This window comes from Macrotis lagotis, chromosome 1, assembly GCF_037893015.1.
Source record: "Macrotis lagotis isolate mMagLag1 chromosome 1, bilby.v1.9.chrom.fasta, whole genome shotgun sequence".
In the NCBI taxonomy this organism is placed as follows: Eukaryota; Metazoa; Chordata; class Mammalia; order Peramelemorphia; family Peramelidae; genus Macrotis; species Macrotis lagotis.
Genome location: NC_133658.1, coordinates 274,117,120 through 274,180,753, shown reverse-complemented (window position 1 = coordinate 274,180,753; position 63,634 = coordinate 274,117,120). Strand labels below are relative to the sequence as shown.

The following is a 63,634-nucleotide window of genomic DNA, read 5'->3' as shown; positions in this document are numbered from 1 at the left end:
TTCTCTCCATTTCTATTTTGCCCTCTGCTTCTAGAATATCAGGGCAATTTTCCTGTAGTAATTCTTTGAAAATGATGTCAAGGCTCTTTTCCTGATCATGACTTTCAGGTATTCCAATAATTTTTAAATTATCTTTCCTAAGTCTGTTTTCCATATCAGTTGTTTTTTTCAATGAGATATTTCACATTTTCTTCTAATTTTTCATTTTTTTGGTTTTGAAGTATTGATTCCTGATTTCTGGTAAATTCATCATTCTTCCTGAATTCTATTCTTTGTCTGAAGGATTTGTTCTCCTCAGAGAGTTTTCTTATCTCTTTTTCCATCTGGCCAATTTTGCTTTTTAAAGCATTCTTCTCCTCAATAACTTTTTGAACTGTTTTATCCATTTGACCTAAGCTGGTTTTTAGCATGCTATTTTCTTCAGCATTTTTTTGGATTTCCTTGACTAAGCTGCTGACTTCATTTTCATGTTTTTCCTGCATCTCTCTCCTTTCTTTTCCCAGTTTTTCTTCCAACTCCCTCATTTGATTTTCAAAGTCTTTTTTGATCTCTGTCATAGCCTGAGCCCAATTTCTGTTTTTTTTTGGAGTCTTTAGATGCAGGAGCTTGTGCTTCCTCATCTTCAGACTGAGTATTTTGATCCTTCTTGGGCTCATATGCAAAATATTTCTCAATGGTCTTCCTCTTGTTTCTCTGCTTGCTCATTTTCCCAGCCTGGGCCTGGTTTTGGGGTGCTTCCTGAGCTTTTATGGCACTCCCACAAGGGTCTCAGTGTGTGAGGCTCTGTCCTCCCTCCTGGTCTGTGAATGACCATAAGCACCACCCTCTGCCACAGGGCTGAGGTGGGGGGGGGGGCTGCTGTTCTATGGTGGGGCCTAGACTGCGATCAGGACCTGAATGTGATCAGAGCCCCAAAGTCCTGTTTCAGAGGCAGAGGACAGAGCTCAGCAGTCTCTCTTCACTCCCCTCCCTCAGCTCAATGGGCTCATGCCTGAGAGGCTCCTGCTTACTGGCTCTGTCTGCTTCTGTTTCCAGATCTGGGCTGCAGAAAGCCCAAGCTACTCGCTGTGTGCCCTTAGGGCTGGGCTCCACGGCTAGCTGTGGCAGAGGTCCCCTGCTGTTCCCCCACTTTGTGCCCGGTGTTCCCTGGGGTACAGCTCAGGAGACTCTCCCGCTGCTGTGAACCATGGCTCCCAGCGCCCTGGGGCTGCCTCCAGGAGGCTGAAGTTCCGTTCTGGCGGGCCACCCCTCCGACCTGGGGGAGCAGAGCCTTTCTGCTCTTTTCCAGGTTACCTTGAGTAGGAGAACTACCTCACTGGGTCCCTTTGTGGGTTCTGTCTCTCGAAAGTTAAGTTAGAGTCCTTAGCTTCAAGTTTTATCAGAGAGCTCCCAAGACTGGATCCCTTCTTGTCACCATCTTGGCTCTGCCCCCCCCCCCCCCATTTCTGATTCTCATTGGGTTCAATCTTGGGAGAACTTGCCTTTATTGGGGATGGGGGAGTTTATTTTTCTCAGACTCCATTGACTTGTTAAATCCCCCTGAAGAAATTTAACTGTTGCTCATGTCTAGAGATTCAACAACAAAAAGGGAGAAATAAAAAAAGAATACTCATGGTATAATCTGAAATGAGATATGGGACATATGATTTCTTTTTTTTTTGGTAAATATTTTTATTTTTTCCAATTACATATAGAGACAGTTTTCTACATTTATTTTTAGAATTTTTTTTATTTATTTAAGGCAATGGGGTTAAGTGACTTGCCTAAGGTCATACTGCTAGATGATTATTAAGTGTCTAAGGCGGGATTTGAACTCAGGGACTCCTGAATCCAGGGCCGGTGTTCTATCCTCTGTGCCACCTAGCTGCCCTCTACATTTATTTTTTTCTTTTTTCACTTTTTTTCTCTTCTCTTCTCTTCTCTTCTCTTCTCTTCTCTTCTCTTCTCTTCTCTTCTCTTCTCTTCTCTTCTCTTCTCTTCTTTTTTCTTTTCTTTATTTTTAGTTTTTTCAAGGCAATGGGGGTTAAGTGGCTTGCCCAGGGTCACACAGCTAGGTAATTATTAAGTGTCTGAGGCCGGATTTGAACTCAGGTACACCTCAACCAATCACCTCTTATTAGACAACCAATCTCTGTATCTTCTGGACCCATAATGTTACCTGCTAAGCCAGGACATGTCCACCAACAGAATGCATTTGGTCACCTACTCCAGAAAGAAAACCTAAACTGGAAAGGATGCAAGGAGTTCATAGGCAAACTTGTCTAATTGCACAATCCATGTTGGTTGGTTGTTGTTCTTTATTCTCACCAAAATGACATCACTATGTTGAGTCATGTTACAATGTATCTGGCTGTGGCTTATCAGACCAATACTAGTTCTGTTTGCTCTACCACAGGTCAGGCACAAATAGTCCATGTAAATATATAGGCGTAGGTTTTTTAAATTTACAAATCTTATGTTTCTTTTCAGCTACTTCAATTCTCCTTTCCTCATAGAGCACAGCACCTTTTCTGATTTTGATGTGTCAGAGAAGAGTAGTAAGGTGAAGAAAATGAGCTTCTCCCCCACTTCACAAGAGTCTGGAGTCAGAGTGAAATAATATTTGGCACAAGAAAAGTCACGATGAAGAGGGTTGATCTATAAGCTGTCTGCCCTTTTAATTGTCTTCTGAATTTAGTATATCATGCTTTACTAAAATGCAAAGTTTTTTCAGTGCTAGAACAATAAATATCTGGAAAAATAGCCCTCCAAATCACTCATGTGATCTCTGTGCCTAGAAATGCAAGCACTGTCCATGCCTGGGTGGGGGGGAAGGATGAAATGGGGAGAGGTAGTAGTTCCCACTATATAAGCATTAGAGAAAGGATTTGAAAAACAGCATTCTATATAGCAAATAATATTAGCAATAATAATAACTACAATTTATATTGTGCTTACTATGCATCAAAAATCTGTTGGGTGCTTTGCAATTATTTTCTTATTTGTTCTTTGGAAAATAGATGATTATCCCCTTTTACAGATTAGGAAATTGAAGCAAACAGAGGTTAAGTGACTTGCCTAGGGTCGCATAGCTAGTAAGGATCTAAGGTCAGCTTTGAACTAAGTCTTCCTGACTCCAGAGCTGGTGTTCTCTCCACTGAGTTACCTAACCACTCTGGATAAAAGATCTAACTTTGAAGCCAGGAGGATGTGAGTATAAATCTCATCCTTTGCACATATTGATTGAATGACTAAGCAAATCACTTAACCTCTCAGTGCTCTAGGTAACTCTCTCAGTCTTCAGATAGTAAGACACTGACCTGCTTTAGGGTAAAGTTTCCTCCTTTATTAATCCCTATATCGAAAATGAAATCTTATATAGACCCAGTTTTCAAATGAAGAAATTAAAGCTATATATATGTGTGTGTGTGTGTGTGTGTGTGTATATGACAAATGCTCCAAATCATTACTGATTAGAGAAATGCAAATTAAAACAACTCTGAGGTTCCACCTTATATCCTGTTAGATTGGCTAAGATGACAGAAAGGGAACTGATCAATGTTGGAGAGGTTGTAGGAAGATTGGGACATTAATGCATTGTTGGTGGAATTGTGAAGTGATCCAACCATTCTGAAGAGCTATGTGGAACTATGCCCAAAGAGCAATAAAACTGATCATACCCTTTGACCCAGCAATGCCATTACTAGGCCTATATCCAGAAGAAATTGTAAAAAATGGGAAATGTCCCACATGTTCCAAATATCCATATCAGCTCTTTTTGTAGTGGCAAAGAATTGGAAATTGAGGGGATGCGCATCAATTGACAAATGACTGAACAAGTTATGGTATATGAATGCTATGGAATACTATTGTTCTATAAGAAATCTTGAATGGTCCAACTCTAGAGAAGCATGGAATGAATGAAACTGATACTGAGCAAAGGGAGCAGAACCAAGAGAACATTGTACACATTAACAACAATATTGTGAGCTGATCAGCTTTGATGGATGCAGCTCCTCCTAGCAGTTCAGAGAGCTAGGACAACTCTAGGAGACCAGCTATGGACAATGCTCTCCCCATCCAGTGGAACCCTACAGAATCTAAACACTACATTCACTTCTTAAAAATTTCTCTTATGTAATTCTTTTCTAGTTCTCTCTTTTCCCTTAATCCTAATTCTTTATACAGAAAATGACTAATCAGGGTGGCTAGGTGGTACAGTGGGGGTGGCTAGGTGGTGCAGTGGATAGAGCACTGGCCCTGGAGTCAGGAGTACCTGAATTCAAATCTGGCCTCAGACACTTAATAATTACCTAGCTGTATGGCCTTGGGCAAGCCACTTAACCCCACTGCCTTGCAAAAACCTAAAAAAAAAAAAACCTTAAAAAAAAGAAAGAAAACTACTAATCTGTAAACATGTTGTGTATGTACAATATTCACTAGATTGTTCGCTGCTGAGGGGAGGATGAAAGGAAATTATGTAACTTAAAATATGTATATGCATGTCGATGAATGTTGAAAAACTTTCATAACATGTAATTGGAAAAATAAATTATCAATTGAAAAAAAATGAAATCATAGTTCTTATCCCTATCATTTGATTCCAAAGGCAAGTATTCTTCCCAGTGAGCCCTGTATCTGCTGTCTGATTCAATGAGTTATTTGCATTGCAGTGCGTTTGTACTTTACCTTATTATGATGTTATGTGTTCAGTTTTGGTTTTGGTCTGAGAAACTGAGCAGAAACAGGGACTCTGAACATGAATTTAAATAATGGGCCTAAACAGATTATAGGATTTTGAATGGAGTAGTTAAGTCCTATATTTAGAAGAGAGCTACTGAAATATTACCATGTTGTAATCAAAAGTTCACAGAATGGAAACCTATGCAATGTAGACTGGACATTTATTTATTTAGTTCCTCTCATGTGGGTTGTTACTGGCACTCTGATGAAACTGCCATTTTCTTAGAAAAAGATGCTCATAGCATAAGTCCCTTATACTCTAGCTTCCTGGAAGGCACCACCCTTTTCCAGAATTCTTTCTGGAACTGGTTAAGTTCATCCTGTTGACAGATTTGAAATGCAGTCATTAGTGCTACTTAGCTGAACTTTTGGAATCATCACGCATGTTCCAATAAGTTAACTAGTTTCCATTTGGCTAACTAGTGCCTTGTTCCTTAAGTAGGGGAAAGGGACAGGAGAAACATCATAAGACCCTAAAATTCTTAGAATTAAATACAGGCAAGTGTTCCATCCAAAAGAAAAATTTACCCCAACATCACAGAGATATATCACTGTTCACTTCTAGGTAGACAGAGAAGGCTTAGAATTCCAGACTCTTTTGTTGGGAAAGGAGCTTCAAGATCATCTGGCTCTTTTTTATGTATGAGGAAACTGAGTTCTACAATTGCAAAAAAAAAAATAATATGTTTTCCCTGCTCCCCACCCCACACCTTGGCTGATAACCTGCTTTCTTTTTGAAATAATTTTAAAAAAAGTTTAACTTGCAAGAGGTCAAATTTTATGATCTCCCTAGGCTTTAAATATGTTTATATTCTTGAATCTAAGGACACTCTAGCTGTGGTTAGGGACCCAGATATATGTGTGTGTGTGTGTGTGTGTGTGTGTGTGTGTGTGTGTGTTTCAACTCAGGAGTTCAGGAAAACAAGCTGTACAAGCTTTTCCAGTTTCACTTTCCACCCTCAGAAGTTTGCACAGAAAAGACAACACAGAGACATTCCTGGAGTAAAGGAGCAGTCAGAGGCAGCTCCTCATACAGGCAGGAAGATGCTTGGGGAGATCTATCCCATCTGGGCCAGGTGAACTCAGATCTATCTCTTGGTTCCAACTGGACAAGTCTTAATGAAACAATCTTGGTGTCCTGGGGGTCTGTCAGCAGTTGGAATGGAGCCTTTCTTAAGGAAACACTTGACCTTCCTATCATTCTTTTGGAACAAGCTTTGGCCCATGAGTATCCCTGATGACTGCATCCCCAGATATCCAGGTCCTGATCCTGTCACAATGGACCTTGATCCTGATCCTGACCCAGAACCCATCTCTTCAAAATCAGGCAGCCCCACTCCTGCAGTCCTTTTCATGGTTCTATATGACTTCACAGCCAGGTGTGCAGATGAGCTGAGTGTGAGCCGAGGAGACAAGCTCTTTGTGATCAAAGAAGAGGGTGACTACATCTTCGCCAGGAGGCTCTCTGGTCGACCAAACACTGGGCTGGTACCCATTAATTATGTGGCCAAAGCCACCCAGGAAACCTTTTCTGATCAACCGTAAGTATCATAGATATTTACACTTCACTATTTGACTATATTTCTTTTGAGGAAGATAGCCTCAACAATGAGAAAACTGCATTAAAAACAATGTACTCTACTCTTTTCAAGTCATTGTTTAGTCTAGAAAGTCTAGAAAGATTTCATATTCATGCTCTGTCATCAGTAAGTGAACTTCTAAATCCTGACAATTGTTAGAAAATACCTGATTCTTGTTCTTTCCCAAGGGTAAATATAGCCCATCCTTGTGATCTTTTTTCAAAACCATTCCAAAAGAAAACCAAGGAGTTCTGAGAAAAACTTTCTCTAAATTGATTTGTATTTGATGTTTTTCTTTTAAATCAGGTGTATTTTCCTATTTCCCCTCCTCCTTCCTCTCAGAGAAAGCCATCATTTATTTAAAAAAAAGTGGCAGAAGTGAGAACAAATAATCCAAACCAATTAAACACATCAAAAGAAATCTGATAGGCAATATTTCATACCTATGTACTAACCTCTTTCCACCATCCTCCTTTCTGCAAACATTTATGTGTGTGTGTGTGTGGGGGGGATGCCTTCTCATACTTGTTCTTTGGGGCTAACTTTGTTTTTTGTAATTTTGCAGCATTCTTCTTTTGGTTATTTTGGTGGTTTGGTTATTTTATGGGGGTTATTTGGTGGTTATTTTCACTCTTTACATTGTTGTAGTTACTGTGTATTTTGTTTTCCTGTCTGCTTATTTCATTCCAGATCAGTTCAAGTGAGTCTCTTAATGTGACAATAACTTTCAAAGAGCAGCACATGCTTATGGAAATTATATAGTTACATAGTAAGGAAATGTGATTCTATCATCATTGTTTTTTTTGGGCAAGTCACCTAACTTTTTTGAGACACAGCTTCTTTATTTGTAAAGTAGAGGGATTAGACTAGATGATCTCTAGTCAGAGCCCTTTGGGCTCTGAATCAGTGTTCCTATGATTTGAGATCCCTAAATTGTCTCCTAAACTGGTAGATTATACACTAACATTTCTTCTGGGTACTTAACTTTGACCTTGTCACCATCCAATGATTGTTAAGGGAGTCTGGAGAATCAAGAAGACATTCCAATGGAAATATGGGCTGAAAAGAACCAAACTCCCAGGATTAGTCCCCTCTTATAACTGGGCAAAAGGGTCACTTATTGTTCAATATAACTAGAAGGCTCTGATTCCTGTTGTATTCACATGAAAGTAAAAACTGAGTAAGTATAATTCTCTGTGTGCCCTTTTTGGTGAATGTTGGGTCTTCCAGCTTTGAATAGACAAAGACAAATATGTCTGAAGGAAGGGAGGAAGAAGGAAATACAATGAGTATTTATTAAGGATTAAGTGAGTTCCTATGACAAATGTAAAAGAAGCAGAAAGCTTAGTTCCTGCCCTTAGGGAGTTAGTGATCAAGTCTGGTGAGACATAGCACATACATGTGAAAGGGCAAGGCAGGCATATCAGAGCCTGGTGTATTTTCAAGTATTGGAAAAATTCAAAATCAAAGAAAAATCAATATGAGATGGAATTATTCATAGACAAGACTTCCCTCCAGCTATACTACTGTCTGGGATAGCACCATTTATACTGAGTCCATTCCACATTAGTAGATTTTTTAGTTTCTGTGTTTTCAGTCTTAAACCATTCAAATTATGTCTTTAAAACACCAAGTCAATAGATTTCTTCAGATTTTTATTCTTTCTTTTGGGAAAATGGAAAGTTTGAGGCAAGAGGAGAATTAGTGGCTGAAGGTCCCATTGGGAATCAGAGGCAGAAATGTAGAGCAACTGAGGCACCGCCAAGGGCATAACAGATTTGGTTGTAGATTATTGCTGTGCCAGGCTCTCACCCATAGTAGGGCTCCCTGTCATAGTAGGGCTCCCTGAAACCCTCTCTCTGGGAATATTGCTCTTCTTATACTTATTTCTGTGAAGGGAGGAGTTAATGAGGAGGACCCAAGTTGGAAAACGGAGTGCAAGGCTGGATACAGTTATCTGGAGGATAGTGTTCACTAACTTCATCCTTCTTTGACTAATCATGACAATTTCTCTTGAGAATAGTCTGACTCTTAACGATCTTTGAGGAACATGGGTCTCTTGTTGTGGGTCTGTGGGTGTCAGAGAAATGGCTGAAGTGAGGATAGTTCATAAAGCATGAACCATTAGGGTGGGTAAAAAAAAATTGGAAAAAATACTTCTGAGATTAAAAGATACTTCTGAGAAACCCTGAGAAGTCTCTCTGTTTCTCTTGTCTTTGATGTTAAACTGACCACCCCTTTTCCCTACTCTTCTAGCCTACTGACATATCCTAGACCTATAGTCTAGACCCATATTTAGGTAATATTTTGCTTTTGAAGCTGCTGAGCAGATAAAACTCACTTGCAATTTTCATGGAAAAATATTGGGAACAGTATAGCTTTCTTGGGTGTCTGAAATCTTGGTCTGTCTTAGAATTTTATATACTGGCAGAGAAGATTAGAACCTGAAGGTTCCAGGATGATGTCCAGCGTTAGCATGTGCTAATGGAAATGGTCTGCTAATAGGCCCAGAAGAAATCAATTTAACAACAGCAGTATTAATACCTGACAATATGGTTCTTTAGAATTTTAAACTCAAATTACAATTGAGAACTAAAACTTTGTTTTTTAAATATCATCTTCATTTCCATTATTCTTCCCTTTCCCTACCCCTGTAATGAACCATCTCTTGTAACAAAGACTGAAAAAAAGAGAGAAAAAGCATTTCAGTGAAACTACCCCATAGATAATTGAGTCTGATAGTTTATTATGCCATATACATAGAATCCTCCATCTTTGAAAAGAAAGGAAGGAGATGCATTTTCATAACTCTTAGAGGGAGGATGTAGCTTGATTATTATTATTATACAATATTGCTTCTTTTTTTGTTCTTTGCACATTGTTCTCTCCTTGTATATATCGCTTTCTGGTTCTGCCTATTTTGGTGTGTATCAGTTCTGTCTTCCCATGCTTCTCTGAATTTTTCAAATTCATCATGTCCTATGAAGAAGTCATATTCCATTATATCCATGTGCCTCAATTTGGTTAGCCATTATTCTCCAAACAACATAGTGTTTTAAATTTTGTACATACACACACACACACACACACACACACACACACACACACACATTCTTATATACACAGTTTCCAAATTGCAGCTCATAATAACCTTGTGAGGTAAGTACTGGGTATGATTTTACTGATTAATCAATTATACAACAAGCTTTTATTAAGTACCCACTATTCTCTAGAGTGCTGGGAATACAAAGATGAAGCAGTTCTTGCCTTCAAGGAACTAGTTGACCCATGGTCACACACTTAGTGGCAGATGTGGGATTCCAATTCTTTTCTCTTCACACTCCAAAGGAGAAGTGTGAACTATGGGAGTGGCACACATTGAACAACTGAGTCTACCAAAGGAAAACTAAGGAAATTCCTGTACCTGCCTTCCAGGGATCTGTAACTTACTGGTTCTTAGAACACTGAAATATAGTTTGAATTGATTTTAATGCTGGAGTCAGGAAGACCCGAGTTCACAGATTTCAGTCAAATACTTGGCTGCGTGAACTTGGGCAAGTCACTTTGTGTGACTCAATGTCCTCATCTGTAAAATGAACTGGAGAAGAAAATGGCAAACCACTCCAGTATCTTCAGCAAGAAAACTCTAAATGGGCATGAAGAGTCGGATACAACTAAAACAACTCAACAACAACCAAAAACTAGCATAGAACTTAGTACATAGTGTTAGATAAATGTTGGCCTCTGTTATTATCAAATCCATGTCTTCAGATACTTGCTAGCTGTATCATCCTGGAAAATTACAAGCTCTATTTGTTTGTTTCCCCAAGTGTAAAATGGAGAACTTCCAGAGTTGCTGTGAAGATGAAACAAGATGATATTTGTATAATATTTTATTTTATTCTATTTTATTTTTCTAATTATGTGCAAAGATAATTTTTTCCACTTCTTTTTTTAAAATTTTTTTACAAATTACTAAAATAGTCTTGATGTTGTAAGAGTAAACATAATCCCCCCTGCCCCCACAAAAATAAAAAAACCTCAGAGGAAATAAAGTGAAAGAGAGAGAAAAAAATGTGCTTCAGTCTGTGTTCCAATACCAATAGCTCTGTCTCGGGTGGATCACATTCTTTATCATAAGTCCATCGGAGAAGTTACTTCCATATTTTCCCACATATTTTTGCTGTTGCTACTTGTAATTCCCTTCATCCATTTCTTCCCCACTACCAATTATTATATTTTCTCTCTCCTTTCACTCTATCCCTCTTCAAAAGTGTGCTGTGGGACAGCTGAATGGCATAGTGGACAGAACACCAGCCCTGGGACCAAAAAGCCCCCAAGCCTATGTTCCCCCCCACCCACCCAAGAGACTGAGCAACCAACCAACCCTGTGATCCTGGATAGGCCATCCAATTCCACCACCTTGCAAAAAGTGAAAAAGAAAATGTGTTATATCTGACTATCCTTTCCCATGACCTACCCTCTCCTCTATCCCTTATATCACCCCTACCTTCCTACCTTCCCTCATCCTCTTTCTCCCATCTCCTTTATCTCCTTTTTCTTGTAGATTTATATGCCCCATTACATATATATATATATATATATATATATATGTATATTGTTTCCTTTCTGAGCCATTTCCAATGAGAATGAAGAAGGTTCCCTCAATCCCCCTCACCTTCCCCACTTCCATACCATTGCAAAAGCTATTTGACTCTTTTACATGAAATATCTTAGGCTATTTCCCCCAGTACATTTCCTCTTCACCCATTGACTCCATTTGAAAAATATATCATACCTTCATGTTCAGCTCCCTCCTGTGTCTTGTCTATATAAGCTCCTTCTACCTGCTCTAATAAATGAGAAGGTTCATATGAGTATTATCAGTATCATCTTCCCATGCAGAAATACACACAGTTCATCATCATTAAATCCGTCATAATTTATCCTTCTCATTCACCCTCTCTATGCTTCACCTGAGTCCTGTACTTAAAGATCAAACTTTCTTTTCAGCTCTGGCCAGTTCAACAGGAACATTTGAAATTCCCCTGTTTCATTGAAAGTCCATCTTTTCTAGGGTGTCTAGGTGGTACAGTGGATAGAGATTGGCCCTGGAGTCAGGAGTACCTGAGTTCAAATCCAGCCTCAGATACTTATCACCTAGCCATGTGACCTTGGGCAAGTCACTTAACTCCATGGCCTTGCAAAAAACAAAAAATAAGTCCATCTTTTATCCTGGAAGAGGATGTTCAGTTTTGCTAGGTAGTTGATTCTCAGTTGCATTCCAAGCTCTTTTACCATCTAGAATATTATATTCCAAGCCTTATGAGCCCTTAATGTGGATGCTGCTAAATCCTGTGTGATCCTGACTGAGGCTCTACTATATTTGAATTGTTTTGTTCTGGCTGCTTATAGTATTTTTCTCTTTGACTTAGAAGTTCGGGAACTTGGCTATAATATTCCTGGGGGGTTATTTTTTTTGCATCTCTTTCAGTAGATCGTTGGTGGATTCTCTCAATTTCTATTTTGTCCTCTGCTTCTAGGATATCAGGACAATTTTCCTGTAGAAATTCTTTAAAAATGAAGTCAAGGCTCTTTTCTTAATCATGACTTTCAGGGAACCCAATAATTTTTTAAATTGTCTCTTCTGGTTCTGTTTTCCAGATCCATTGTTTTTTCAATGAGATATTTCATGTTTTCTTCTAGCTTTTCATTCTTTTGATAGTTTTATTGTGTCTTGATTCCTCGCAAAGTCATCACCTTCCTTTAGCTCCATTCTACATTTGAAGGATTTGTTTTCTTCAGAGAGTTTTCTTATCTCCTTTTCCATCTGGCCAATTCTGCTTTTTAAGGTATTTTTCTCCTCATTAACTTTTTTTTTTTTTAGGTTTTTGCAAGGCAAATGGGGTTAAGTGGCTTGCCCAAGGCCACACAGCTAGGTAATTATTAAGTGTCTGAGATCGGATTTGAACCCAGGCACTCCTGACTCCAAGGTCGGTGCTTTATCCACTACGCCACCTAGCTGCCCCTCTCATTAACTTTTTAAACTGTTTTTTTTCCCATTTGACCTAAACTAGTTTTCAGTATGTTATTTTCTTCAGCATTTTTTTGGATCTCCTTGACTAAGTTGTTGACTTGGCTTTCATGTTTTTCCTGCATCTCCCTCATTTCTCTTCCCAATTTTTACTCTACCTCCCTTACTTGATTTTCAAAATCTTTTTTGAGCTCTGAAATAGCCTAAGACCAACTTCTGTATTTCTTGGAGGAGTTAGATGCAGGAGCTGGAACTTTCTTATCTTCTGAGTGTGTATTTTGGTTCTCCATGGGACCAAAGTAATTGTCTATAATCAGGTTTCTTTTTTTTTCTGTTTACTCATTTCCCCAACCTGTGCTTGGTTTTGGGGTGCTTCCTAAACTTTTTGCGTATTGGACACCCCAACAAGGACTTCAGTTCCTTCAAGGCCTTTATGAGAGGCTCTGACTACTCTCCTGGTCTGTGCTCTGATTTGTGGATGACCACAAGCATACCCCTCTGCCCTGAAGCTGTGAGGAGGGTCCTTGCTCTATGACAGTATGGGGGCTCAGATTACTTTACCTTCTGTGGGCTGAGCACTCTGGAAGCAGCTGCTGGGCAGCTCCCTTCTGGGCTGCTATGTAGGCCTGCTTTGATTTCCTGGGATCTGGGCTGCGCTGATGGCTGGGGCTATGCTGAGGAGGACCATGCTGGCCTGGGCTTACACTGTGGCAAAAGGTTTCCCCAACTGATCTTCCAAGTTGTACTTGGTGTTCCCTGGGTTACAGGTCAGGAAACTGCTTCTGCTTCCTGGGACCCAGGAACCCAGCTGATTGTTCATTGAAGAATGGAGCTCCTTTGCTCTAGTGCAATATTCCTGGTTGTGCTGCCCCCACCCCCTTGTGGGACAGAGCTTTCCCAAGATCTTCCAGGTTACCTTGGACTGGAGAATTGTCTCATTGGGTCTTTCTGTGGGTTCTATCTCTCGAAAATTTAGTTCAAGCCATAATTTTAAGGATTTTTGAATATTTTGAAGAGAGCTTCTAGGAAAGGCTGTTCTCATGAGGCCATCTTGGCTCCCCCCCTCCAAAGATAATTTTCAACATTCATCTTTTTGTAAGATTTTGAATTCCACATTTTTCTATCCCTTTCCCTTCCCCACCATGACAATGAGTAATCTGACAGAGTTTAAACAATCATGTTTAAACATTTCCACAAATGAGATATTTTTAACGTGCTCACTTAGCACCATGCTTAACACATAGTGCTTAATAAATAATTGTCTCTTCTCTCCTTCCTTTCCTTTTTCTCCCTTTTTTCTCTTCTTTCCTTCAATTCTCTTTCCTTCCTTCACTTCCTTCCTTCCTTCCTTCCTTCCTTCCTTCCTTCCTTCCTTCCTTCCTTCCTTCCTTCCTTCCTTCTCAGAGACACAGGAAAATAATACTCTCCTTCCTTTCAATCACTCTCACCTTCAATATGAACTCTCATGAAAAGTCTCTCCCTCCCTCCCTTCCTTCCTTCCTTTTTTACTTTCTTCTTACTCTTCAGAGACTCAGAAAAATAATACTTTCCTTCCTTCTAGCCACATTGACCTTCAATATAAACTCTCTTGAATGAGTCTGGTAAATTCATTCACCCTGAAGAATAAATAACCATTAAAATGGGTTTAATGTGTTATCTTTTCCATGAACTTTTATTTTAAATAGAAGACAAGAGTCTGAAGCAAAAGATTTGCAATGATGGAATCTCAGATGTTACCAGCAGAGAGGGAATGATGGTGATGATAGAGAAATCTTTCTCTGGTCTTGTTGAAGGTTTTGAAACACCCATATACTTAGTAATGGGGGTGAGAGCTAGAGAAAAAGAGACTTGTCTTTTTTAGTCAGGATAACTGTGTTTAGCTGGCAAAGTCTGGGCTACAAGGTTACAAACTTGTAGCTATTTTGTATGTGATAGGAAAGAACATGGGGTTTAGTTTCATGAACTTGTTTTTTAAAGTTTGAGGAGAGAGGTTAACAAAGGGAATAAATCCTTGTGTATCCCAGGGAAACTCTGGCTTTTAGAAAACTTAGTGTCAGGGCTGGGTCAGGGAGTGGCTTTTGGGAGTCCATACTATATTACATTAACCAGCCTCACAAGAATCCCATTCCTGCCCTGAGGACCAAGCTGGCCTTGGGCAAATACCTTTCCTGATTTTTGTTTTATGTTCCTCCCTGTGAAAATGAGATATTGCCAGGCTGGGAGAGGTAATGATTATTTGTGGAGCTCTTTGAGATCTCCAGATGAAAGGGTAAAGTGTAATTAGCATCTTCCTCTGGCCCAGATGCAAGGGCATCTTGTTGTGGGGAAGAGGGAGAGAGCTGGTCTTCTTTAAGAGTGGGCAGGCATCAGGGAGGAGGGCAGGGTGGTGTCTTCCTGGGCACAAGGGGTATATTGGTATAGCCTGACCAGTTTGTAAGAGGAATCTGGAAATGGCATCTAGGGATGAGCTAGCAAAGTCCCATTGTCACTTTTTTTTGTATAAATAGTATTTAATTTTTTCCAATTACGTATAAAGTTAGTTTTCAACATTCATCTTTTAAAAAAGATTTTGAGTTTCAAACTTTTCTTCTCAACCCTCTGCATTGATTTCAAGCAATCTGATATATGTTATACATGTGCAATCATGTTAAATATATTTCTACATTAGTCATATTATGAAAGAAGAAACAGAACAAAAGGGAGAAGTCATAAATGCAACAAAAATGTGAAATCCGGTTCTTTAGTTGTTTTTCTGGATGTGGATAGCATTTTCCAGCACAAATCTTTTAGAATTATTTTTGATCATTATAGTTGTTGAAAAGTATCAAGTCTATCATCACACAATGTTGCTCTATGTACAGAGTTTTCCTGGTTCTGCTCACTTCACTCAGCATCAGTACATGCTAAGTCTTTTCAGGTTTTTCTGAAATCTGCCTGTACATCATTTCTTATAGTAATATTCCTTTACATTCATATACTATAATTTATTCAGCCATTCCCAGATTGATGGGCATTCCCTAAATTTCTAATTCTTTGTTACCACAAAAAGAGCTGCTATAAATATTTTAGTACATGTGGGTCCTTTTCCCATTTTTATGATCTCTTTGTAATACAGATACAGTAATGAAATTACTGGATCAAAGGGTGTGCAGTTTTATAATCATTTGGGTATAGTTCCAAACTGCTCTCCAAAATGGTTGGATTACCAATAATGTATGTGTCTTCATTTTTCCACATCTTCTGCAGCATTTATTATTTCCCTTTTCTGTCATATTGGCCAATATTATAGGTGTGAGGCAGTACCTTAGACTTGTTTCAATTTGCATTTCTTTTGCATTTCTTTAATTAATAGTGATTTAGAGTATTTTTCCATATAGCTATAGACAGCTTTAATTTCTTAGATTATTAATTGGGGAATGACTTGTATTCTTATAAATTTGACTCAGTTCTCTATATATTTGAGAAGTGAGGCCTTTAGCAGAAATATTGCTAGAGGAGCAGCTAGGTAGCACAGGGGTTAGAGCACTGGCCCTGGAGTCAGGATGACCTGAGTTCAAACCCTTCCTCAGACACTTAATAATTATCTAGTTGTGCTTTGCAAAAAACAAAAACAAAACCTAAAAAAATACTACTAGTAAAAATTGTTTTCTGCTTTCCTTCTTATTTTGGTTATATTGAAAATGTTTTAATTTAATATAATAAAAAAATTAACCATTTTACATTTCATAATTTCTCTATCTTTTATTTGGTTATAAATTCTTCCTTTCTCTATAGATCTGACAGGTAAACTATTCTTTACTCTCCTAATTTGCTTATAGTATTACCCTTCATTTCTAAATCATGTACCTATTTTGATTTTATCCTGGTATAAAATATGAGATGTTGGTCTATGCCTTGTTTCTGCCAAACTATTTCCAATTTTCCATCAGTTTTTGTCAAATAGTGAGTTCATATTTCAGAAGCTAGACCTTTTGAGCTTAATTAAACAGAAAATTACTATAACTATTTACTACTTTTTCTTGTGTACCTGATCTATTCCACTGATCCACCACTCTATTTATTAGCCACTATCAGATAATTTTGATGCTTTATAATATGGTTTTAGATGGTTGCTAAGCCACCTTCCTTTGTATTTTTTAAAATTAATTCCCATCATATTGTCTAGATTAATTTTTTTTTTCAAGGCAAATGGGGCTAAGTGGCTTGCCCAAGGCCACACAGCTAGGTAATTATTAAGTGTCTAAGACTGGATTTGAACCCAGGTACTCCTGACTCCAGGGCCAATGCTTTATCCACTACGCCACCCAGCCACCCTTAGGTTTTTTTTTTGTCTAGATTAATTTTGTTATTTTTTTGTAGTTCTTTAAATAAAATTTTGTTTGCTTTGGAATGGCAAGTAAATAAGTAAATTAATTTAGACAGAATTGTCATTTTTTATTATATTAGTTTGCCTACCCATGAGCAATTGTTATTTTCTCAATTGTTTAGATCTGACTTTATTCATCTGACTTTGTGTGAAAAGTGTTTTGTAATTATGTGCAAATAGGTCTTGGATTTGTCTTGGCATGTAGACTCCCAAACATTTTATGTTGTCTATGTTATTTTAAATGGAATTTCTCTTTCTGTCTCTTCTTGTTGAGTTTGGTGATATATAGAAATGCTAATTTATGTGGGTTTATTTCATATTCTTCAACTTTGCTAAAGTTAATTATTTCAAGATAATTGTTAAAGTTTATTATTTCAAGTAGTTTTTAGTTAATTTTCTCAGATTCTTTAAGTATATATCATCTTTAAAAGGAGTAGTTTTGTTTTCCTAGTCTAATTTCTTCAAATTTCTTTTTCTTCTTTTATTATTAAAGCTAACATTTCTAATATAATATTGAATAATAATGATGATAATGGGCATCTTTATTTCATCCCTGATCTTATTGGGGAAGGTTTTTAGCTTATCCCCATTAAAGATGATGCTTGCTTGATGGTTTTAGAGAGATATTACTTATAATTTTGAGGAAAGCTCCATTTATTCTTATATTCTCTAATGTTTTTAATAGATATGGATGTTGCATTTGTCAAAAGTTTTTCTGTATCTATTGAGCTAATCATTTAATTTATATTGGTTTTGTTATTGATAAGGTTAATTATGCTGTTTTTCTAATATTAGCAGTCCTGTATTCTTAGTGTAAATCCCACCCAATGATAGTGTATTGTCCTCGTGATAAATTGCTGTCATCCCTTTGCTAATATCTTATTTAAAAATTTTTGCATCAATAGTCATTAGGGAAATTAGACTATAATTTTCTTTCTTGATTTGGCTCTTTCTTATTTAGCTATCAGCATCCCATTCGTGTCATAAAAGGGATTTGATAGAATGCCTTTGCCTGTTTTTCTTAGGTTATATAGTATTGGAATGAATTCTTTAAACATTTGGTAAAATTTGCTTGTAAATCCATCTGGCCTTGGACAGTTTTTCTTAGGGAGTTCATTGCTGACTTGTTCAATTTCTTTTTCTAAAATAGGGTTATTTTATTTCCTTTTCTGTTAATCTGGACAATTTATATTTTTGTAAGTATTCATCCATTTCACTTAGATTGTCAGATTTTTTTCCCTTATATTTGGGCAAATAGCTCCTAATTATTGCTTTAATTTCCTTTCCATTGGTGGTGAATTCACCTTTTTCTGACTTTTCTTACCTGACCTCCACTTCAGGGTGTGCTAGAGTCAGTTCCAAATAGCTGAGAGTTTATTATCACATTTTCAGTGTGAGAATTTATACCTCTGACATAATAAAAAAACTATAAATCAGGTCTTGATTTGTTGGTTTGTTGATTTCTAGTCTTAAAGTGTGGGAGAAAATGTTAAAAATGCCCATTTGTCATAAAAGTGTGCAGTGCATATATTTTTTCTTCTGGAGAACCAGTAAACATTTTCCAGTAGATAATTAATTCTTCTAGGCTGATGATAACCCAGAACTTTCATTTTCACATGCATAACAGTGGTCATGGAATTCTATCCAAAAGATTATCAGCTAAGTACGTGCAACTTTTTTTTAAGAAACAATTTTATTTTGAGTTTTACAATTTTCCCCCCTAATCTTGCTTCCCTCCCCCCACCCTCCACAGAAGGTAGTCTGTTAGTCTTTATATTGTTTCCATTGTATACATTGATCTAAGTTGAATGTAATGAGAGAGAAATCATATTCTTAAGGAAAAAAATAAAGTATAAGAGATAACAAAATTACATAATAAGATTTTTTAAAAATCAAAGGTAATATTCTTTGGTCTTTGTTCAAATTTCACAATTCCTTCTCTGGATACAGCTGGTATTCTCCATTGCAGATATCCCAAAATTGTACCTGATTGTTGTACTGATGGAATGAACAGGTCCATTAAGGTTGCTCATCACCGCCATGTTGATGTTAGGGTGTACAATGTTTTTCTGGTTCTGCTCATCTTACTCAGCATCAGTTCATGCAAATCCTTTCAGGCTTCCCTGAATTTCCATCCCTACTAGTTTCTAATAGCACAATAGTGTTCCATCACATACATATTCCACAATTTGTTAAGCCATTCCCCAATTGAAGGACATTCATTTAATTTCCAATTCTTTGCCACTACCAACAGGGCTGCTATGAATACTTCTGTACAAGTAATGTTTTTACCCTTTTTCATAATCTCTTCAGGGTACAGACCCAGTAGTGGTATTGCTGGATCAAAGGGTATACACATTTTTGTTGCCCTTTGGCCATAATTCCAAATTGCTCTCCAGAAAGGTTGGATGAGTTCACAGCTCCACCAACAATGTATTAGTGTCCCAGATTTCCCAATCCCTTCCAACATTGACCATTGTCCTTTCTGGTCATAATGGACAGTCTGAGAGATGTGAGCTGGTACCTAAGAGATCTTTTAATTTGCATTTCCCTAATAAGTAGTGATTTAGAGTAATTTTCCATATGACCATGGATTGCTTTGATTTCCTCATCTATAAATTGCTTTTGCATATCCTTTGACCATTTGTCAAGTGGGGAATGGCTTTATTTTGAAAATCTGACTCAGTTCTCTGTATATTTTAGAAATGAGTCCTTTGTCAGAAATACTAGTTGTAAAAATTGTTTCCCAATTTACTACATTTCTTTTGATCTTGGTTACAGTGGTTTTGACTGTGCAAAGGCTTTTTAATGTAATCAAAATTATCTAGTTTTTTTTAATGATGTTCTCCATCTCTTCCTTGGTCATAATCTGCTTCCCTTTCCATAAATCTGACAGGTATAGTACTCCTTGATCTTCTAGTTTGCTTATAATATTGTTTTTTATGTCTAAATCCTGTATCCTGTGCAACTTTTCTTGAAGGGATCACTGATTAGTCCCATTTCCTGGAAACTTATTCCGTTTTCTCTATAGTCTCAGGATTCTATCTCTAAACATCAATGAGTACATGATGGAGAAGATACTTTTTCAGGATGGAAGTGTTGGGGATATTTTTACACTAAAAAAGACAGAAAAATTCTCAGTCTAGTCCAGGGACCAGGAGAGTTCTAATACATAATGGAAACTGTAACCTATGCTCTATCTTAGAGTGTACTTAAAATAAGGGGAAAACAAAGAGGGGGTAATTATGTTATATATCATTTGCTTAAAGAAATAAGGATGTGAAAAAGTTTCAGTTCAATACAACACAAATTCCCCCTTGTGTAACACTAGATATACAAAGACAAAATTGACATAGTTCATGTCCTCAAAGAGCTTACATTTGTTCATACCCTCTGCTCAATAATCTTCATTATGTATAAGCAACTTCCCTACAAGGCCTTTTCCTGATCTTCAAAGTCTTTTATAGTCAGGATCCTTGCTAATTGCTTCATGGAGGATGTAATGCTTGAATTAGGACTTGAAGAGAATGAATTTAGTGTGGAGGAGGATGTATTTCAGGCATGTTGGATAGCTCATAGTAAGGATTCAAATATGTAGGAGAGATCAGGATAAGATCAGAAAAGGTATGATAGTCAGTTTACCTGGGAATGAAGAGTAATAGTATGAAATAAGACTTAAATGATAAGCTGAAGTTTAATTGTGGAGAACATTGAAAGCTTGACTAAGTTTATATATATATATATATATATATATATATTTTAATAGGCAATGAAAAGTTATTGAAGATGTTTGAGTAGCTGAGTGACATGGTCCAGTTTGTGTAATTATTTTGATAGCTTGTGGAGGAAGATAGAAGAGAGAGAGATGAGAACTATGGAGACCAGTAAGAAATCTATTACAGTGATTTAGAAGGGAGAGGATGAAGAGATTAAACTAGGGTTGTGATGGTAAAGAAAGGAAGGACTGAATATAGGCACTCTTGGAGAGAGATAGCCAATGGAACTTGGCAACTGATTGATTAAACACAGAAAATGAGGGAGAGGGGAGAATCCCAGATAACTGAGGTTTTGCACTGAAGTGACTGAGGATGGTGTCTGCATCAACATAAATGAAGATGTTAGGAGGAAGAACAGGTTTAAGGGTAATATCATAATTTCAGTTTTGTATATATTGAATTTAAGAGGCATTAAGTGCAGATGCCTAACAGGCACTTGGAGATGTAGAATCAGAACTCAGAGGAAAGAGATCATCAGGCTTGGATACATACATCTGGTAATCAGGTGTACAGAACTGATAATTGAAGCAGCTGGAGTAGATGAAATTGTCCAAGAAAATATTGTAGATAGAAAAGGGGAGAAAGATGAAGGTAGAGGGTTGTGTATATGTATGAATGTGTTTGTGTGTGTGTGAATTCTCATATTTAGGAATGGAAGGAGGAAGGAGAATGTAAAATGAAGATTTGAATGAGGAAGAAGCAGAAGAGTTTCAAAGAAAACAAGGGAGGAGGCTGTATCAAGAAGGAAGGGCTAGTCAGTCCTGCAGAGAGGTCAAAGAGGATGAAGACCTTGGTGAGGAGCTGGGAACCAGATTGCAGGATGAAGGAGTGAGTGGACTGTGAGGAAGTGGAGGCAGAATGATTAGTCTGAGCTTAGTAGAAGTTTAGCAGGGAAAAGGACAAGAAATTTTTTCTTTCTCTTTTTAGAAACGAGATTTTGGTCGTTTTATCTAGCTCACAGGTTGCTACCATTGAGCACAGAACATGTATATGAGAGTTTAAATTAGAGAGAAAGAATGATCAGTGAAATGATTTCTTTGTAACCTGTCTTTGGTTACACTCAAGGATAGCATTGGGGGGAGGCTGGGCAGGGAAGAAGGGGAATGTGCTTCTGAACAGATTTGGACCAGATCCCTGTTTCAAGGACTGTATGGCAGAAGGCAGGTATATTTGCTTTGTTTCTCTACAGCAGGCATACCTGCAGACATCATTACTGTCAGGGCAACTAGTGGATAGAGCACTGGCCCTGGAGTCAGGAGGACCTGAGTTCAAATCCGGCCTCGGACGGGCAGGTCACTTAACTCCATTGCCTTGCCAAAAAAGCAAAAAAAATCAAGACATCATTACTGTCCCTTTTGCATGAAATTCATGGTCTGCTTCATGTCATTGCCCCCTTTTTCCTCTCTTAAGTTTCAATATAATTCAAATTGATTAAGTGCTTTACTATGCCCATACACTGTATTAGACCTTAGGGATACAAAAATAAAAATAAAAGTCCCTATCCTCAAGGAACTTACATTCTACTCAGACCAATCAACATGTTTATGTATAAGCAAATTCAAAATACATGTAAAGTGGACCCCAAGGTTAAGTACCCCTCGAAAATGAAAAGTAATTTTGGGACAGAGGTGCAGGGGTTGAAAGAGCAACCAGCTGGCAATCAGAAAAGGCATCAGATGCCAGGAGGGTAGCATTTGAGTTGAGCTTCAAGATTGGTTAAGGATCCTAATAGGGGGAGATGGTGAGGATGAATAGTTTTAGGTATAAAGAACTAGCTGTACAGAAGCCAGGCGTGGGCTATGGAATGTTATGTATGAGGAAGAGCAGTAGGTAAGTTTTACTGTAATAATAAAACATGTATTGGGGAATAATGCGAAAAAAATGGGCTGTATTCAGATTGTGAAGGCTAAGTGCCAAAGAAATATATTTTTATTTTAGAGGCAAAAGAACACTACTTCAGCAGGGGATTGGCATGTTAGACTTGGACTTATGATTTGGTAGCTGTGGGGGATAGATTAGAAGGAAGGGATTAGGAACAGGGAGACTAATTAGAAGGTTATTGGAATAGGGAAGAGGTAGGTAATAAGGGCTGAACTAGGGTGTTGGCTGTGTGAGAAGAAAGAAGGGGAAGACAGATGCTAGAGATGTGGAAGTAGAATAAATAAGACTCTGAGGGGCAATGAAAGTGAAGTGTAATTAAGAACGGCTCTGGGGTTGTGAGCCTGAGGGAGCAGAGGGTAGGTGGTTGTCTTGATAGAAATAGAAAAGTTATGCTTTAGGGAAATAATAATGAATTACATTTTGGACATGGGACTGGCATTCTGGGCCAGTGGATGGAATTGACATAAAGTTGGTGTTTGGTGCATACTTACTGAATTGAGAAAGATTAGGATTTCCATTAGAAAAAATGAGGAAGCTGGAAGATTTTACGCCTTCATGAAAAGAAGTGGGACTCCCCTTGCCCATTATGTTAAATACCCAGAACAGGGAAGAGCAGGAATACCTTTATCTTTCTGGGAAGTTGAGTCAGAGGGTGTTTTCGCTCAAGGTTCATATGAGAGTGGAATAGATCTGACACATGGGTGAACCAGAGGAGAAAGAACTTTTTCATGCTCATTACAAGAAAGTACTCCTTTCTGGGCACCAGGCCAACCACAGCAGGCCTCACCTGATGACTCAGGCTGATTGGATACAAGTAGCAGCTGGTATCATTAGAAGATTGGACTCAAGGAATCTGATTGGCACAATGCCTAGTTGGGGGGAGGGGAGACAACCTTGTATGTACAAGGCCAGGTTGTTAGGGCCCAAATCCATAAACACTGGGAACAATGAGTCCATTGCCATATTTCTGCTAACATTGGACTCTTTCTAGAAATCTGCTAAGATTAGTTCTCCTTACTCTCCCTTCCCAGGGCCCTAGCCTCTTTTTCTTTTTTTTTAATTAAATTAAAATTTTTTGGCCTCTTTTTTTACTTATCCAAATCCTATCTAATTATCATTCAGAGTTCAAATATCACCTTCATTTTGAAGCTTTCCCAAGTACCCAGCCTATATCTATTTCTCTCTCCTATTAACCACTAGAACATTTAGAATCTATACCACAGAATAGGTACTTGTATGTGAGTCTTGTGACCCTATAATAAATATGAACTCCCTAAGGGCAAGGTCCTGCCTTTTCATCTCCATAGGACTCAACACAGGACTGGGTACACAATGAGGCTCAATGAAAAGGTATTGAATTATATTGCTACTTCCTAGTGGGGAGCTGCCTAAGTAATAGTAACTTCTAGAAATGGTTCTGAGTTGCTGCTGGACATGAGACTCCATGGACCATTACAGAGGAGTTTCTTTAGGCTTTTACTGAACTGAGTCCTGGTGTTGGACTATTTATGTGTTTCTGAGGGGTTCTTACCCTTTCTTTTTGGTTTGGTTGCCTAGGTAGTCCAATGAAGCTATGGACTCCTGAGAATAGTATTTTTATATACATAAAATAAAATTCTTAGGATTAGAATGGATACCAATTATATCTTTTCTCATGTGTGGACCCCAAGGTTAAGTACTCCTGTAAAAGAAGGGGAGATCTGACACCTTAGATTACTCCAGTGGAGTGGGCTACTCTACATAGGCAGACCTATGTAGATATCCTATTGAACTAGATATCCTGTTTTGAGGGGGGTGAGGAATTGCTACTGATAGAATTAGTAAAAGGAAAGAATTGACATTCCTCACTCCAATCCTACCTCTTTGCCCTTCCTAGAGGCCAGGCTTGACTCAAGCTGGTCTGGAAATCTAGATTCTTACATAGTGTGCAAAGGAAACACTGCAATGATCCAGGACTAACTCACATAGAAGTAGTTACCTTTATCTCCATAATCTGAACAGCTACCCAGGATTTATTGACATGCATGGTAGGAAATTTGCCAATTTCTGGGCTGGTTAATGCCCTTAGAAAATTAGGGAAATACATCTTTATAGTCATCCCGGCCCCCTTTGCCTCTCAAGTCTCTGGATAAGTTACCTTGTCTTTTTTAGGGAGAGAAGGATCCAAACTAGCCTAGCCTAGCCTGCATGGCAGAAACCTTGATAAAAATAACTCCTTCCATATTCCTGGAGGATAAAAGAGATGGGCAGAGTGGTAGTGATGGTGAAGGTAATGGGGATGAGGAAGACGACCTGCTTTGATATGGTTTGTAAAGTGATTCATCTGCCTGTGTTGTTTTACAGGTGGTATTTTGATAGAATCAGTAGGAGTGAGGCCCAACAACTTCTGCTCTCCTCCTCCAACCAGCATGGAGCCTTTCTGGTTCGACCCAGTGAGAGTTGTCGAGGTTACTATTCACTGTCAGGTAATGTCTTCCTGTTCCTTGTGTTCTTTGACCCACCATTCTGTCTTGGGAGGGTTTGAAGCAGTAATGTGCTGATAAATGTTTAAAAGCCAGTACCTCTGATACCCTTTTAAGTTTAACCTGTATTATAAGCAATTTCTTCATCACTTCCTCAAACCTAGGCAATAAACAAAACAATAAATCAAGTCCTGATCTGTAGCTTTTGCTAATTTCTGTGATATAAAAGAAACATTGAAAAGTGGGAGGATCTAGAACTGGTAGGAGTTTGCCCTCCGACTTTGAGATTATCCCCTGACAGTGTAGATCTTGGTGGGTTGTCTGGAGGGACTCTGAGCTTTTGAAATAGTCAAGAACTCTTATGTAACAGCACAGAAGAGCAGAGTAGAAATCTACTGGGACAGAACCAAAATGATTCTATCCTTACTATTTTTGGCCTTTTGTCCCTGGTGATAGCCATCTGTGATTGAAACAGTGTTTTGAAATCATAGAAGGATTTACAAGTTGTTATTGGGTGAATGAATGGTATATAGTTTCCTTGCACAAAAAAGGTTAAAAATAACATAAGGGAAAGAGGCTCATACAGTGTAATCCAGTGAAAAGAACCCTGAACCCTAGAATTCACCCACTGACAAATTCTCTCCTATTCTGGGTACTTTAATTAACCCATGTAAAAAGGGATTAACATTAATTTACCTCCTAGATATTATAAAATACAATGAGAGATATGGATTATACATCTATAAACATATATAGATTATACAATCATGTTCAACCTATTTCCATATTAGTCATGTTGTGAAAGAAGACTCAGAACTAAGGGGAAAAACCCAATGGGAAAAGAAAAATATATAAGTTTTAAAAAGTGAAAATAGGATGCTTTGGTTTACATTCAGACTCCATAATTTTTCTCTGGATGTGAATGGCATTTTTCCATCACAAGTCTTTTAGAATTGTTCTTGGTCACTGAACTACCTAGAGGAATTGTTCATTATAGGTGATCATCAAGCAGTGTTGCTGTTAATGTGTACAATGTTCTCCTGGTTCTGTTTATTTCACTAAGGATCAGTTCATGCAAGTCTTCCAGGCTTTTCTGAAGTCTACTAGAAGAGCTAAATTCAATTTGGTAGATATTTATTGAATTCAACAAGCAGTTATTAAGTGTCTACTTTGTGTCAGATAATCTGCTAGGTTCTAGGTTCTAGAGATACAAAACAAAACAAAAAAGTTAGTCCTTGTCCCCAAGAAGTTATATCATTACATTATTGGCAAGGTGAAGGTAGTGATACACATAAAAATAAAATGCAATATATATACATATATATGTACATATAAGCTCAGTCAATATCTAATTCCTTTATACAGTCCTATATTCTATAGATCTGGATGGCCGGGGAATAGGAAACAAAATCATTGTTTTTATATATCTAACTTTGGTTTTTATGTTCCCTTCTCTCATTTTTTCCCGTCACCCTCTTTGCTTTCCTTCTTGATCTCTCTTTTCTTTCCTTATCCCTTTCCCTAATAATCTTCTTCCCTATTTTTCCTCTCCATCCATTTTCCCTCTCTTTCTCATTTGCTTCCTCCCCTTCCATCTTCTTCTATTCTTCCCTATCATTTTTCCCACAGTTCGCACACAAGCCAAGGTCTGCCACTACCGAATTGCCAAAGCCCCAGAGGGTGGATTGTATATTCAGAAAGGTCTGGTCTTTCCCAGCCTGGAGGAGCTCCTTACCTACTACAAAACCAACTGGGAGATTATCCAGACACCCCTGTTGCAGCCCTGCGTACAGGAGGTGGGATCCTTTCCTTTCTCCTTTTTCCCCATCCTCTTCCTCTCTCTTCTCTCCTCACCTCCCTTCCTCCTCTTTACTTACCTTTCATTTCTCCCCCCTTTTTAACCCTCTTTCCACTTCCATGAGAAAGTACTTGAAAAGCATCTATGAAAAAAATAGTTTTTACCAATCCCACTTCTATGTGCTCACTCTTGTGTTAACCTCTGGCTAGGTGTGGGGAAGGGAGAAAGACCAGGGTCAAAGAACTGGTATCAGCCCTTGGGAATTTTACCCTAGGATCAATTGAATATGAGGCCATGTCAGCTCTATGAAGCATTTATAGCTGATAGGGCTACTCCTGAACTATTTTGAATTGGGACTACTGATGGGGATGGAGAACGGCTTTCCTCTGTGGGACTTAGGTCATAGAATGTGCAACATCAGGATTTACTGAGAAATGGGTTCCACTGCCTATCAGATAACCTGACAGAGGAAATCTGTGGGTGTGAGGGCCTGTTGGACTGAGCTCAGGGCTAAGAAACAATAAATCACAATTTATCTAGGATTACCTGCTCTCCCGCTCTGATACAGGAGGAAAATGATAAAATTCCTTCATGTCTCATCAGCTATTAAATAGAAATAATAACACTTCTACCACCCATCAGGTAATAATTAGTGTTTGTAAAGGGCTGATGGAGGGACATACATACCTTGAAAAGTGCTACTTAATTGTCCCCTGTGTAATTATTTGGGGCTCCCTGGATATCCTGCTTTCAGGCCAAGTATGAGGAGAACTTTTCTAAGATGAGATTTTTAGCTTTTCCTCCTTGGTCATTAGCAGAAACCAAGCTTGAAATCTAGAGAGGGTTTGGTTTCAGCTTTTAGGGATAGTGAGTGCTAGCACATCCTGACTTCCTCTGAAAGAGCCAGAAAGACCTGTTACAAGGTAACTTTCCATACTGCAGGTCTGCTTCCTCCTGGGAGGGGACCAAGGAGCTTCCCCTGAACTACACCTTGAATCCACTGACATCCTTTCTTTCCTGTTCAGTAGCTGTGTTTGGGTATGGGAGGAGGAAGTCTATGTCTTCTTTGTAAGAAATTGAAGTTTTTTAAGGCACTTCTATGGGAAAAAGTAAATAGGCACATTCCATGTTAACTCTCTCCAGGTCTATTTATTTCTCCTCTTCTTCCTGGCTCATCTCATGTCTTTTTTCATCCCTCAGCGACCTCTGGAGAGGGATGAATGGGAACGGCCCCGGTCTGAGTTTGTCCTTCGAAGAAAGCTGGGAGAAGGCTATTTTGGAGAGGTGTGGGAAGGTTTATGGCTGAATAAGATTCCAGTGGCCATAAAGATCATAAAATCTGGTATGTTTAAGGAGGGATGAGCATCCAGGGCCTGGGATTTTCTTTACTCTCCCATTTTGTATCTCATGTTGATATAATAATGAAATAATTAGGGCATGATCAGTCTAGGATTGGATACTGTGGTCAGGAGAAGATCAGAGTGGGATGAGACTCATAAGCTCAGACTTCCCCAAATCCTAGACTCTCAAGAATTGGAAGGCATCTCAAAGGTAATATAGTCTATCTCACCCTACAACATCCCTTAGAAGTAGTCATCTAGCTTTTGATGGAAGACCCTATAGTGATAGTGAACTCACTACCTCCCAATGCAGCATATTTTATTTTTTGACAGCTCAATAAAAAGGAAATCTTTCTTTACATTGAGTTTAAATTTATCTGTGGCACTCTAGCATTTAACAGAACAAGATTCTTCCTCAGTGGTTTTTGAAATATTTGAAGATGACTATCATATCTCCCTGAGATATCTTTTCTCTAGGCTAAGATTTTCAGTAGATTCAGAAATGGCAAGGTCTCTAGTCCCTTTACTCTCCTTGACTTCCTCCTATGATATATTTTAACTTGTGTGACACATAAAACAGAATTCTGTCTAGATGTAGTTTGAACAGGGAAGCAATTACTACCCTTTTGTTGACACTGCCTTCATTAGTACAGTATAAGATGTTTTGATCTTTTTTGATGGACACATTTTGAACTTGCAGATCTTTTTCCATAAAACCCTTTCTAGTTAGACCTCCTCTCCCCATTTGCACAATTAACTTTTTGAACCCAAAGGTGAGGTTTTCCTTTCATGTTTATTTAACTTCATCTCATTAGGATTTGGTCTCTTGTTTTGACCTGTATTTATTGACATTTGTTAAATGTGCTAACTCCCCCAGATTTTTGTCATTTGAAAATTTGATTGAAAGGCATGCATAGCGAACTAGTCAAAAGTAATAGAAAGTCAAATGCATGAAAATGCAAGTCTCCTCACCTCTTATGATAATCCCCTGGACAAGGTCTGAAAGTCTACTGCTCCTTCTTTGTTCGGGTCTCCACTATCCCTAAGAGGCCAGAAGGGCTGTGATTGGGGAGAAGGTCAAGCTTGGGTGATGGAGGTGGCCATCAGTGCCCTTTCTTTCATGGCCTTCATGGGCCATGCTTCTTGTTTTCTTGCAGCTGACATGAAGCTTGATGACTTCACCAAGGAGATTCAGAACCTAAAGAATCTAAAACATGAGAAGCTGATCAGGTTGCATGCAGTCTGTTCTATCGGGGAGCCTGTATACATTGTGACAGAGCTCATGAGAAAAGGGAACCTCCAGAACTTCCTTAGCAGTGAGTACTCCCTTCTCCCCACTTCCTCTGTCAGCCTGCTGTCCACTGTAGAGGAAGACCCCAAATCCACACAGATGATGATCAGTTGGGTGCTAGTTCCCTTATTCATTTCTCCCCACAGTCCTTCCCAGTCAGTATCCTTTTCTGAGTCCTCTTTTGGCCTCTCTCTTAGGTTTTATTCTTTGTGTCTCTTATGGTCCCTCCATTTTATGACCTACTCATCCCCCCTAGATGCCTTTCCCTCTCAGCTCATCTCATAACTCCCTGTATTTCAGCAAATACCCCCTTCCCTTTTAAAGAAGAGATTGTTATATGTAGTCAGAGGCCTCTTCTTAGTTTGTGGGACAGACAGGAGAATAATGTTGTACAGTTCTGGAGGTCTCATTAGATAAGGTGAAAGATGTAGAGAACAATCTAGGTTAGAGTGAGATGTGATGGGTGACCCAGAGACAAATGCTACTGTGGGCCATGGGTGAGGTCACAGGCTTGCTGAGCCCAAATTGTTCCCTTGGAGTTATATGGATGGTTCTTAGTCCCTTTGGGGCTTTGCCATTGACCTGGGCAAATAATCTGGTGCATCCATGGGCATGAAGGATGAAGCTTCTTTCCTGACTCAGCCTTAACCTTGACCCTGATACCACTGGGAAACTGATCCCAGATGCCCATTAGTTCTATTGCAAGGTTACAAAGTATAAACCAATGATAATAATGATGACTAAGATAACAGTAATAACCTCTCAGCCTCTGTTTCCCCACCTGTATAATGGGATTAATGATACAGATTTACTTTCCAGAGGAGCTATGGGGCTTAATTAAGAAACATACTGAGCTCTTTGAAGATAAAAAGTCCTTTCTGATTACATAGATAATAATTACACATTTTAGGAAGGAAAATGATGTCCATTTGACAACTTCTGTTCCCACCAGGGCAGAGCTAGCTCTTGATTTACTTGCTTCAATATGTTACTATTGGGATGAGATCTAGTTTGGGTGATATTCCTGTGAACTTTTTAGCTCCCACCATGTATGACATCCCTTTGATTCCAAGGGTATCTTGAGTTTCTCAGTTTCCCAACCCTATCCTGGGATTAGGGACCTGAATGGAAGGGAGGTGCCTGGGTGTGAGTAAGCAGTCTTTGGAGAATGCCAGAGATCCTCAGTCACCTGAGAAAAATCCTGACCTAGAAAACCCAGTTTCCTTTCTTTACCTGAATGAATCAGCCTTCCTGAAATGCCAAGGGGGAAAAGAATGAGTTTTGTAAATCATCTCAGTACCATAGCTGTGCTCTCCAGGGGATCTGAGCTACAACTTTACTGTGGAAAAGTTTTAGAACACAAGAACAAATGACATCCTTTTTTTTTCCCTTTGGCTCACAGATTTCCTAGAGCCTTTTCTACTCCCCTTTTCTTAACCTCCTCAGCATTCTCCCTCTTCTCTGTTCTACCTGCCCCAGCTTAAAAACTCTTTCTTATATTCTCTATTCCACTTGCATCTCCTCTCCTCATTGTCCCTTTCTCTACTGTGTTCTGTCCATCTATCCCCCTCCCTCCACATCCTTCTCTTCCTGCTGTTTCCCCCTCTAATCCTCTGTTCTATCCCTCTGGAACTTCTATTGTTCCATCATCCTCTCTATCCTTTTCCCATTTCTCTTCCCCCATCTTTATTCCTTAAATCTTTCCCCTCTTTCTCTTCCTCATGAGCCTCCTCTCCATCTCCCTCCTATCCTTCCATGTCATCCTGACTCATCATTTCATTCTCCCCACCATCTCCCCATCTTCCATCTCCCTTTCTTCCAAAACCTTCCCTCCTCATTTCCCCCAGATTCTCTCTTCTTCTATATTCTCTCTCCTCCCGTTCTTTTCTTCCCTTTTTCAAGATTGTTTCTTTGTACCTCCTCTCATATCCTTGCCTCTCTATCCTTCTCTTTCTCTCTCTTTGTTAGTTTCTCTTCATCTCTTCTATTACATTCTCTTCCCCTTCCCTTGCATTCTCTCCCCTTCAGTTTGGAATTCAGGCTTCATTCGTAAAAGCAGACAGCATCATCTTTCGAACAATATTCCCTTACGTGGTGCTTCTATGAAGGAAAGCCTTGTAACAGGCACTTGAAATGTCCAAAGTTTTCTCCTCCTCTCAGTTCCCTCCTTGGAAAATTAACCCATTCTGGTGTTGACTTGGGGAGGGGGACTATATTTATGCATGAAAGCACATATACCCATATAGCCTTACAACATTAGACCCTGGCTACCTATGGTGGATAATTGGCAGATATCACAGTCTAGGGATTTCCAGCTCTAGGGAGCTTCATTGGCTCAGGGTCATGACTTTGAATTTCTCTACTGGTGCTTTAGGTCCAGAAGGGAAGGCCCTCAGCATCATCCACCTCATGAGCATTGCCTGCCAGGTGGCTGAGGGCATGACCTACCTGGAGGAGAGGCACATTGTGCACCGGGATCTAGCTGCTCGAAACATCCTTGTGGGAGATGACCTCACCTGCAAAATTGCAGATTTTGGCCTAGCCAGGCTACTAAAGGTCAGACCAAGGCCTCTTGTTTTACTCCTTTTGTTTCCTTCCAATATATCCTTGGATAGGTTATTGCTATCTGTATCCCTTTAGTTCCTGCCTTCTGTAGAAATAGTTCCTTCTCCATCATATATGATTTATAGAAATGTCCTTAAATTGAGATTCAGAAGTCATAGTTAGAATCTTGAGTTTGCCTCCTAGTTTTTATGTGACTTATTCTAACTTTGCATTTTACAGAAATGAAAAGTAAGGTTCATAGAACTTTAGAATTGCCTAAGATTTCACAGATAGTGAGTAATAGAGCTAATATTACCACTAGTATCTGGAATTTTATGGGACATGAGCAAGATACCACATTTTGGAGACCCATTTTCCCTTTTACATCAAATAATGGGATTGGGCTAGATAACCTAGTGCAGTAAATTCCTTTCCAGGTCTGACTTCCTGAAACTCTTGAATGAATGTTAAACTTAGGGTGGATTTTCCTTGCCTCAAGTAATCTTCTGCCTTGCCAACCTACCAACACTCACTCAAGCCTTTACTCAGGAAATTGAAATGACCTGTAGTGACAATCAAAATGAAATATCATTAAAGAAGCCAATATGACATAATATTGTACATTCTTTTTTTTAAGGGTTTTTTGTTTGTTTTGCAAGGCAGTGGGGTTAAATGGCTTGCCCAAGGCCACACAGCTAGGTAATTATTAAGTATTTGAGGCCATATTTGAACTCAGGTACTCCTGACTCCAGGGCCAGTGCTCTATCCACAGCACCACCTAGCTACCCCAATATTGTGCATTCTTAAAACATATGGCAAAAGTGGTTATTGGTTTATCTGTGCCTTTATTTTGTTTCCATTACTATGAATAATTGGTTACAAAATCCAAGTTCCAACAGATTGGCAGCCCCAGAATCAATTGAAATGTGGGATGGATTGATGATGTCTTTGTTGTTCCTTCCTTTTCAAGGTTCCTAGGTTGAGGTGGAACTGGGGATGTATTTTGGTTCCTCTTATCCCGAGAATGACTCATTTTTCAGTTGCTTTTTTAGGATGATATTTATTCCACAAAAAGCAGCACCAAAATCCCTGTAAAGTGGACAGCACCAGAAGCAGCCAATTATAGAATCTATTCACAGAAGTCAGATGTTTGGTCCTATGGGATCCTGCTTTTTGAGGTGTTCACATATGGACAGTGTCCCTATGAAGGTATGGTCCCAAACTGATTCTCTTTTCCCTTTCCTTTGAACTCCAGTGTTACTGTGGAAATCAAACCTGAATTTTCAAAGGTTCCTTTGAAGTCAATATCTGCCATGTCCTTTAGGCATGTGTTAGGCTTTGTAGAAGATTTCCAAGGAAGGAAGAAACATTGGTGCTGTCCCTTGGGAGTTCCTAGTCTGAGGCAGAGTCTTGTCTCAGAGACTCTTTGTGATCTGAGCAGTCAAGACTTTCTTCTTTGTGGAGTCCTTAGCATGATAGAAAAAAGGCCCTTGTCTTTAGGAGTTTCAGTTGATGAGGGTACAGGTAACTTGCTACTGCAGGATCCCCCAGCCTGATGAGGAAGAGAAGAAAAATGGAAATCCTGCTTCTGACACTTTCTGCTTTTGAAGAATTCCTTAACTTTGTAAATGTTTTGATTTCTCAGTTGTAAAATGGAGTTGCATTAGATGATCTTTGAGGTTTCTTCCAGCTCTTAGCTCTATAGTCTTATGATCAAATTAGAAAATTTGTAAATATATATCATCTTCACAAGCTCAAAACTGTCTTCTTCAGTATGACTTCCAGGCTTGTGTTAGGAATTAGATGGGGAAGGAGAGTTGTAGGGAGTTCTGAGGCAGGAGAAATAGTCTTGATTCAGACAGTGTCTGATCTAAACAAACAGTTAAGACTTTCTTCCTTGATGGAAAAAAAATGGTTTCCACCTTCAGAAGTCCCAGTTTAATGGAAATAGAAAGGAAACAGGCTCAGAAAAATGAAATTAGACACAGTGAATTAGATATAGTATCTGACCAAATGAGTCAATTTAGTAAGCCATTCAGTCAATGAAGCTTAATACCCTGGAGACAAATCCATTGGTTGATGAAATGAAATTGCATTTTTTTGAAAGACATTTTGTTTTGGAACACTGAGTAATGAATATGTTTGGTTAGGGAAATCTTCCTGGAAGAAGGGGAAATCTATAGCTAGGCTGTTTTCCTCTTGAGGAAGTGCATGGATTCCTTGTATCTTGACCTTCCTTCTTTTCCTAACCCCATGTATGTTGTTTCTTCCAGGAATGACCAATCAGGAGACCATTCAGCAGATCTCCAGAGGTTACAGACTTCCTCGTCCATCCAGTTGTTCCCCTGAAGTCTATGTGCTCATGTTGGAGTGCTGGAAAAGCAATGCTGAGGAGAGACCTGCTTTCTCTGTGCTCAAGGAGAAACTCAACGTCATCTACAGACGTCTCCATCATACCTTCACATGACCTAGGCCCTATTGCCTTCCCCTGTATTCTCTCCCCATCTTCCTGCCCCAAAAGCTGTACATATCTCCAACCCAATCCCTGGAATTGGGAACAGAGTTGCTGGTGTCTTCCTGATGCCCTTTCATGGGGAGGCAGGGGGCATCAGGAGAATGCCTGTAAGAGCTCCTAAGGGCTGTGACCAGGAGACTTATTGAGCCTGAATACCCCTCAGCTTATCAAACTCCTCAGAGAATCTCAGAATTGGAAGGATCTTTAGAGGTTATATAGAGCAACCTATACCCAAAAGAAAACTTACTACCTCCTAGCACAGCCCCTTCCATTTCCCTCTTTATCTTCCCTCAATCTCTTCCTCATTCTTTCTCCTATAGGAGGACTGAATTTGGAGGAAATGAACCTTTGTTACTGCTAGTCTCTCAGGAAAATATTTAATGTAAATACTGTACAGAGGACATCTAAATGTCATGAAAGATAATAACCTGGAATAGTATGTCTATAGAATTCATTTAGTTGTCTGTTGATGTTTATGTATCTTCATTCCATTAATGTTTATTAAAAGAAAATTTTTTTGTTCAGACCTTCCACTCAATGAGGGAAAACTCAGGAAAAAGAGAATTAAAAGGAGTTTATTAAAAATATGTCAGACTAGTGTAACATCAATGGGGCTGATCTTCAGAGAGCAGCAGGGGATTCAAGATGGAGCTTTAGTAACCAGACAAGGATAATTCAGATAGGTCCTCATTAGCAAAAGGGAATGGGTCAGTGAATCTCAGCTCCTCCCCAATTGCTTGTATATGCTGTTTAACAGATGGAAGATAACCCATGACAGGCAAGGGGTGTCCTGATAAATGATTGATAGCAAGTAATACAAAAGTTGCAAACTGGATGATGCCTCCCCTAACACTGATATACAAGCTGAATTGGGAACAATGGGTCATTGAGTCAGCCTAAGTTTAAATAGGTTCATTCAACAGATACTTAGTGAGTATCTAATATGTCCAAGACTATGCTAAGGACTTCAAGGAATATAAATGTGAATAAGACATGGCCTCTGCTTTGAAGGAGGAACAAGAGAATTAAGATATAAGATACATGTATATATATATATATATATATATATATATATATATATATATACACATATATGTATATATATATATATAAATATAAATAACATTCAAATCAACAAGCATTTGATAACTGACTACAGAAATTGTTGTGTGAATACAAGGAAAAGCAACCAAAATAACCTAAATAAAACTCAAAATTCAGTCTCTACTCTCACAATCTAATGGGAGAGTCAACATATACACACAAAAAAGATATAAACAGGTAAATTGGAGATAACAGAGGGAAATTAGCATTAGGGAAATTGTCTTTTCCCAATTTCTTTTCCCAAGAAAATGAGACTTTAACTGAGACTTTAAGGGTGCCACGAAGGCAGGTGATAAGAGAGAAGAGTTCCTTGAATAGCAGACATAGAGGTGAGATGGAGTGTCAGTAATGATAGTAATAATGGTGATATCTAATATTTACATGGTAGTTTCCAAGGGACTGCAAAGACTCCCTAAGCCAATCTCTATTTCCTCTAGAACTCACTTGATAAGCAGTCATCCAACCTTTTCACAAAGGTTCCCTATTAGATCTGAGAGGAAGAGAATAATTTCCACCTGAGGCATCCTATTCCAATTTTGAATAGTTCTAATTGTTAGGAAGTTTTCCTCATATCAAACCTAAATTCTGCCACGTCTGTCCATTTTTTTAGTTCTGGCCTCTAGTACCAAATTGAATGTCTCTTGTGAAAGAAAGAAAAGCTAGCTTTTATAAGGGCATAAAATCAAGAACTTTTGCCCTCCTGGTTGTCCTCTCCAGGTCAATTTCTACCTAGAACTGAATAAAATACTCTAACTCTGGTCTGGACAGAACAGGGTCCATGAAATTATATCTTAATTACTGGAAACATTGATGTCAATAGACCCCAAGGTCCCATAAGATTTTTGGCTAGCATTTCACACTGTTGACATATTGAAGTAAGGTATACAAAATACTATTTTATTCTCAGTTTCCTCATCTATGAAATGGGAGTTGAACTAGTGGTCCTCAAGCTTTTTTTTTTTTTTTTTTTTTTTTTTTTTTAGTTTTTGCAAGGCAATGGGGTTAAGTGGCTTGCCCAGGGCCACACAGCTAGGCAATTATTAAGTATCTGAGGTCAAATTTGAACTCAGGTACTCCTGACTCCAGGGCTGGTGCTTTATCCACTGTGCCACCTAGCCGCCCCTCTTGTCTTTTCATCTCAAGATCCCTTTACATCTTTAAAAATTATTGTCTACTCAAAAGCTTTAGTTTATGTGGGTTATATCTATTGATACTTATGCACAAGAAATGTGAGCATCATAAATTCTGTGAGAAAATCTTGGGGATAGGGAATCCTAGACCATACTTTGAGAATCTTCGAATTAGATGATTGCTAAGGTTTCTTCTGGCATGATGTAAGTTATATAATTATAGACAGGGGTTCAGGAAGAGTGATCATGTATAGAACGCATGTAAGGATGCTTAAAAATTTCTACATAGACCAAAGACCATAGACACTTAACATGTGCTCCCAGATATTATCCAAGGAAACTTCATTTGGCCAGAGTTCTCTGCACTTTTCCTGGTTTATCACTGAAGACACTTTCTCTGTAGAGCTGACAGTTGAGTTTTTCTGAGACTTGAAGTGGAAAGAGCTCTGAATATACACAGGAGGACCAAATTCAATATCTTCTTCGGCTACTTAATGACCAGGGTGACTGGGAAAATCACAACCTGTCTGGGTTCCAGTTTCTTCATCTATTAAAAGACTAAATGATCTCTGAGGCTCTTTCCCGCTCTCACTCCTATGATTTGAAGCTTGAGCTAAGTAAAACACTGTATAAAAGAGCCTGAAATTAAACAGCAGAGAGCAGGGATGTAGAAGGACTTGGGCTGGATCCTGAAGAAAGCTGAAACTAAGATGAGGAAGGGGGTGGGGGAAGAACACTTTCAGATACCAGAAACAGGCTTACAAATTTGCCAGTTTCAATCATCTGGCAAAGAGGATTATCTTATAGGAATGCTTTTTATTTAGAGGTTCTCAAGTTTTTTGTCTTGGAGACCTTTGGCAATCTGGTATAGCTTTTAGACCCTCTCTTGAAGTCATATTTTTAAATGTAAAAAATAAAACATGAGAAGCAAGTTAAAAAAAATTTACGGAAGAATGCAGAAAGGAAACCAATTTAATCAAATCCATTGACCTGAGATTAAGAACCTGGAGTTTAAAACATATCAAGTGTGGAATATCAGTTCATTAAAAAAATAATCAGGTTTTCAATTTTTACAAGAGATCTAGAATTTTTTTTTGCAAGGCAAATGGGGTTAAGTGGCTTGCCCAAGGCCACACAGCTAGGTAATTATTAAGTGTTTGAAATCGGATTTGAACCCAGGGACTCCTGACTCCAGGGCTGGTACTTTATCCACTGTGCCACCTAACCACCCCGAGATCTAGAATTTTTAGGTTTTTTCCTAAGAAATGAGAATGGTTTCACTCTGATTTGTTAGGATGAGAGAGAATCTTCTTTCAGACACAGACCTGACCTCTTCAGCCACTGTGTCTGGGCACATGTAGATTTTTTTCCCTGATCACAGATTATCTTCAACTCCTTGGCAGACACTCAGGGGCACTCTTCACAAGAGATCCATATAATTGAAGTTAAACAAATACTTTTGACTATAGTATCAAATTGGAATCAAAGTATTGGGTAAGATAATATTGTAGATGGGTAAAGATTATTAATATTGTGAAGAGAATTCAGAAGACCTATGTTCAAATTTTATATCCTTTGCAGGGTTATACCTGAACCTCAAGATTCTCATTTGTAAAGTGAAAGCTTTTTTGACTTCTATGATGCTAAGAAAACTGAGGCCAAAATTTAGATTCCAATTCCATCAAGAGGCATTTTTGACATGTCATCCTCCTACCCCAAATAAGAAGATTGAAATCTGGTTAAACAGAAGAATTTCCCAAATGAATGTTTAGCAATGTCACTTTGAGAGACTAAGGGATAGCTCAGTATTTGGCAAGTTCCTATCATGTGTGTGTGTGTGTGTGTGTGTGTGTGTGTGTGTGTGTGTGTTTCTGGTGGAAAGGATGAACAATTCTGGTCCTTTGAGTTCTAGAAGTTAATGAACAAAATAGGCTCATGGAACTTCCCATACAGGGAAAAGTCTTGATACTGTTTATATGCTGTTGCCAAAACTCATCCTTTTAATGCCAGTATTTTTCTCCATGATGTTATATGACTGCTTACCAAGTCCATTGAAACACCAAGACCTTATAAAATCACTATTCCAAGATGAGCCAAATGACAATATAGAGACAAGGTAGGAAATAGCATAATTAAGTGGAAGAAGTATTGTATTTGAAGTTCCCAGAGCATGGACTAAATCCAGGCTCTGATGACTTTGGACAAATTATTTCATCTCCCTGTGCCTCAGTTTCCTCATTTGTAAGTGTTGTTGAATCAATTCAACTCTATGTGATCCCATCAACATTGTGGGGATTTTTTTTTTTTGGCAAAGATACTGTAGTGATTTGCCATTTCCTACTCCAGTGTGTTCCTGTTATATAGATAAGGAACTGATGTAAATAGGGGTTAAGTGACTTAACCAGGGTCATATAACTAGTAAATGTCTGAGGCTGGATTTAGCTCATATCTTCCTGACTCCAGGCACTATGCTCTGTCCATTGTAAAACCTAACTGCAATTGGGCTAGATGACTTCTTAAGATCCATTCCTGAGCTAAACTTAAAGTTTTAGCTATAATCCTAAATAGATTAACTGTGACTTGTTCTCAATAAATGGCATATTCAGGGACATATACCACCAGAAAAGGAGTAGACAGTTCTGTGGCCATAGACAGACAGCCTGGGTACTGCTCTGGTAGTCAGTCATGACATATTAAAAAGTCCAGAGCCTTCAGCTTGTTAAGAAGCAGGCAGCTTGGTGAGACAGAATGGTCAGTGGTCACTTGAGCTAGAGTCAAAAGACCAGAGTCCAGTTCTTCACTCTGATGCTTATCCCCTGGGTGACCATTGAGCAAATCAATTGCCTTTCCTAAGCCTACTCATCTGTAAAATGAGAAGCTTGACTTAGAAGGCCCTAGAGGTCTTTTTCAGCTCTATGACTGACTGTGTTACTCCCTGAAAAAGGCAGAGGCTCTCTCTCCACCCAACCTCTTCCTCCACCCAGGTCTAAATTAAACTAATCATAAATAGAGTTGCTTCTGAAGCTAAAGTGCTGGTCTCTAGATATAGGCCTGGGAAAGTGCAGTATTCTGACCAGGGAACAGGCATACATCTCTTTCTGAGAAGCTGGGTGCTCTCTGTGGGGAAGGGGGAATGGGGGAAGATAAAAGTGAGTGCATGTGTCTTTTCAATTAATGGGGAACTGAAGAATTGATGAATGAGAAACAACAGCCCAATCAATATGTACTTTTCTGTGTCCTCTAGGGCTTCCCATGATCTACCAGTTCTCCCTTCTCCTCCAAGATATGTAGACAAGAAAGAAAAGAATGGTGGAGGAGTTTCTGAGAGACTGGGATTCCATAGTCACTCCCATAGAATGGACAGTGAGAGGTTATATTTAATTATCTCTCCCACTAAACTTGCATTGACTTTGTAAAAACAGCTGCAAGCATCTGGATTTATAGGAACAATTGATATCCAGAGATAGGAACTTACCAAAAACTGAGCTAGCCCTCAGTCTCTCAAAGTGATATTGCTAAACATTCATTTGGAAAATTCTTCTGCTTAACCTGATTTCTATCTTCTCACTTGGGGAAGGAGGATATGTCAAAAAATGCTTCTTGACAGTTAGAATCTAAATTTTGGCCTGATAGAAGTCAGAGAGGAAAGGAATCCCGGCTTACCTGATCCAAGGCTTTCACTTTATAAATGAGAATCCTGAGGTTCAGGTGTAACCTTGCAAAGGATATAATATATACCTACTACATATGAAGCACTGATGTAAATATATTTTACAAATATATTTGAAATCGACTTTGACATCAAGAAATTTGTAATTTAGCCGAGAAGACAACATAATTGTGCACACATTATTGAACCTATGAGGTAATGTATGAGATGTGCCAAAGAAGAGATATGATAAATTCAGTTCAAAGATAGGAGGGATGCTGCACGCTTATGCAGTCAGAGAGGAGTTGAAGGACTTGAGTTGTTATATGGGAATTCAGAGAGGCAGAAAGGAGAGGGAGGAAACCATAGAACTGCTTAATGTTTAACAACTGGCTCTTCAAAAAAAAAGTCTGTATGAAACATTTTAAAGTTTAATCTGCATTAACATTTCACTTTCTTAAGTCCACATAACCTATAAAACAATAAGTCAAGGCCAGATTTTTAACATTTGCTAATTCTAAAAATTTAACAATTAGGGACTCTCTCTCTCCTTACCACTAGAGGCAACATTTACAAAGATGTAAGACTAGGAAATTTTAGGGCCATTGGAGGGGATAATGGGAAGACCATCGTGGTTTATCAGAACCACATAAGGAAACAAGCAATGGGACACAAGATTGGAGATTGGGGTCAGGTTATTGTGTTTTTGAATTCTGTGATGAGGAGTTTGTACATTTTCCTATAGTCATTGGGGAGTCATTGGTGGCTTCTGCCTAGGGGAAAGACATGATAAAAGTGGTGTGACAAAAAAAAAAGCTAAAGTCTAGATCAGAGAGCTCCAACTTGAGTAAATGAAAAATAGCTTTATTAGGAAAAGATCTAAATGTTTGCCATGCCAGGACTTCAGCAATTTTATGGACACATTGACTGATTATAATTAGGACTAGTATTAAAGAACTAAATTGACCCAAGGATTCCTGATTTCTCTGAAACTAGGAGCTTATAATAATACTGTATTATAAAGAGAAGATGAAATGAAAGGGAAATTCTCTACAGGAACAGATTTGAGTAAATGATATTGGAGCTGGTTTCCCCTGCACTCAAATCACCTGAAAACTAGAAATGTTTTATTCTTTCTTGCTATTTAAAGACTAGTCTCTTCTCAGAGCAGGACTCTGATGACAGTGGGGAGAAGAAATCTTCAAAAAAAGCCATGAATTGGGAAGAGTAAAGACTTTTGAAGTTTATTTGGAGAACAGTCCTTCTATTTAGGTATGTGGATCATTCTCACACCTTGAGTTTCTTTGCACTTCTCACCAGCCAGAAGCCAAACAGGTTTGAAAGTTCTCTGGGCCTCAGGGGAGGGGCTGTGGAACTTTCTCATCTCTATCACCTTTCCCAACTCTGGCTATTTTTTTTTTTTAGGTTTTTGCGAGGCAATGGGGTTAAATGGCTTTCCCAAGGCCACACAGCTAGGTAATTATTAAGTGTCTGAGACCGGATTTGAACCCAGGTACTCCTGACTCCAGGACTGGTGCTTTATCCACTACGCCACCTAGCCGCCCCTTCTGGCTGGTTCTTTAAGCTTTCAAAGCCAACATCTCTGTTGCATTTCCAGGGTAGGGCCCTAAACAGGGTTAGGGCTAGATCTTTCATTTTGCGTAATATGTTTCTGTTCCATGGTTGTAGGAACCTGTCAATGGTTAATCTATTCAGACAGGAAGAAATTGGGAATAATGGTTAATAAGGGAGTAAAGATGCCAGCCCTAGGCACCTGTGTGGACTAATGGACTTAAAGTCAGTGAGTCAATAAGCATTTTTAAGCATTTTTTAGCATCTTTATGCCAAATATGTGTTAAGGGCTGGCGATAAGAAGAAAGGCAACAGATAGTCCCTGCCCCACAAGGAACACAATCTAAGGGGGGGGGGGGGGGGAAGGAGACAATATGCAAGCAACAATGAAAGAACAAGTTATGTATAGGATAATTGGGAAATACTCAACAGAGGGAAGACACTGGAATTAAGGAAAGATTGGGAAAGGCTTCTTATAGAAGGTAAAGGAGGGAGCCAGATGTGAAAAAAACATGCTTTTTAGTTGGGACTTCAAGGAAACCAGGAAAGTCAATAGGCAGAGGATGGGGGACACTGAAACTCAATGTCTGGAGCTGAGAGTTGCAATATCTTTGCAACTTCACAGGATTGTTGTGAGGAACAAATGAGATAATAATCATAAAGCATTTAGCATGTCTGGCACAAAGTTAGCATTATATAATGTTAGTTATTAAGGAAGTTAGGACCACTGAATCAAAGAATATGTGTAAGAAGAAATATAAAATATAAGAAAACTTGAAAGATAGAGAGGGGCTAGGTTATGAAGGGCTTTAAATACCAAACAGAATTTTATATTTGGAAAGTCACTTTGATTCTGGAAGTGGGAGCTATCAGAGATTTTTTATTGAGTGGAGGCAGTGACATAGTTGGACCTGGGCTTTAGGAAAGTCACTTTGGCAGACTGTAGTGGGAGGAGACTTATGGAAGGCAGAGCAACCAGGAGGATTTTGCAATTATCCAGGCATGAGGAGATAAAGGCTGCATCAAGATGGTGATACTGTCAGAGGGAATATTTTGGAGAAATGTAAAGATGAAATCAAAAAACCTTGGCAAGAATTGGATTTAGGAGAGGAGAGTCAGTGAAAAGTCAAGGATGCTACCTAGGTTGTGAGCCTAGGAGACTGGGAGGGTGGTGGTATCCTCCATGGGAACAAGGAAGTTTGGAAGAAGGAACAGTTCAGGGACAAAAACAATGATGTCTAGTAGGGATACTGGACGTCAGCAGAAAGGTTAACTTCCATGACCAAAACAAAAAAATTCCAAGTAGAGTTGAAAATCAACAGTGTAGAAATCATAATTGCATCTCATGAAGCATGGGAGCTACTAACATCCTCATATGAAATAGTGTATATTGAGAAGAGTCAAGAAGACCTAAGTTTAAATTCAGTCTCAAATGCTTGCTAGCTCTGTGACTTTGGGCAAGTCACTTATCCTGACTCATATTCAGCTTTCTCATCTGTAAAATGATGATGACAGCAGCACCTATCACAAAGATTTGTGAGGGCCAAATGAAATAACATACCTGATGATAGTTGTTGTTTGTCCTTCAATCTTGAAGAGGGTCAATGACATCAGGAAGGTGGAATGTACTTAAATGAGCAGGGCTGTGCAAAGTTCATTGTAAAATGTTAAAGTGGTTTATAGACTGGGGCAGCAAGGTGGTCCAATAGTTAGAGAGCTGGACCTAGTGTCAGGGACACCAGAGTTCAAATGTAGCCTCAGACACTTATTATCTGTGTGACCGTGGGCAAGTCACTTAACTCTCATTTATCTCAGTTCCTCATCTATAAAATGGGAACACACTGGAGAATGAAATGGCAAAGTCATTTCTTTGCCACGAAAACTCCAAAAGTGGTCCTGAAGAACTGACATGACTAAAGAGAGACATGACTAAAAAAGATTAGACAGTATTAGATACTAGCTATTGTTATTACTTGATGTTTTATCCTGGTATAGAGCTAACTCTGAGCTCTCAAAATATGTGCTTTCATAGTATAATATTGGGAATGTTCTATTAGCTTGAAAAGTCTGGGGGCAAATTATTTGTTCTCTTGAGATGACCAGTATAGTTAAATAGGAAAAAGGTCATGACCAGAAAGAGACATTAGGAAATTTTTTGGCACAGCAAGATCACCTCTTGGTGCAGTGCAAATGAGAATGGATTTGTAATTAAGATGACCTGTGTGTTCAACCTCTACTCTACTGAATAATGTCTATGTGACCCTGTTCAATAAATTTTTAGTTTATGTTCAACTCTTCATGGTCCCTTTAGGGTTTTCTTGGCAAAAATAATGGAGTAGTTTTCTATTTGCTTCTCAAGTTCATTTTTTAGATGAGGAAATTGAAACAAAGAGGGTTAAGTGACTTGCCTAGGGTCAGACAGCTAGTAAATGTCTGAGGTTAGATTTGTACTTAGGAAAATTAGTCTTTGTGACTCTAGGTCCAGTATTCTATTCACAGCACTACCTAGCTTCTCTGTGTGACCTTATCCAAGTCACTTAATTTCTGTATACCTCAGGTTCTTCATTCATAAACTAAGGAGACTGATCTCTAAGGTCCCTTCCAGCTCTAAATATTATGCATCTGCTAAGACATGAAGAAAAAAGATATATAGTGAAGGTGGGGTCAATATTATTCACTATTGAAAGGACTCACAATAACCTGTGAAATCACCCACAGGTGTGATGTGAGAGAAAGACAATATGGCATAGCAAAAAAAAGTAATGGGTTTAGTGTGAAAGGACCTGGATGGAACCAAGATGGCAGAGTAAATGTAGAAACTTTCCCAAGCTCTCCCCCAAACCACTCCAAATACCTTTAAAAATGACTCTAACCAAATTCTAGAGAGGCAGAACCTACAAAAAGACCTGAGAGAAACAATTTTCCATTCCAAGACAACTTGGAAGATTGAATGAGAAGGTTCTGTTGCACCAGGATGAGAGAGGAGTGCAGTGCAGTGCAGGCCAACTGGCTTAAGCAATCTAGGTAGAGACAGTGGGATGCCTGGGTCAGTGGCAGCTGTGCTGGTTTCCAGACCTCTCAGCCCAGAGATTGACAAAGACAACATGAAAGGTCAGTAGGAAAAGTCTGCCCCACTGGGCTGAGAGTGGAGCACAGTCCAGTGCAGGTTTCAGCAGCACAGACCAGAACCCAGGAGCTGGACTTGGGACAAATGAATCAGTGGAAGTAGCCACTACTGGAGTTCTCAGTCCACAGATAGTAAGGGGGGTCTGAAGGAGATAACAAGGATCTCTTTGCAACCACAGAGGCAGTAATGCTTTGTTACTTTATCTATACTTAGATCTGTGTATCAAAGTATGGGGCCCTAGTGCCTGGAAGAGGAGCAGAAGCACAAACAGAGCTTTACAGCTGCAGTGGAATTGGACTTTTCTCACAGTACCAGGGTAGAAAGGAGTGCTTGTGGACACCTACAGACCAGAGCACACGAAAATAGTACAAACATCTCCTTAGAGCCTAAGACCTTGGAAGAATTGAAAACTTGCAGGTCCCTAGAATTTTCTCTGAAAATAACTTCAAAAATCCCCAAAATATTCCACCCTGGAAGCAGAGTTCTACCTTAAGAAAGAGTTGAAATCAAGTTATAGACTGGAGAAATGAGTAAGCAACAGAAGAAAAAAGTAATCTGTCCATAATAATATAGTTACTATAGTCATGAAGAAGATCAAAATGCAGACTCAGAAGATAACAAAGTCAAAGCTTCTACATCCAAATCCTCTAAGAAAAATATGAATGGGGGGCGGCCAGGTGGTGCAGTGGATAAAGCACCGGCCCTGGAGTCAGGAGAACCTGGGTTCAAATCCGGTCTCAGACACTTAATAATTACCTAGCTGTGTGGCCTTGGGCAAGCCACTTAACCCCATTTGCCTTGCAAAAACCTAAAAAAAATATGAATGGATTGCAGGTCATAGAAGAACTTAAAATGGATTTTGAAAATCAAGTAGGGGGTGGCTAGGTGGTACAGTGGATAGAGCACCTGCCTTGGAATCAGGAGTACCTGAGTTAAAATTCAGCCTCAGACACTTAATAATTACCTAGCTGTGTGGCCTTGGGCAATTCACTTAACCTCATTGCCTAGCAAAAAAAAGAAAAAGAAAATCAAGTAAGGGAGATAGAAGAAAAATTAGGCAGAGAAATGAGAGTGATGTGTAAAATCATGAAAACCAAGTCAGCAGCTTAGTGAAGGAAGTATCAAAAAATACTGAAGAAAATAATATCTTAAAAACCAGACTGGACCAATGGAAAAAATAGGTCTAAAAACTTAATGAGAAGAAGAATGCCTTAAAAAGTAGTCCTCCTGACTCCAATGCCAGTGCTCTATCCACTGCACCGCCTGGCTGCCCCATGTGTACACATTTCTAACCTATATCAAATAACTTGCTTTCTCAATTAGGGGGATTGGGGTGGGAGGAAGGGAAAGAATTTGGAAATCATGGTTTTTAAAGTGAGTATTGAAATGTGTTTTTGCATGTAACTGGAGAAAAGAAAAGAAAATTTCAAAAAAAAAAAGAGCAGGAAAAAAATCTCCCCTACTTACCATTTGTATGACTTTGGGCAGAGATATCATTAAATGTTACTCAGACTCAGTTTCCTTTCCTGTAGAATGATGTAGTTGGACTAGAGAATTACTAAGCTTCCTTTGAGGTCAAATGTATGATCTTATTACCTTTTGAAGCTTTCACATTCAAGAACATTCCAAAGTCATTAGATTATGTTCAAAACAATGAAAAACAGTAAAAATGAATGACATTCACTCATCTAAAAGTTCAACTTTCCCCCTTTTTTAATGTGATCATTCCTTGGATAACCTTAATGTGGAATTTAATTACATTTTAGGAAAGAAAGTAGAAAACAAACTTTTATTAAGCACCTACCATATACCCCACACTATGCTAAATGCTCTATAGATATTATTTCATTTGGTCCTCACAACAATCCCAAGAAGTAGGTGCTATCATCTTTACCACTTTCATGCAGCTAGTAAATGCCTAAGTTTAGAGTGATATTGAATGAAAATTTTTATTTCCCTTCCATGATATTTAAAAGCAGTTGGGACGCTAGTTATGTGTCTCTCTTTCCATGAGAGGATAAATCTAAATTAAATTGTTGATAGCCCTCAATTTATTTTTCCTCTTGTTCTATAAACCTGAAGACATGTTTCTCCCTGATCTAAAGAGTTTGCTGTTTCCTAGACTAAACTTTGTCTTAGAGAGGCAGTATAGAATACTACTGGCCAAGGAAGACCCACTCTATAGAAATGAAGAAATAGCCAATGACTCTGGGAGATCTCTTCTATGGTAAGTTCTAGTCCAAATAAGTTGGGAAAGTTGGGGTGGGTTAGTGCCATATTCAAGTCTTCCATATTGTGCAGTGACCTCTATCCTTTCTGACATTTTTAAGCTACTAGTTTATTTGAACTATTACTCTATTCAGATTTTTCACCATCCCCCAAGTTTGGAATTTTTGCCAGAATTTTCTGCTTCTTAAGTAATGAGCTGAAGTTTAGAATATAGTCTTTGATTGCCACCTAGTGTCTCTATGGGAGATGAACCAGTATCAAATTATGGGAGTGGTATGTTCAGTCTAGATGATGGAGTCCAGGCAGGGTTCGTTTTAATCATAAAAGAATGTAATTCAATAAGCATTTTTATCTGTCTATTACATATAAAGCACCTTGTGGATGTGGAGGACATGGACAATTTAATTATGATATGGTTGCTGTTCTCACAGAGCTTGTAGTCTAGAAGGAGAAGATACTAATAATAAACAGTATTATATCATAAGAGCCTTAGAGAAAACTGTGAAGTCAGAGAGCACTGACTTGGAACCTCTATTTCTCTTTTTCATTGAATTTTTACCACTTTGGGTGGGGAATAATCATTTTAATTATAATTATAATGGTAATTCAATTGAATGTAAAACTCCCTGAAGACAGGGACTATTTCATTTTTTGTCTACTCTTCATCCAAATTTATCTTGTATTTTCCCAGGGCTGTTATCTTGCTCATTGTCTTTATCAGAATCTCTTTTATTTTTAATAATATACTTAATAATAATAATAATAATCTCTTTTATTTTTAATAATATACTTAATAATAATCATCATCAAAATAGAACATTTTAATAAAGGAAGACCAAGAAAATAGGATTGTATATGAAACTTAGGACTCCTGTTCCTTCCAGTTTGTTTTTAAATGTATACATTACAATTTAATAAGATAGTAACAAAATCGCAGTTTGTGTTCCATTCTGAACTTTTATTTTTCTTCTATGTTTATTTAAAAAATTTTTTTTGATGATACTTTCTTCCTTTCTCCCTCCCTCTTTCCCCTTTTTCCTTTCTTTCTTCGACAACTCACTCACACTTAACTGGCCAATTAAGAAGCTCTCTTTCAAAACAAAAAAAATGTGGCTAAGCAAAACATATTAATATATCAAATAACTTCGGTTTTCTTTTTCCAACTCTAATCCCATCTATTCTTCAAGACCCAAAATCATGTTCCACCCTCTTCATGAAACTTTGCCTGATCATTGCAGCCCACATTTTCTTTTCTTTTCTTTTCTTTTCTTTTCTTTTCTTTTCTTTTCTTTCCTTTCCTTTTCTTTTCTTTTCTTTTTAGGTTTTTTGCAAGGCAAACCAGGTTAAGTGGCTTGCCCAAGGCCACACAGCTAGGTGATTATTAAGTGTCTGAGACTGGATTTGAACCCAGGTACTCCTGACTCCAGGGCCGATGCTTTACCCACTAATGCCGAATAGCTGCCCCTTAGCCCACATTTTCATTAGAGAATAATGGGGGTGGCTAGGTGGCACAGTGGATAAAGCACCGGCCCTGGAGTCAGGAGTACCTGGGTTCAAATCCGGTCTCAGACACTTAATAATCACCTAGCTGTGTGGCCTTGGGCAAGCCACTTAACCCCATTTGCCTTGCCAAAAAAAAAAAAAAAGAGAATAATAGAATCAAGAACTGGAAGAGACCTCAGAGATCATTTAGTCCACTAATACTGAACCTACTCATTACCATTAAATTGATTTTGTGTATCATCCATCTGGTGCAAATACTACATAAAGGCCATGGATCAATAAGTAACTTCTAGATCCTACTGAGTTACAGAATCTCAGAAGGGACTTCAGAACATTCTAGTTCACTCTATAAATCCCTCTACAATAGCAATCCTCATCATTGTTATCAGCTTCATTATTGTGATCAATGTTGTTGTTACAACATCCTTGACAAGTGACCATCCAGTCTCCACTTAAAAGCTTAGTGATGGAAGAGTCCTGCCCTTCTGAGATAGATCCATTCCACATGTGGTCAGTTCCAATTATAACTATTCCTTCCACATATTTTCCCTATCATGGTTTTGATACACCATGGGCCAGCATAAGAAATTAAATGGGAATTTTGGGGGAGCCTTGTGGAAGCTTTAGACAATATGCAAATGACAGAAAAAATTTAGTAACTCAGAAATGCATAAAATATATGTATAGTATTATGTAATATCAACACATTTTACCTTTTAATGCCATAATAATTCAGACTTCTCTGATAAGAAAAGAGGGCCAACAGTTTTACATGGATTTTCCACATTGTGAGGGCACTGTTCCCCAATCCCATGAAGTGGGAGTGATAACTGTATTAGGAAAATTCTCTACATTGAACCAAATACTGCAACTTTCTATAACCCTCCCAATTTTCACCCATTATTTTTTTGTTAGTCTCTTGGTCTAACCAAAATGGTCTTATTTCTCTCTCTCTCTCTCTCTCTCTCTCTCTCTCTCTCTCTCTCTCTCATGACTTCTTTACATATTCAACTGTTACCTTGTTCCACTTAAATATGCTTTTTTTAGGCTAAAAATTCCAGTTTCTCTCAATTTATTGTTGTATGGCACAATCACCAAATCCCTTTCCTTCCTAATCACTTTTTCCTGGATGTATTGAAGTTCGCCAATGTTCCCTAAAACATAGTTTTTAGAACTGAATATATTATACTCTAGATGTTGTCTGGCAAGGCAGAGCACAGCTGGGTTATTTATCACCACCTGCATTCTGAATCTTATGCTTCTATCAATGCTTCTGAGTTGGGACTTTTTTTTTGTCCACTATATCATATTGATAGCTCATACTGAGCATACTATTCACTGAAAACCTCAATCTTTTTCACACAAGCTGTTAGATTTCCATTTCATCTCTGTATCATTTCTCATCCTTGTACATTTGGTTTTCTGGGTTCAAGTATAGGATTTTTACATTATGTTTGTGAAATTTCATCTTAGATTCAGTTCATCATTCTACTCTAGAGGAGTCTCTTGAATACTGACTTATATGTCCAAAAATATAGAGAATAGAACTTTCTGTTGTAGTGAATAATTGGAAACAAAGTGCACATCAAATTGGCAATGACTGAACAACTAACTTGTACTATATTAATATAATAGAATATTCTTGTATTTTAACATCTGATAAACATGAAAGATTCAGAAAAATATGACAAATGAACCGATGCAGAATGAAATGAACAGAGCCACAAGAAAAATTTATTCACAATAAGCAGAAAGAAATCTTCTTTGAAAAGGCCCTAGTACTCTAATCAAATATAATAATAATAAATATAATAAAACCAATAATTTCTTCAGAAAACTAATGAAGATGATGAAGGAAGAACTTTTGTTTCTGGCACTCACAATTGTTATGCAACCATTAAAAGCTAGACTGTGCTAAGCATTAAGGATCCAAAGAAAGGTAAAAAGAGAGGTTATGGATTTGAGGTGCAGAATCAAACATACATTTCAAACCTGGCCAGTATGTTAATTTGTTTTGCTTGGCTATGCTTTTTTCTAAGAGAGGGTGTCTATTGGACCAGGGTGGTAGTGAGGTGAAAACTGTTAGAGGTAGGCAAAAAAGCATCAAAATATTCATAAATATATATACAGAAGAAAACAAAAATTATTTTAGAAAAGGATATAAGCAGGAAAATTTTATTACTTTATTAAAATTAATGTGTACAACTGGACATTGTTTTTTAAAGCAAGATCTTCCAGATAAGGAAAAGAGAAGACCTGGGCATATAAAAGGCACATTTGGGGGATAAGAAAACAAGTTTGGACTGGGTGAGGGTTAAAGTAGGAATAAGATATGATAAGGTACTGAGGAGCCAGATGACTGAAATGTTAGGTATAGCCATTACATTTCTAAAGACTTGGAGGAGCTAGACCAGATAACCTCCCAAAGTCCCTTCCAGCTCTTAGATTCTAGAGTCCCTGCTATAATGCTTCCTAGAAATGGCACCATGCATAAGTAATTAACTTTTGATCTTTAGTTTTCTCATCTGTGCAGTGGGAAAATTAACACTTGTATTACCTACTTCACAATAATCTGGGGAAAGGCACAGTATAAATTTTTTTTAATCTGTTTTTTTTTATTAAAAAAGCATGCAGGGGGGGCGGCTAGGTGGCGTAGTGGATAAAGCACCGGCCTTGGAGTCAGGAGTACCTGGGTTCAAATCCGGTGTCAGACACAATAATTACCTAGCTGTGTGGCCTTGGGCAAGCCACTTAACCCGGTTTGCCTTGCAAAAAAACTAAAAAAAAAAACTACCCCCCCAAAAAAGCATGCACTTCTGTTTCATCTAAGTCATTGACAAAAATATTGAATGAACCCAGGACAAGAATGAATTTCTGGAGTGAAAAGGGATGGTTGATTTCAGAAAATGTCATAAAAATGAGAGATACACACAATCCAAATATATATTTATATATAACATATATGTATATATTTATGTGTGTATGTATATATGTATTATATATAAATATTATATTTTTGAGTGTTTATATGAGAATATAAATCTATCTGAGTAGGTATGTAAGTATATTTGTGTGCACAGGTTGTGTCTTCTGAGTTCATGAATTATAGGGATCAATTTAAGAAAGTACTGATACATATATATATATATATATACACACACATATATATTTGTGGTATATATGTATATATCCATGCTTAATTATAAACATCTTCAGGGGAGGTGGGAAGAAAATAAAATTAAGAGTACACAGCAGCAGAGAACAAAAGAAAACTTACAAAGAAGCAGAGAGAAGATGGACAGTTTTGAGCACAATGCGTAATATTATAGAGGTTTTCTTGAAATTGAAAATTTTTATTGTGTTGTATTTTGAATTCTCTCATGTTTTGTTGTGCACATGTCAATTTTTTAAATATAAAAAAAATTCACAAAAAAGAATGGATTGCTGAGGGTTCCATGAGAGATATTTTTCCATGTTAAAATTAATTCAATTAGAATGACTCTTTAGATCATTGATATAATATTTTTCTATCAGCAGACTAATACCTTGATGACTAAGGCTGTCACTAGGACTGATGGAAATCCTCACTTGCAAAAATCACTTGTAGAGATCATTTGGACAAAGGTCCAAATTGGGATCTTAATACCCCTAACACAGAGACTAGAGGTTGAATAAAGAACTAAGTTTTCTTGAAAACTGCAAAATACAGTGGATGGAGATATGGGGAAAAAGGAAACCAAAGCAGCAAGTTCAAGACTTTTATTTAGTCAGGAATCATAGAATCACACTACTAAGAATGAGAGTGGAATTATTGTTTGCCTAAAGCAATCTGCCTTCCCTTTATTTCAGTCTTTTATAGCAACATGCGATGGCCCCCACCTGTGGTGACCTGGTAGTATGATTCCAAGTCAAGTTGGATTGGTCCCCTCTTGGTTCAGTTACACCCACAAGACTGTGGATGTAGACACCGTCTCTAACTCTAGCATGATTCCTCTGAACTTAAGACTGTGACTTGGTGTTGATGAAGTCCTTTAACAGAATCACTTCTTTTTCTTTTTTTGCAAGGCAAATGGGGTTAAGTGGCTTGCCCAAGGCCACACAGCTAGGTAATTATTAAGTGTCTGACACCGGATTTGAACCCAGGTACTCCTGACTCCAAGGCCGGTGCTTTATCCACTGTGCCACCTAGCTGCCCCAAAGTCCTCTATCAATAGTGAGGAATAGGTACTATACATCAATATTTTCTTTTCTCAGGCCTACATCCTTGTCAGACCATTAGTTAATAAATTTTGGTGACCACATCACTTTTGTCAAGCAAGGCAAATCTGTATGACCCATTGCCTTTCCAAAATTAACAGAGTGTAAAACTTCATGAAGGGTCTTGTTTGGAGTTGAGGCTGAGCCCATAAGAAACAAGGATGAGTAAACTTAGTGTGACTAAATAAAAATAAAGAGATACTCAGCAGGTCAGAGGACTTACTGTTTGGAGTAAATGATTGCTCAGTGTCTGAGTCACAAGTAACTTTTATGTCCACTTTTGCAAAAATAAGAGAGGTGATCAGTTCTTTTAAAACCTCCAAGGTCTCTATCATTGTGGAAAAGACAGTGCTCTTCTGAGCCCAGAATTAGCACAATGTGCATATTTAAATGTTGTTGGTTTTGTTTTCTATTCAATGACTTCCACAAAGATATGTTTTATACTAGTCAAGTAACTGAGACCTGACTACCTCTGACTTTCTGCTATTATAGGCTAGTGTCATTCCTCTACAGATCCTGAGTCAAGTCACAAACCTCTCTCTCTCTCTCTCATTTCAATACGTTGTGATGCAAGCGAAGATAGAGGGTAGCAAATGAGTATAGTTGGACTACTATTACTCATACTGTACCCTATAGGCTATCCATCAATGTACATGCAGCTCACAGGGGTCACAAAATCTCTCTCAAAGCTTGAGAGAGGTCTCAAATTATCTGGACCTCCCTTAAAGATAACTTGCAGAGCACCAAGCTGCTCAATTATTAACTGCCAGGTAGGGGCTGGGTATTGAGATAAGGAGGACTTTGAAGATAGTAATAACCTGTCTCATAATAAGGAGTCTAACAGCAATCACTGGGGATAAGGAAATAACTTTCCAGGTATAAACCAGAGGCAACCTGGGTTGGGAACTAGTTTCTTTGGAATGTCAAAATACAAGGACCATAAGCAGATATAGGAAACAGGATTGGAGAAGACATTTCAAATTGGAGAGTTTATCATCTCATGGGAGTTAAGCTAGGAAAGAAGGAAGGGAGGAAGGAATGAAGGAAGTAAGTGAAGAAACTTTACAAATATTTTCTTACTTAGTCTTCACACTGGAAGGTAGGTTCTATTATGATTCACATTTTACAGTTGAGGAAATTGAGGCAGACAGAGGTTAAGTTATTTTCCTAGGATCATAAAACCAATAAGTGCTTGAGTTTAGAATATGTGCCATACTTACTGAAGGAAAATTTATCTTTCCTGTCCATAATTTTAAAAGTAGTTGAAGCATGGTTTGTGTCTTCTGAGTTCACAAATTATAGAGATCAATTTAAGAAAGTACTGATACTTAACTTGAAGAAGAGAGGACTCAGGAGGAACATGATAGCAGTTTTGAAGTGTTTGATGGACTGTCATGTGAAACAGGAATTAGATTTGTTCTATTTGAATCCTGAGCAATGACTGAAGGTTGTAAGAATCAGATTTAGGCTTTGAATCAGGAAAGGCTTCCTAGCAATTATTCCAATGTGGAATAGTCTTCTTGAAGGAATGGTCATTTTCTCTCCTTGGAGATGGCAATTTATTAGGTATGCTATTGTGGGGATTATTTTTATGTATGGGTTAGACTAAATGTCAGTTGAGTCCTTTTTGACTCTCAAATTCTATGATTCTGTGTATTTTCCTCCTGGGTCAAAGGAAATCAGTGAAGAGATAAGAATTTTAATGGAAAACTGGATACAAGTTAGATTTGGAGATTTTCCAAGGTGATTGAGTAGGGGAAACCTAGCCAATTTGTGAAAAACTTATAAAATATTGTATGGGAATGATTTTGCATTTTAAGCCCTAGAGTGAATCAAGAGCAACCTATGCCAAAGCCTGAGATATTAGGTTGATACCCAACTACTTTCTTTTCTTCCTCCAATGTCCAGGGAGGGGCTAAGTGCCTCATTATGGAGAATGCCCTCTCATGGTATTGTTAACTATATCAGTTGACAACCCTTTTTCATGGGTGAGAATGTATCTGTCTTAATTCCTACTACATTTTGGGCTTTTTATTCAATCATCTTGCCTCCATCTGTCTTATCTACAGTGATAACCTTGAAAAACTTTGTAATGACAATACTATCCCCTTGATCTACCAGTAATTTAGTAATAGTGTTAAAAAAAGGAAAGGAGGTTAGCTTGAAATGAAAATCTTGATGTATCCATGCTGACCCTTACTCACACGATGACTCAATCAACCAATAAGCATTTATTAAGTGCCTGCCATGAGCCAGTCAGTCATTGTGTTTGTCTCTGGGGATACAAAACCAAAAATCCTAGCCCTCTAAGAACTTACTTTCTATAAATGGGGATACAGCAAATGTAAACACAGGCATTTATGAAACATATAAAAAATAAATACAAGGACTTTGGGGAGTGGGGGAGAGATAAGGAAAACTTTAATATAGAAGGTGCTGTTTGAGTTTAACTTTAAAGGGAATTGGGGATTATAAAAGGCAGGTATGAGGAAGAAGTACATTCCAGTCATGGCAGACAGCCATTGTCAAGGTTGAGAGATGAGAGATGGAGTGTTGAGAATGAGGAATAGTAAGAAATCCAGTTTGACTGGATCATAAAGTGTATGAATTGGGAGTAACATAAAAGAAGGTAGAAGAGTAGATTGGGATCAGGTTTGTGAAGTGCTTTAAATACCAAGTAGGGAAGTTTATATTTGAACCTAAAAGTAATAGTGAACTATTGGAGTTTACTGAATAGCTATATCTATGTTTTATAGAAAAATCACTTTGATAACTGTATAGAGAAGAATAATCACTTCCATTTCCAAGTGTTCATAAATTATACCTTTTAATAAAAGTTTCTCAAATTGTGGAGAATCATAGGTCTTAGAAATGGAAAGAGCCTGGGACTGTGGGTCAGTACCCAGTATAGAATGCCAGCCCTGGAATCAGGGCTGAGTTCAAATCCAGAATCATATATTTATTAGCTATGTGATCCTGGGCAGGTCATTTAACTATGATTGCCTTCCAGTTCTCTTTCCCCTCTTCCCACAAAAAATAATTAAAAGGAACTATTAACATCATCAGATACTGCCCCTTCACTTTATAAATGAGGAAGCTAAGACCAAAAGAGGTGAAATTAAAGTCAAAGAAACATTTAATGGCAGTGCTTTATAGTTGAACAAAATATCCATTTTGTTTTTCTGATTTTATGTAGTGAAGAATGAAATTCTGAAATTTGCTATCAGTAACCAAAAGGCTGGATGGAAGAGAGGAATGTTGGAAGAATAAATATGTATCATGTTCCAGAGAAAGAGGTAAGACTTGAATGGCTACTCTGGATGTGAATGAAGGTAGATTTATCAGACTGTGAAGACTGACTTTCCTAACTTTGACTCATTAGTCACCTTTCCCTGATCTCTTACAATATGAATCACTGGAAATTACTGCCCATCAAGTGCTATACTCCATGGAGCCCAGAGAGCAATAGCTTAAGGAGGAATGTAACAAATTTATGCTTAAAGGGTGTTGTTCTTGAAGCGATGCACTTTGCTATTGAATTCCTTTTGCAAATCTATCTTAATTTCTCATTTGTTCCTTTCCCTATTACTTTATTGAGTGATCCCTCATTTGCTTCTTCATTTTCTCAATCTTTTGCTTCCTTCTTTTCCTTCTCCAGTCTTGGTCTTACTCCTTGACCATCTAGAAGAGACTTTAGACCAGAAAGAGAAGAAAAATAATAATCTAATAAAAATCAATAAAAATCTCCATCTGGAGAAGTTCCTTTCAGGTCCATCTAAGGTAGTGAGGTCAGGGAGAGGTGTGAATGAGTGTGGAGAGAGTTCCAGGGACCTTAATGTCAAGGTCTAGTTGGGATTCTGGTGTTGTCATATCAGCAGGGGAGTGGCTCACAGGGCAGGTTGCCACTGAAGTCAGAAAGAAGTGGTGCAGCTTTTGTGGGAAGAGCCTGGTAGGTTGGTGGCAATCACTTACTCCTAGTGAGATGTTCTGTCAGGGTGAGGTCCATAGATCAGCTGGGCCAACTTTCCGTTGCCAAAATATTTAAAGTTCCCAGGATATGAGAAATATGTTCTGAGTGACACTTTCCTGAGAGAAAGGAAGATTCCAGAGTCTGAATCCTGAAGCTCCTCTCAAAATGGATTCAAGAAGTCTTTCACATTTGGGTCCCAAATATCTCTATGTTAGTCTCTGGGACTTTGACGCACGGACAGAGGATGAATTGAGCTTTCGAGCTGGGGACCTTTTTCATGTAACAGAGAAGAAGGAAGACTGGTGGAAAGCTACAAAGCTTGATGCTGCCGGAAGGAGTCTGGGGGAAGGCTACGTTCCTCACAATTATTTAGCTGAACAAGAGACAATGGAAACAGAACCGTAAGTAAGACACAGCAGAGGGCAAGAGCCTGGGCTCATTCATCTCTTGGAATCCCATTCTGGGAAGTGGCTTCCTTTGGTATTGGCAAAGGGGCTTAGCATCATAAGATCGTAAATATAGTGCCTGAAAGGTCATTTTATAGATGAGGAAGTTGAAATTCAGAGATCCAAGGTTACGTAGATAGTAAATATCAAAGATTTGTTAATAAGTAATAAAAACAAATAGTAATAATAATAATAATAATAATAAAAAAAGGCTTTGAACTTAGACCTTTGAATTGCAGATTTAGTGCTCTGTTTTCATAACTACCAATCTCAGAGAAGTAGATCAGGTCCAAGTAAAACTCTTGTAGCTTCTCAAAAGAAAAACCAGAGGAAATATGAAAGCAAGTATTGTAGACCTTCAGGTCCTTCCTTGGCACTTGAGGAAGTGAGTTTTTTGAAGGTGGTGAGTATATCCCAAGTGAAAAAGGGTGCAGCATCTAGTAATTTGCTGCTTTTCTTGGTTACTTTCTATTACCCCAAGGAATTATTCTGCATATTGCTGTACAATACTTGGAACTATTGTTGGAACCTTAAAAAGCTATGATGTCAATAGCCTGGGTGCTCCCTTCACCAGTACAGATTAGGTCCATGCCTCAGTGGACAGCTTAAGCAATTGTTGTCTGCAGTCCAATTTTTTTTTGGCATAAATAGGAATGAAGGTTAAAAAAAAAAAGCCTGGATGTCTTTTTCATGAGCGGCAATATGTTAACATTTGATGTGAAATCTGGAACTAGGAAAAGTTGGGTTCAGATTCTACTTCTGATATTTACTGTGTGACCATAGACAAATCACTTAATATCTTTGAACCAAAGACAAGGCTCCATGTTAAAGTCATATATTTTATAATGCAAAGTAGGGGGAGGTCTGATTCTTTTAGGGTCTAATTGAGTGTTCATAGTTTTGTATTTAGGACTGGGAGGAGAAGAGGATAATAACTTTGGAATTCCTTGTTCAGAGAACAGTAGATGAGACCACTAGCCCCACTCTATTGTCATTATGACAAGACGACCAATTGTATTAATTCTGAGTAGGTGAATGGGGCAGCTTGAACTAGAGAGAAATACTACATTGACTTTTCAAAGTCCAAGGAAAGAAGAACATTGCAGGATTCATTTTCCAAATAACCACAAACTGAAATCTCAACCTAGTTAGTGCGGGGAGGAAAATAGTGTTGCAACACCTTCCAGCTTTGTAGGGTGGAGGAACGGGGAGGAGAAAGCTGTGTTGCCAAACACAGGCAGCTGGTTGATAGGTATCCACTCTTGGATTTTTCCCCTCCTACATGACTTCTTTAGGACTTCTGAGGAGCCAGTGCACTCTTGGCATAACAAACTGATGAAGGATGCTGAGCTGACCCAGCTACACTATTAGCCTCAAGGGTTCCCAAATTAATTAGCAAATAAGAAGTTGGGCATTTGAGCTTGTATTGTGTAATTTCATGGCCTATAATCATGGTTTGGACATGAGACCTTGGAACAAAATAAGTTTCCTCCCTACTTTCCTATTCTCCTCCCCGCACCCTCCACTAGTGAGTATGTATAATCAAAGAACACCTATGACCTGAGTTAAGATTTCTTTATGGTTCCTTTACCATCATTGGTTTTCTCCAACATTGGAGTAAGCTCACTCTGACAGTTTGAGAACACAGTTCTTAGAGATTCTGTTGAATATCTTTCACTCTCAGGGAATAGAGGCTGTCAGTAGGAAGTCAAATGTTCCATGAATCTGGCCTAGAAATAAGAGTGAATAATTGTGCAGTTAGTACCATCCAAAGAGTCTAAGGAAGTAACACAAACATGCAGGTGGTATGACCAAGTTGAAACTGTGAAACAAAGGCAGTATACTTTCCCTAGCTCATGGTTCAAAATCATACGTTGGTGTTATTCCTAAGACTTGAAGCCTAGTAATATATCTTGAGGAGCTAGTAGCAAAGAAAGCAACACTCCCTTAGTCAGAGCATACATGTTAATGCTCTTAACTCCCTATGTCCAAGTTCCAAACCCTATCTGTCAAGGGCACTTTTATGACATTTTACTCCTTCTTATTGCCCTTAACTCATTGATTCAGGGCTAATATAATTTTTTCCCTGCACAAGTTTTGGTGTCTTCAACATTTGATAACTTCCTTAATAATATTTTCAATTACTTCTCCTTGGAATACAATCTATTCCAGGTATCATATGTTTCTTAGGTAATTATCTCACTCTGACCTAATGTTGTCTTGCTATTTCAACTTATATGGGCAATGAAGGAGGTGGGTAGAAATCCTCCACACTGGGGTCAATTCAGGTAGAGAATTAGGTGATCAATGGTGAACAGTAAACACTTAATAAATAATGGTTAAGTTAAAATTGAATTTTTGACACAATTTTTCCAGATATAACCACTGCTGTTGCCCCTTCTATCATGTAAATCACTAGGATTGCTTTTGGGCTGTTTTATCATTTTAAGACATTCTATGACTATTACATAATGGATAGAGAATCAGAGAGCCCTCACTCAGAGGGTGCACAAATGATCTTTCTATGGACTAGGACAACTCTGGGGATTTGGTGTTAGGAACAATCTATTTTTCTTTCTCTATTTCTTGCAGGTGGTTTTTTGGGCAGATCTCTAGATCAGAAGCTTTGCACAGGCTCCTTGCAGAAGAGAATGGAACTGGCACCTTCCTCATCAGGATCAGTGAGAAGACAGGAGCAGACTATGTTCTCTCAGGTAAAACTCTTTTCTTTTTCTGATAGAATAGATCACTGACTAGCTGACTTTCCTCTGAAAGTCTGCAGAATTTTATTTGACCCTACTATTTGTCAGTTGACCTGGGATATTTCCACTGCCCCAATCCATCTCTTCTTCTATTTCCTTACTTCTCTCCCTACCCCCCCCCCCCCCAGTAATGGAAAGTGTCACCTTGATAATGTAGGATCCTCCCTCCCACTAATGGTAAGATCTAGTACAAGTAAATTTTCCCAAGACAAACTGGGCTACCTAAAGCATGGTGCAGAAATAGGTAACGCAGTATGCTGGGAAGAATATTGGGCTTGAGCAATATGAATTCTGAACTTTGGTATCTCTTACAGCTATAAGATTTTTTTTTTCATTTTATTTCATCTTGGACAAGTATGAGGTTGGACAAGTCATCTTACTTCCTTTATTCTCACTTTTCCCATGAAGAGGCTAGACTAGATGATTGAAGTTATTGAAAAACAAACTTGAAAAAGTCATGAAATAATGTTGACTGGGGCTACTGTAAATGTTTGCTAGTTAATTTCAACTGAACCCTAACGACAGTAAGGCAATTTTTCTTCTCCTCCCTAATTGATGCCATATCCCACTCATGACAGTAGTAATGTTTCCACACCATTTCTTTTGTCCTTAAACTCCCTTTCTACACCTTCTCTCCTAAGGACCTCAACTTCACTGAACCAAAAAACCAAACTAAAGTCATTTGCTCAAAGTTCCTTCTCTCTTCCTTTTTGATCTCATCCAGGCTGAGATGATGAGGTAGCTTTTCTGTTTGGCAAGGCTAACCCTACATCCTTGATCTCCTACCCCCATCTTATCCTGTAAATTACTCTCACCTTCATCCCCACTCTCTAATCTTACATTTCTCTGTATCCACTGGATCCTTCTTTGCTGTCTACAAACTTTCCCAGTCTCTCCTATCCTTTAAAAATCCTCACTACAATGCTTTATTCACAAGATGTCATTCTATAACTCTCAGCTAAACTACTTGAAAAAGTATGCTACAACATGTGTTTCCACTTCCTCTCCTCTCATTGCCTCCTAAACTCTTTGTATTCTGGCATTCAATTTCATCATTCAAATGAAACTATTCTTGACTGTCAAAGTTGCCAATTTTAAATCTTAGACTTTCTGCAGCATTTGATGTTGTCCTGGATATTGAGTTATTTCTAGGCTTTCATGACATTGTTCTTTCTTGGGTCCCATCCTCCCTGACTAATTGCTGTGTCTTCACCCTTGTCATGTTCACTGAAGGTAGGTGGCCCCAAGGCTCTTCCCTGGATCCAATTCTCTTTTTTTCCCTCTATATTTTCTCTCTCTCTCTCTCTCTCTCTCTCTCTCTCTCTCTCTCTCTCTCTCTCTCTCTCTCTCTCTCTCTCTCTTATCATCAGTTTCTGTGGATTCAATAATCATCTCTATGTAGATGAGTCCTGGGTCTATATATCCTGCCCTAGGCTTTCTCTTGAGACTCCAGTCCTATAGCAATTCTATTAACTTTGAAATATCTTATAGGTATCTCAAACTAATATCCAGAATATAACTCATTTTCACTCACTCTTTCTCCACTTCTGCACTTCTCTTTTACTATCAAGAGAGACTATCTTTCTATCAATTACTCAGAGTTTCAACCCAGGTGTCATCATTAATGCTTCACTTTCTTTCACCATAGCTTCCCCTTCCCCCCAAGCAAAAACCTGTTGCCAAATCTTGTAATGTCTTCCTCTACAGTCTCTGCCACACATGACCCCTTCTCTCTAATCTCACAGTTACAACATCATTTCAGGCCCTTGGACTTTTGCAATAGCCTTAAATTTTTTTCTCTTCTTTAAATATCTCCCTACTCCAATCTATCTTCCACTCAACTGGCAAAGTGATTTTCCTAAAATTTGGATCTGACATGTCAGCTCCCTGATCAATAAATTCCACTGATTCTCTACTACTTTTAGAACCAAGGGTAAAATCATGTTTAGCATTCAAAGCTCTTTGCCATCTGCCCTTACCCTTCTTGTCCAATCTTCTTACATCCTACCTTTCTTTATTTACTTTACTATGCAACCATGTTTGCCATTACTATTTCTTGCACAAGACAATACATCTCCAGCCTCCAAATCTTAGCATTGATTGTCTTACATGCAACCTCTCCCCTGATTCTTAGAATTCTTGACTACCTTTAAGACTTAATTTTTTCTGGTCTTCCCAGCTGCAAATACTACCTTCTCTATAGTTACTATTTATTTGGTCTCTATTAATTGTGTATATTCTAATTTATATATGTCCCATCAGAACATAAGATTCTTGAACACAAGAACCATTTTTGCTTTTCTTTGTATCTTCAGTACTGAACACAGTAACTAGAAAATAGGAAATACCTATTAAATGTTTGTTTGATTGATGACATCTAATGTCCCTACCAGCTTTAAATTTGTGATCCTCTGAATCTATGATCATTTTAAGTATCTGTGAATTAAAACAAAATCTGCTTAGGACCAGTTTTAAAAGTGAGATCTAGGCTATCATTTTAGCTTTGATTCTTACTTGATTAAATATGTTGGGTATTCCCTAAATTCTAGGAAGTATAGGTAGGTGGAATAGAAGTTAGAGCACTGGACCTGGAGTTAGGAAGACTCATTTTCCTGAGTTCCTGGCTTCAGACACTTATTAGTTGTGTAACCCTAGTCAAGTCATTTAATACTGTTTGCTTTATTTTCCTTATCTGTAAAAACAAGAAGGAAACAACAAGCCATTCCCATAACTTTGCTTAGAAAACCCTAAATGAGGCCAGAGGGTCAGATATAACTTTACATTAACAAAATTCTAGGGAAGCTATGGCATCTCCCATAATTAATTCAAATTCAAATTGAAATTAATACAAAGGATTATAAGAAGTCCATAAGCAAAACTTGAGGGAAGCTGGGGGTTAGAGGGGTGACATTCCAGGTAAAAGGAACCATTTGCGTGAAGTCAGAAAGGCAGGAGATAGAATATCACATGCAAGGGACCATTAGCAGGTTAGACTGAAAGGACTAGAGAGGGAATGAAAGGGAATTATATTAATTAGGATAAGAAAGATAGGTAGAAGCTAGATTGTGCCAAGTTGAGTATTTTGTATTTTATAAGAGAAAGCCAGAGGGAGTCATTGATTTTTTTTTTTAGTAGAAGATGGCAAAGTCAGATCTGTGCTTTAGGAATTTAGCAACTAGGTGGGGGATGGAATCTTCCTTAAGATTCTTAGAGCTCACAATCACTTTGTCTCATAGCATTTTGAAGAAGATATGAATCAAAACATATTCTCAAAACGATAAGAAGGGGAGGCTAAGTTGTTTTTCAATTCATACAGAATCTGGGAGAGAAGCTCTAGCTTCTTGATATTTTACCAGGTACCTTGCTGCCTCTTCCACATTTCTGGACATAGAAGTTGAAAGGCCTTTGCCTTTATGGATGCAAAATGTATTTCCTCTGAAAAACATGTAGCCCTTATAGGTACTGGTGGGCACTGATTTGAATTTGTTCTATCTGCCAGTATTGGATTTGGGGAGCTCTCCAGTTTTCAAAAAGGATTGTTATGTATATTTATCTTTTTTTTCCCCTCCTTTTCCC

The 63,634-nt window shown here is 38.3% G+C and overlaps 2 protein-coding genes across 2 annotated transcripts in view; both read left to right on the top strand.

Annotated features, from left to right (window-relative positions):
* Nucleotides 1–5,693: 5,693 nt before the first annotated feature.
* On the top strand, nucleotides 5,694–35,335 carry SRMS (src-related kinase lacking C-terminal regulatory tyrosine and N-terminal myristylation sites). Its single transcript, XM_074210469.1, has 8 exons — nucleotides 5,694–6,263; nucleotides 24,703–24,824; nucleotides 26,451–26,617; nucleotides 27,820–27,961; nucleotides 29,117–29,275; nucleotides 31,625–31,806; nucleotides 32,847–33,003; nucleotides 34,068–35,335. Exons 1-8 carry the CDS (start codon nucleotides 5,842–5,844, stop codon nucleotides 34,259–34,261), a joined length of 1,545 nt encoding a protein of 514 aa, XP_074066570.1. The 5' UTR covers nucleotides 5,694–5,841; the 3' UTR covers nucleotides 34,262–35,335.
* A 21,282-nt stretch (nucleotides 35,336–56,617) lies between these two features.
* The window catches only part of PTK6 (protein tyrosine kinase 6), an 18,757-nt gene continuing 11,740 nt past the window's right edge, over nucleotides 56,618–63,634 (top strand). Inside the window, exons 1-2 of the mRNA XM_074210467.1 lie at nucleotides 56,618–57,251; nucleotides 59,889–60,010. Of these exons, the coding sequence (XP_074066568.1) occupies nucleotides 57,016–57,251; nucleotides 59,889–60,010 (358 nt within the window). The 5' untranslated portion in view covers nucleotides 56,618–57,015. The remainder of the gene's footprint in view (nucleotides 57,252–59,888; nucleotides 60,011–63,634) is intronic.

Coding starts and splice junctions, on each gene's coding strand:
- SRMS (XM_074210469.1), top strand. CDS start 5,842: ATGAAACAATCTTGGTGTCCTGGGGGTCTGTCAGCAGTTGGAATGGAG. Junction 24,825..26,450: donor AGGTTACTATTCACTGTCAG/GTAATGTCTTCC, acceptor TTTTTCCCACAG/TTCGCACACAAGCCAAGGTC. Junction 29,276..31,624: donor CCTCCAGAACTTCCTTAGCA/GTGAGTACTCCC, acceptor CTGGTGCTTTAG/GTCCAGAAGGGAAGGCCCTC.